Source organism: Gallinula chloropus (assembly GCF_964237585.1).
Source record: "Gallinula chloropus genome assembly, chromosome: Z".
Classification (NCBI taxonomy): Eukaryota; Metazoa; Chordata; class Aves; order Gruiformes; family Rallidae; genus Gallinula; species Gallinula chloropus.
The window spans coordinates 1,884,121-1,948,237 of record NC_140089.1 but is presented as its reverse complement, the minus strand read 5'-3'; the positions used below and the strand labels follow the sequence as shown (position 1 = coordinate 1,948,237).

The 64,117-nt window shown below is 42.3% G+C and overlaps 1 protein-coding gene across 1 annotated transcript; it reads left to right on the top strand.

Annotated features, from left to right (window-relative positions):
* Nucleotides 1–10,745: 10,745 nt before the first annotated feature.
* Nucleotides 10,746–53,939, top strand: SLF1 (SMC5-SMC6 complex localization factor 1; the record flags this gene model as incomplete). The annotated part of the gene is made up of 18 exons (XM_084277925.1): nucleotides 10,746–10,833; nucleotides 11,230–11,343; nucleotides 11,506–11,581; nucleotides 13,996–14,239; nucleotides 16,387–16,549; nucleotides 23,994–24,125; nucleotides 25,540–25,593; nucleotides 31,833–31,985; nucleotides 32,593–32,759; nucleotides 33,796–33,933; nucleotides 34,630–34,795; nucleotides 42,665–42,812; nucleotides 44,938–45,083; nucleotides 47,462–47,628; nucleotides 48,106–48,224; nucleotides 50,237–50,329; nucleotides 50,734–50,916; nucleotides 53,455–53,939. Exons 1-18 carry the CDS (start codon nucleotides 10,759–10,761, stop codon nucleotides 53,937–53,939), a joined length of 2,823 nt encoding a protein of 940 aa, XP_084134051.1. The 5' UTR covers nucleotides 10,746–10,758.
* Nucleotides 53,940–64,117: the final 10,178 nt, after the last annotated feature.

Below are 64,117 nucleotides of genomic sequence, written 5' to 3'. Positions count from 1 at the left end.
GCCTGTAGACCCCTGGGTCTTCCTTTTCCCCCTCTCTTAGAATGGGCATTATGTTTCCTGATTTCCAGTCAGTGGGGACTTCACCAGACTGAAAGAAGATAGATTTAGAATCACAGAATCCCAGACTCTCCTGAGCTGGGAGGGACCCTGTAAGGCTGAGCTACACACACAGGTTTCAGTAGTGCCCAGGCAGAGCAGGTGGCCTACGGGGAGTTGTAATACACAACTCAGTCTTGGGCTGCTTTTAAGCTCTTTATCGGCGGAGACACCTCATGGGGAGCTGTGTAGATGGCTCCGACTTGAGTTGTGTGTAAACAGACTGAAGCGGGCACTTCACACAACCTGAAAAACCTGCATGGAGCCTTGCTAAGCCTTGGCTTCCTTCCACAAACATATGTCCTGAGTCCCAATCAAACCACTACTCAAACTGTTTGACAAGCCCTAGGGGTGTCCATTTGGTTTCAATGGGCCAAGACAATGGGAATATGCAAGAGATAGGGCCGAAGATGTCAGGCCCAGCCCTGCATCCTGTCACACACGTCAGCAAAATTAACCAAATAAAAGCCCTGGCACTCAGCTCGTACCGGGAGCCGTTCCTCCAACCTTAGGAGGAGACCCTTCCCCCTTAGCCGGGCGGCTGGCTGAGGTAACGTATTGGGAACCCTTACCTGAGAGATGGGGTACGTGACTTCGCCTCCCAAACTGGCCTGGGATTCTGTGATCCTATGACTGTGTTAAAAGAAGTAAAGATTTACTGCTGCATCCAGTAATGGTTGTGGATAGCGAATAAAATCAGGTGGCTAAAAACTAGCTTGCCAAAAAAAACCTGGCGTCCTTCTGCACCAGCCACTCACCCTGCCTGAGCCCATTTATCCCCATTTACCAAGTAGCTCTATAAGCACTGATGGTGGCACAGGGTAGGAGACTACAGTGAGTGGCTGTTGTAGTGCCAGTTTATGCTAGATTAAGTTGAGGAAACTATGTTAAACATAATAGATTGCACGCATTAGAGTTACAGACCATGAGAAATTATTTCTATGGAGGAACTGGAAGGCTTGTGTTGACACCTGCATTCTAACACACCTGAAACATAAAGTGCCATCATGTTTAACAGCAACAAAATGGGAAAACATATGTAAGAAATAACAAGAGGTATCCTGTTCACCTGTTTTTGTTTCACAATATTTTCAGTAATTAAAAACATTTTTACAAGTCTTCCCACATGTATTAAAATCTTGGTTTATTCAGCACTATTAATTAAAAAGAAAGTGGTTCTTTATGTTGAAAATAATTAGGAATTGTTAGCACTTTCCAGGGTTTTAGCTAAAATACCCCAGGACTAAACTTCCTGTAACTGAGAAGTTCTGTAAAGGAATCAGCAAAGACAAGAACAAAGGAATTTTGAAACAACTGCATGCTTGACCATGGAATAGTCCCTATTCTTTGACCAATATTTTCACATCTCTATTTTAAATTAAGAACAAATCCAACAAAGACCTTCACTTTTTTTCCACTGCTTTTACTATTTTTCTGGAAACAGAGGCTATGCAAAAAAAAACTCAATAAAAAAAATGACAGTAAGGTTGTAACTCCAGTGCACAAAAGCCAAGAAATTTAAAGTTAGTCTGACATTCAATCCTTAAATCATGCGATTCCGCTTCTTTTTTAAAAAAAGCAACAATGCAAGTTAATGACAAGTTGTCAGCCCTAACTTTGAATTGCCAGAAGTTTGTCATTTGGTGTTTGTGTCACAACCTTAATGTTATTTAAATGTAGTTTTTAGTATCTATTATTTAAAAAGGTCTACTTTCCGACAGCAAAAAGCTTTGATGGAATAAACCTCAAAGTACGCTGTGGTGCCGGGATGCCACTTCATTAGAAGCAGTGCATAAAACATATGCTGTTGACAAATCTAATTCATTAGAGGTGAGATAGATGCACTTTAAAACAACTGGATGGCATCATTATCTACAGTTCCTTTTATAAATTATTCTTTTTTTCCTTTTTGACTGAACTTGTCAGTGTTCCCTTTCCAGGCTGTGAATGTTTTTGCCTTAAAATTCAATACTTTCAACATATTTGGACAAGTTAAATAAGTAGCGTATTTGCTGAAGCTGAAATCGTAAGCAGAAACATTCCCTCTGATTATCCCACCTACACTAACTAACAAGAAATAAAAATTAATCAACAATGTGCACGGGTTTCAGCTTTGTCAAACGTGAAATTTTAAAAAATTAGGAGGAAATCACAAAGTGCAAGAGAGCAACATTCTGGCAGCATTTTTGAAGCTATTCAGATGACTTGGATTTGATACTGAATTGAATTCTGCAAGAGAAAGGAAGATCAGGCACATCACAGAGCTGACAGCTAGCTGACATATTTAGTTATAAAAGGAAGAATTGCTAACTACATTACTCAGACTTTTAGGCAGAGACCAATATTGGTGTAGGAACTAAAGGCTATAGAAGGGTGCATAAATAAAGTTAAGCTGGTATTTGAAGCATGACCCATCAGAGTGCTGAATTCCTCGAGCAGCCTTCCAACAGATAAAAGACATATAACTAGTAAAAAAACTGATCAAACTCCATCTTAAAATACCACTGCCTGTGAGAACATGGAAATCTTTCTCCTCAGCCCGGTAAGAATGTAGTTCTTCTACCACTGGGATCTTCAAAACTCAAATCACAGTGCAGAAGCTTCACTGAATTGATGAAAGAATAAAGTGAAAAAGAATGCTTTTAGGAATAAATATAACACAAATTGTGGTTAAATTCCACTAATCACATATTCAGTAAAATTTTAAAGTATACTGTAGACAAGGACATTGGGGGGAAGAAAACCACGCCAAAGATTCTTAATCAAAGATTCTTCATGGAACATAATATTCCATTTAATTCCTTATAAAATGACTCCAATTTATCTATTAAAAAAATCCCAAATTTTTGCATAGACCCTATAATCATACTTCAGTATGTCAATACTCTAAAATATTTTGTAACAAATCAGCTGGATTAGCAAATAATTTTTACCTGTTCAAGAAAAGCCCATGTTTAGCACAAACTACCATCCTATATGCAGACACATGTACACATACACATTTCTAATTAGATGCAGCGTCTCAGATTAATTCTATATTGTCTCTTGGACATTTTGCTTAGAAAAAAAATTGGCATATGGGTAACTTAAATATGGAAACACCTCTGAAAATAATTCACCTGTTTTATGCCTCCACAGATTGCTGCAAATCACTTCCTGCAAGCCACTCTAAATGTTTAAACTAAAAACCTGCCATATTAATTTACCACATTTCAATCAGCATCTACCATTTACCTCTGAAGGTTTACAGCGTGCATGACCAATATGCTACACATGCACTTCTCCTAATTAGTCTCCCCATTAATCCTCATCCTGCTCTTCTTTCATTTTGTTCCCTCTCCTGCCATACTGTCTTTACAATCCCATGAGTGGAACAGTAATACTTCTTTAAGCCTTCTGACATTAAAACATGGGAAGAGTTAGCTGCAGATGGACAACAGTATCCAAAATCATTCTACTCACAACTTTTTAATTACTGAAAAGATCTGTATCCTATTGACTGCTGCCACTAGCAACTCTTCTTGAGGAGTGGTTTCTTAGGTTCTGCCCAGGGGGCTCCTGTTTACCTCTAAACTACAGGGAACTAGGACTCTGGGTACCTAAATTCTCCTCTGGTCTGCCTAATAACATTTTTGAGGATGCTGCTGGGAGTGGGGAAGCAGGAAGAGGAATGAAATAGGGCTGGCATCTGTAGACAATTTACACCTCTGTGGAAAAGTTCATAATGCCTTCCTGAAGAAAGCTTTCATGGTCCCCAACAGTTTGTGGAAAGATACTCTGTTCTGAATCAGGGATTTTAGTCCTGCTCTTACTTCAGCCCTTCCTGATGATCTTTACAAGCAGTAACATTGCTAACCACACAGCCCTTCTGTCAATAGTGGCACTCCAGATGGGAGGAACCGTTGACAGCAAAAACCTTCTACACTAATAAATGTCATTGCATCACTGGAAAAGTGGAAGAAAAGAGGGAGAGAACTTGTCTGTGCCATTGCTTCGAAGGAAGCCTTTTCTTCTTCTGTGCATAAGGGACTACAGAAGCACCCTGTCTGCAAAAGATCCAGCCACCTTTTTCCTGCAATCCTCAGGTTATTTTTCAGGAGGACCTCCAAGGGTACAGGTCACTAAAGGACATTGCTGTCTCTTCCCCTGAAACATTTCTTTCACAGCAAAGAGTAGAGTGGTATCACTGGATGGGAGAATGACTTATATGTCTTATGTCTGGCATGTCAAAGCCAAGCAGAACCGTGGTCACAGTAACAAAACCCCACTTCTCTTAATTCCCAAGTCCACAAGTGTGATGGGAAACAATGAGTCATGAAGCAACATTTCTCGTTCATCCAAATTAATTCTTCACAAGGTTCAGTGAGAAAAATAAAAATTATGGATGTTCAGCTTATTTTGTGTTGAAACAGATCTCACTGCCTATCAGAAGAGAAACCCACTTCATTATGGCAACAGGTTACTACATTAATATGATCTATTTTTTTTATTACTCTGACAGTTAATTCTGGTTTTACTCTTTGGTGAATGCTGTCTGCTTTTATGAGACAATGACTTCTGATAAAATAAAAAACTCCATAAAATACTATTGATGATATTGTTTTAGTACTGCATGCTCCTACTGCAGTCTTCACGAGACACCAAAGAGATGCTGATATCTCAGGGTAAGCTTGCCTCCCACCACAACCTGGAATTCTTAGGGATGGATGACAAACACAGCTGTAACAACACAAGATCTGCTGATGACCAGGGATTCACCTTAAAGGACAACTAAACAGTTGCAAGGATCCATTATGATACTCTGTTAACCTCACTTTCAAATGTAGGTCCAATACATCAGGGTTTTATATAACCTTCCAGTTACATATTGATAAAATAGATACAACAGTAACACACTGTTGGCTATTTTGATACTGTCTTGCTCTTGCTGCACCTTTGTTTATCTTCCCTGTTACAATTTATGCCGTATTTTCTCCTACTTCTCTTAGCATTCGTCTTTCTATCCAGAACTGTCTTCACCTTTTGCAAAGAAGAACCCACTCTGGAATATTCTGAGTACATACATTGCTACTTATCAACACACAATGATTAAGAAAAACATGTAATTTCTGCTACCATTACATTCATCATTCTGACTGTACTTACTTAGGGAAGAATAACGCACAACAGACAAAGAAAAAGCAGTCTAAAACACTGCCCAAAAATAAAGCATAAAGCAACAAACACAATCTGAATGATCGTACAGAGATTCTCAAAAAAAACCCCAAGGTGAAAGGACTTTGATGAAGTAAAATTTGCTGATCACACCAGAAGAGGTCTCCTATGTTCGAGAAAATATTAGAAGGTCAGTGGGGTAATTAGGTCAATTAAGTATTCCGGAGAGGTACAGTGGATTTAGGTCAGGGCAGGAGAACAGCAGCACAATTAAGAAAGAAGGTCCAAGCAGCCAGGGACCAACTCATGCCAGGCAAAACCAACTTGAACTGTATGTGGTAAGTATTAAGTGCAAAATGAAACCATTCCACTGTATTTTGTAAGAAAGAACAGAGAAAGAAAGAAAGAAATCCTCATTCCTAGGCATAAGTGACTGAAAGTGCACTAATGGAATGCAGTTCACTAATTTGTTAATGAGTAAACTCACACACAAAGCACATAGCTAGGAATCATTTACAGAAGAGTTAATGAAAAAATGCTGAACACCGTTACGTGTCCCTCAACAGTGATTCACTGACATCCACTAATGGAATTAGACAGTTGGCAGAAGGGCAGAGGAACGCAAGGAGAGAGAAGACAGGCTGAGCTTACAGCCATCAGAAAAATGGTTACATGGAAGAAACACGAATTACACCTCCTGAAATGACCATAAAGAAGGTCTTTTTAAATATAAGGACAAAGTTAGGACAAGTTAGGAGTTTACCCAATCAGTAAGGCTTGAAGAAAAGCATTTTCACAACACTCGTTCTGCCACTCCTATATTCCACCAGCTCACAGAAGAAACCTCAGGTACGTTTACAGAACGGCTACTCCAGCTCTATGGATTTCTACTGAGGTTGTATTATTTCCAGTTCTTGTAATCCCTTATCACTACAGAAGAAAATTTAAATTCCTTTACTGTTTGGAAAAAGCCAGAGCCAGTGCTTTGTGCTGAAGACAAGACTTACGAAATGGACTTAGAACAGGGAGGGCACAAAGCCAGATTTTCCTCCACTTGAAGGCAGCGTGGAGACACGTCATACTGTTTTAACTTTTATGACTGACATCTCAGTGTAGCTCCTGGTTCAGTGTTGGGGTTTTGGTGGTTTTTTGTTTTGCTTTGTTTTTATATACAGCTGTGGTTGCTAAATGCTTACCTAAAATTTGCCTGTGTGTGGTGGTTGAGCCCCAAGCAGCGGCCGAGCACCACACACTGCTCGCTCACTCCAGGAGGAGAAAGAGACAGAGCGTCCCTGGGGGTGGGATAGGGACAGTTACTGACAAAATCACAGTGAAAGGGGAACAATAATGGCAAATTACACTCACACCAGATGATAATGCAGAGAACCTCACAGACCAGATCATTACAGAGTGCTGCCTGATGCAAGGCCCAAGACAACCCCCAGCCATCCTCAGACTGCTCTGGAGGCACCAAACCCCTGCCCCTCCCCAACCAGCCCATTTTATGGGGCAGTGATGTCAGGTGGTGGGGTAACAGCCCACCTGGCTAACTCAGCTCCCCTGGGATAACTCATCTCACCTGTGCTGGCTGCTTAGGGAGGCTGACTCTGGTCTGGCCAGAACGAGGACACTATGGTAATGGGGTTTTTGTTTTGTCAAACAATACTGCTTAAACAAGTAAACACACGTTATGTTGAGGCAAGGGAAGAAAAAAGTTCTAATGAATATTTTCTTAAACTCTGAAGTTGTTCATCAGTCAACTGACAAACTTCTTTGTATGATGGAAAATATTTTAGGCACACAATGAAAATTGTTCTCCACTAGATAACATAAAACGTTCAGATGATGCTTCACAGCCAAAAAGATGTTTATGCATGGATTGTATCAACAGCACAATTACTGCTATAAATTACATATAATTTTCAACATTGAAAGTAAAAAGGCTAGTGAGGGACTTAAAGAGCAAAATAAAACCCCTCAAAAAATCCCCAAGTTGCAAATTGAAGGATAAAGTGGTGGAGGCTTGCAGAAACAGGCTGAGATTTAAGGACAAGGTTCAACAGTGATCACATGGATCACGGCAACACCAGTGAGGCCTGATAACGGCATATATTATGTGATGTAAATAGCTACCTATGTAAAAAGTGAATTTTCAAGGCAGTAATATAATTGTGTGTAGAACATAAAGAAAACAAAAAGGTAGAAATGTAGAATGTGGAACAAAAACGAAATTTCTGGTTTTGTCTCTCCGAGAAATAAGACCAAAAGTTTGGAAGTCTGAAGGAAATGCATACCTGAAATGCTGTAAGTAAACTGCTTTTGTGAAAGAGTAAAAGGAATACTTATTTCTCTGGCCTTGGTTTCTCAAAGAAGTGAGGATGTGGGAGCTGTACAGCCATTCTTGATAGCTACAATGTCTTTAGAAGTTTTCGAAGTGAAATACGATTTGTGTAGCACTGAAAAATCACTTTTGTGATTGTTATAAAAGCTGTCACGTGTCCTTTAGAAGATAAAGTGTAGAAGTGGACATCCATCTAAAAAACAGAGACAAATGGCCTAAATATATTTATAACAGTTTATAATACTGAGAACCTGAACCATGTTTTTGACAAACCCATTAAAAGGAAACCCAAGGTAGTGAAAAATATGCCAGTTGAAAAGACTGCTCCCTAGACCCATGAGACCTCATAATAACCCTTGTAAATAAGAATTAAAACATGCCTGGCTACTTTGATAAGATCACAACAAGAAAGGAAAAGAATAAAGTATTGTATAAAGTATTTTTATATAAAATATTATATAAAGCATTACATAAAGTATTTTAGCCTTATTATGAAAAATTAATAGAGCAGGTAAGTGAAATCAAACTTATCACAAATCACTAAAACGAAGGTAAAAACGTGTCCTCAATTTCCTAAAGCTACACCAAAATAACAATCTCTTTTAAAGTCCAGTGCTTGAGGTCTCGGTTACTTTGATTCCACATTGCTTATGTGCCTGAGACAAGGAAAAACAAACAAAAAGCCCTAGGAAATATTTAATTCTCAAAGGTAACAAATGGCCATGGTATGGGTATGCAACTTCTTCACTAGTAGCTGGTTTACAGTATTGTGTGCTGAAATTTATGGCACTGTATGCTGAAGACTTCTCCAGCATGTTGAGAGCCTTCTGAGCCCTGTGGCATAATGCTGTTACTTGGTAGCAATTAATGAGAATCAAATTGTTAACCATAATAAATATTAGTATTAAATTATTTCAGCTTTTCTGGGCTGAAATTAGTATTAAATTATTTCAGCTTTTCAATTTACCCAGAATTATTTATTCATATAGAATGTGTTCCTAGTTTCTAGAGAGGATAAATTTTTATCATTAAAAATATGTTTTGGGACAATAGATTGTGTGCTCTAAACTTCAGATTACACTTCCTAAAACACAGCTTTTTGATTTTCTGTACTCCAGTTACAAGATTTAAAATCAACACCTTTACAGTACTGACAATAGTGAAGGTATAAAGGTGCAACAGGTACAAAATAGAAAATGCAGTTTACTTCCACTGTCAATCAAGAAATGCAAGCAGTGAGTACAGCTGTCTAACACTGAATATTCAAGATGTTTATAGGTTTTAAAAGTGCCACTTATGTCAAAAGCTAACGACAGAGGTTGTTGATGGCTACTTCTTCATGCTTGCATACAAAAATATACCTGCAATCTTAGAAATCATGGAATCACCTAGGTTGGAAGAGACCCTTTAGATGATAGAGTCCAACCACAGAAGATGGGAAAAACTACAGTAAGCATTAAGGGTACCAGGGGACTTCACAAGCAGCAACGCAAGACTCATCTGAGCCCCAGCAGAACTACTTTCCCATTCTGGCACTTGGGAAACTCAGACAGGCTTAAAACCAACTGCCCAGTGTGCTGTCAAGTTTCAGCTTCGGTGGTTTCTCTTTTCTTTCCACAGGACTACCCATGGGTCCATAGCACTTAGTAGCTGAGTTCAAAGCATCGTTTCTATTGATCTAAGCCAACAGCTACTCAGCTCTTGTGAAAGTACTGCTGTTATGTATCTAAGTCCACAGGTGTTAAAAACAAAAACCGCTACCTGAATGAGTACAAAAATGTACTACCTCATAAGATTTTTTTTTCATAAGATTATTTTTATGGAAGGGGAGAGTAATATTCCATTCTCTAAGGAGGCAATTCAAGATTTTGTTTTGGTTTTGGTGAATCAGGATGTGTGCCTTCTGCTCTCCAAATATACGAAAGAGGAATAAAAAGGGAAAAGAGTTCTACAAAGCTGATTTTATTCATCACAAAGCACTAACAGATTTCTTGTGTGTTATCCACTCAGTGCATTAAGAGGACACAGGGATCGAGGCAAAAGTCACCTTTCAAGAACACCAGGGACCAAACTGAAGTTTCACGAGCAGTTATAAACTTGGCGTTTCTAGATTCGAGGTAGAGTGCTTGAGGTACCGTCTGAACGTTATTTAGACATTTCTGTGTGGCTTTGTAATTCAAAAAAACCACCCCAAAGACAGACCCCGAGCGCTGAGCCCCGTCATGAAGAGTCAGCACCAAGCTGGGGGGGGGGGGGGGGGGGGCAACACCAAAACAGGAGGCTCGATGGTGTGTCTGGGGCAGCGCCTGGCCATCGGCCCCGAGGAGCAGCCGGCACTTGGGAAGTTTCTCCGGGAGACAAGGAAAAGCGTACTGAGAGGATCAGGGATCCCGGGTGCCTTTTCTGGCCTGTTCCTGGGCGGGGGGGACACCACACAGCAACCTGCACCTACATCGAACTCCACCCGGCTCCTCCAGCGTCCTCTGCTCAGCGGGGTCTCTTCCGTCTTGCAGCACACACCCCTACCAGACCGCCTGCCAGTCCTTTTAACTCCGCCGAGCGACAGGAACCGCGTTTCAGAGACTTCCCGAGGCGGCGCCGGCGTGTTTCCCCGCTCGCCCTCCGCCACACGCCCCCACCCCTGAGGCCCCGGTTCCCCTCGGCCTGAGGGAAGACCACCCCTCCCCTCCCTTCCCCTGCTTTCCCCTCCTCTCCGGGCCCGCAGCACCGCTCCTGCCGGGGTCGCCTCAGAGGGTGGCCGGCGCTGCCCTCCCGCCGCGGGGGCGGGCACCCGCCAGCCACCGGGCCGCGATGCGCCGCCGCCTCCCCAGGAGCCTCGGCGCTGCGCGGTACCCCCGCCGAGGAGAGGAGGAGGAGGAGGAGGAGGCCGCCGCCACGGGGAGCCTGGCGCTTCATGGCGCCTGGTAGCGTCCCGCAGCCCCGTCCCGCTCGGCGCCGAGGCCCGGCCGCACGGTAAGGCGAGGGGAAGGGCAGCCCCGCCGGCGCCACTTACCCGGCCGGGCTCCCCCCGCCGCTCCGCGCCGACAGCCCCGGCGACCGCGGAGCGTCAGTGACAACGGCCCGGAACGGCCGCGTCGCCACATCCGGGGGCGGGGCGGGGCAGGGGGGGGATGGAAGGCGGGAACGCGTGAGAGAACAGCAGCGGGATGCGGCTCCCGGCTCGGCCCGGCGGGAGAGAAGGCGCCTGCCACGCGGTTCGCCCGGCCGCCCCCATGACCTGCGTACGTGAGAGCGGGCGGGAGGGTTTCCCGCCGCCGTGGAGGGGCCGGCAGTTCCGTCCCCGCAGCCACCGCCCGGGTCCGGCGGCCAGCAGCCGCGCCTCCATGGCGGGTTCCCCTGGGGCCTGCCCTGAGGGACGGCGGCTTCTCCTCGCGTGGGGTGGGGGGGCGCACCCCTGGCAGCGGCACAGGCGCTTGGGCGGGCTGCGCGGAGCCGGCCGGTGCGGGCCGCACTTCGGGGGTCTCAGGCTGCCGGGCAGTGTTTGCCTGACGGGTGGTTTCCCCCTTTTCCATCGGAAAACAGCCCGCAGGTGCTAGCGGGGGCCGTGCGAGCGCCGTTCCCTGGGTGTGTATTTCGCCTGGTAACCTTCTCTCTTCGTTTGTTTCCCTTCTTAACAGGCGGCGAGTGGGGCACAGAAACGGATCATTCAATTAACTGGATTTAGAAAGCAAGAGAAGAAGGAGCTGCTGGAATGGCTGGGCAGAATGGACTGTGTTTTTTTAGATAACAAGGTATTGTTGAGTAAAGTACCGGACTGGTTTAGGCAGAAGGAAGATGCCAGTCCTTAAAGTATAAGGGCTGCCTGGGGCTTTAGAGCTGTGTGTGAACAGCAGAGGAATTGAAACTTGTTTCCAGCCATACAAGTTGTGTTGTCTTGTTTTTTGTTTTACTAGACATACAGAAATTGTACACATCTTATAGCAAAAAAGCTGTGCAAGAGCGAAAAGTTCTTAGCTGCCTGTGCTGCTGGTAAGTAAAAGGGTTGCTCTCTGTAGACTCATAGCATAGGGCTGGAAAGGAGCCTCAGAATGTTTCTGTCTGCCTCTTAATTTTGTGAATGAACAGTCTTACAAACCCTCACTCTCCTCCTTCCATTAGCCTTGATTATTTTGCGTAGTAGTAAGTTCAAGTCCCCATTTGCTTCTTTCTGCTTTGGAATTTTTCCTGAATGATATTCCTGCCATCTTCCTTTATGCATTTGTTCCCCAACAGAAAGTTTTGCTATATGCTAGTTAGGTCGTATCCAGATGATATGGGCGCTCAAAAATGGACTGCTTGAAAGGCAGAGAGAATATGGACACCTCTAGTCAGCATGGGTGTTTGACACCCAAATTCACACGCAGCATTCACTGGTAGAGGTCACTGCCTGTAAGTTCCTGTTTGTGCAGCCAGAGAAAATTCCAGGCTGACGGAAGCCTTTGGGTTTTCCTCTTGCTTTTCTTTGACCTGATGTTGACATCCCATACAGAAGCAACTAGAATGCTTTTAGAATGAGAATTCTGTATTCTGAGATTTTCTTATAGAGGGGTTACCTGGAAGGATTTTATGATGAGTATGGAAAATCTTGGGGAGTTTAGGAGCTTTGACAATACCACTCTGTTAACTGGTTAAATCTGATCTTTATTTTTCCTTACCTCAGATCACACAAAAATGTTAAATTTAAGAGATAACAGACAGAAACAATTAACTCTACATATTTGGGTTTAGGGATGCAAGTAAAGTTCTTGATTTCATATTTTACCTACATGGCATATTAGCAGGCATTGTTAAATTTAAGGGGTAACAGACAGAAACAGCTAACTATATCTTGGGGTTTAAAGATACAAGTGAAGTTCTTGATTTCATATTTTACCTATGTGCCATATTAGCAGGCATTTTCAGTCCTCTATTGCTGCTAGAATTTAGTGGTGTGTGAATACATGTATGGATGGTTCCTTATACTGATGTTAAACTATGATTGCACTCTAATAAAGAAAGAAATAGACCCAAAGTATTCATGGGAGACACACTATTAAAATGCAGATAGATTTGTGGCATAGCACTCCATTTAAATTATTGTAAACCTTCGAGTTAATGTTTTCTTGTTTCTCAGGATTTAAAAAGTCTGGAGATGTTTTCTTGAACTGAGTGGAAAGGGTACACGTACTGCCTGTGTGGCAGTGCAAAACTGTCACACTTCTGTACTTCAAAAATCTTCCCCAATCCCAATTTTTAATCCTGGAAGAGTTGCTGGTTTTGCATAGTTTCTGCTCTTGGCATTGATGGCAGAGAGAGTGTGTTTGTTCCTACTGCAGTTTTCCCCAAGCAAATGTAAAAGGCCGCGTCTAAACCCATTTAGAACTGCCTAGAGGTGAACAGGAGTGCTAATGAGGATGCCAGTCTTCATGGACTTCCTAGCTGACCGAAGTTTTGAGGTGGAAACTTTGAAATGGCAGTGATTTTAACATCCAGGTTGTGCACAGCATACCTTTTCCAGTCGTAAGTCTACTGGTACCTATGCTAGGTTATGTAGAAGTACCATCTGTGCTCCTGCACTGAGACATTTTGCCAGTCAACCCTGCTGTTCTGTGAAACCAATTAGGTTCACACAATTCAACTCAATTTCTCTTACAGTATCTTCTGTAGGTAGTGTTTCAATACAGGAGCAGGGTACTAACCACGGCTCTTGACCTGAACCTGTAAGAAGAGAGAGAGAGACAGAGAAAAAGGGGAAGATCATTACATACAGTATCAAAAGCGTACATGCGGAAGATGAAAGCGGAGAGGCGGAGGAGGTGGAGCCAAGGGATGAGAGAAAAGGATGTGAAAAGAAGAAAGGGGAAAGACAAAAGTCTAAACCCGTATCCCCCTAATATTGGTATTCACTGCACTCACAGTGCAAGTAATGTTAAGACAGTATAAAAGAAGCAGCTTACGTGCTACAAACCTCTGTTCCTCTTGTTTAATTTGTGGTGGTAAAACATTTCTTCATTTTATTGCGTTTTAGTACGTTGGTAAAATGATGTGTCAAATGATATTAAAAACAAAGAGTTAAGCAAGGTTCAGTGGGAGTCTGGGGAACGGAATCTGGGAGGCTGAAAAACTCCCATTTCCAGATCTTTGAGGAGATAGGCAAGTGTTTTGTCTAGGGAGGTTAAAAAGGTACTTCATCGTTAAAATAAAACGATCCATTTTCAGTGGCATTGTGAGATATCTTGATTCTGAAGTGTGAAGAGGGAGAGAAGTCTTGTAGTAGGAAGAAGTTTTTAAAATGGTACTTGTAATTCCAGCTTTTATTTGCACAAGAAAGGTTGAAGTTAATTTTATGTTAGATCTTCAGTTGATTGCCATTTGTCTGCACAGAAAAAAAATCTTTTGTGGTTGACAGTTCATTTGCTTTTTAGGAAAGTGGATACTAACTAAGGAGTACATAATTAATAGTGTCGAAAGTGGCAGATGGCTTGATGAAACAACGTACGAATGGGGATATGAGATTGAAAAAGACACCCATTATTCACCTCAAATGCAATCTGCACCTAAAAGATGGCGCGAGGAACTGACACGCTCTAGTGCTCCAGGGGCCTTCCACAGATGGAAAGTTGTCCTCCCTGTTAAGGAAGGTGATAAACGAATGGCGTCTATTGTAAGGTAGGAGGATATGTCTTAAAGCTTAAATAATGAGTGGTGGAACACTTAATCTATGGGTGAATATGTTTTTATTCTTCTGTCCCAGTTAATTTGGTCCATTAAAACCTCCAGCTCTTCAAATTCTGAATTGTTTTCATTAATATCCTGCTCTGCTCTTATAATAAAAAGACCTTAAATCTGGTATTGCTGCTTTTCTTTCTTTCTTTCTTTTAGTATAGTGTCAAAATAACACACATTTGCATATGTTTGCATCTTAAGTAAGCAAGTTACATGGGCTTACATCTTTTATGAGTAATCATCTGATTTGTGTGGATGTTACATTCAAATAGTAGCTGCTGCAGGATACGTTATTTCACTCGTGTGGGTGACCTGAGCCATCTCTGAAATGTGTGTTAGTGATCCAGGACACCCTGTGACTGACCTACACAGGTTTATGTGTCACATCTATGCAACAGTTCTTGTAGTTCTGAGGACGTAATTGGAACTGTAACAGATGTTTCTGATTTGATGTAAGTACAGATGTTTCAGAAGTATACAAAAAAAACCAGAAAGGGAAAACAACTCACCTGCAAGAGTTCTGGGATGACTTTTTTTCCCGTACTCTTCCTGCACATTTTGATTCCATGGTTTATATCCTACATTGAATCACACATAGAGCATGTTAATTAATGTTTGTTTCTGGTACAGTAAAAAGAAACATCCTCTGACACTTCTAGAGCTTTATGCTCACTTCTGGTGCAGATTCTGCCTGCCTCTCCTCCTCTGTTGAAATCCCAGTTAGGAATATTTCTCAGGTCTGGGTGTGCCACAGATGCACAGACATGAAGGGAAGTACAGTTTGGTGGGTCACTGCCCAGGGCTGCGTGCTGCATGGCAGAACACCTCTCAGCAGTACATAAAGACAGTAAGGTACTGCTGAGGTTACTACCTTCTGAATTTGCGACTGAAGACATTGTAAGGGTGCTGTTTCCTTGGTCATGTGTAAGAGTTTACTGTCTGCTGTCACACAGGAGAGTGAACTCATCCTGCTGCACTTGTGAAAAGCGCTGTTTCTTTTTCCTAAAAACCACTTATGTGGATACTTATGATAAAACTGTTGAAACACTATCTTGTACAGCTCTCCAATAGAAATAACCTTTAACAGCACCTACATCAGCAAGACAGGAGAACAGGCAGTTTTATGTAAGGAATCTCTTCTTCCAGCCTATTAACAGTACATCAACATGGGGATCCCTTTACTCAGCCAGAAAACACTGAAAGGTAGATGTTTTTTCTTTCCAGCAAGTACTGTTTTCAGTTCCAAAAGCCACTGTAGCTTTGGGGAAATACTGATTTTCCTCTAACATTTACAACTCTACCTTTTTTTTTCCCCCTTCCTGTGCTTTTCCTGCTTTTATTTCTTTGCTGTTGTGGATGGGTGGGTGAGATCAGCATAATTTTGTTTTTTCATATTTGGATTATGAAAAAAAAAACCCAACACCCAACCATGTATATCTATTTATATCCAACCCCAACTATATATATCCAGCACGTCAGAACTTATTTCTTCCACCACCTTTTTATTTTCTTACCCTTTTCTAAAAGGTAGGAATAGATGCAACAGTACAACTCCAAAAATTGGCCTTGGGGAACCTCTTATGTGCAATAGTGCATCTGACAGATGCATCTGTCTTCTGTGTATGATACTGGACAGCACTAAATGATGTAAATGATTCCAAAACCAAAAGTGTATTTGCATTATGTTCAGTTCAGAAAAGTGGTGAACTGCTTCAACATTTGCTCATAAACCACTTTATTGTAAAAAATAATTGTCACTGTGAGGGACTGCAATGTATTCTAGCTGCTGTCATCAAACTTGATCTCTGAAAAAAGTGTGTGGGCCAAGTTTTCCATCAGGTATGTAGGTGGTGTACATTGATTTACATTAATAGTGCTAAATCGTGGAAAAAAAGATGTTAAGTGGGTTCTTTACTTTTCTGAAGCCTATCAAGCACACTTTTATCCTGATGAAAGTTGGGTTATTTCATGCATCTAGCACACTTACTCTCTTACACTTGTATGCTTGCAGTTTGTAAAGGATCACAGTGTAGGTTTAGGCAGTACTAATATAATGCAGTACATACATCTTTCCAAATGTGTTTGTTTAGAGTTCTTCAAGCTGGAAAGGCAACCATATGTTCATCTCAAAAGGCAGAATGCGATATAACCCATATATTCATCAGAAATAACTTTTTTCCTATGGAAAACAAAAGATGTCTCTCTGAAGCTCGATACTACCCTTTGCAATATCTAGGAGACTACCTTTTTGAGGTAAGTAAATTTTTAAAAGTATCTAAAATTAATTTTTCATTGTCATTGTTAGCAATTTGTCAGGTTTTTTGATTACTGTGGGTGTGGCATTAATAATAGAGGGCACTCTGATCAGCCTGAATGTCTTGTAATTTGATTAAAGGTAGTGTTCTGATTCCAGGACTGCTTATCAAAGAGAAGAGAAGGCTCTTGAATGTATATGGAGGGGGAGAGTGCAAAGAGGACAGAGCCAAGCAGTTTGCAGTGGTGCTGTTCTGACAGGATGAGGCAGTGGGCATGAACTGAAGCACAGGAATTTCAGTCTGAAAGTCAGAAAATGTTTTTGGGTTTTTGTGTTGCGCTGGGTTTTTTGTTTTTACTGTAGAGGTGATGGAGCACTGGAACAGGTTGCACAAAATGTCCATGAAGTCTCCTTCCTTGGTGATATAAAAAGCTCTCCAGGCATGGTCCTGGCAACTGGCTCTAAGTTGCCTGCCTTGGGCCAGGGTTTTGGACCAGAGGAGTTAAAGAAATCCCTTCTAACTCCAACTAAGTATTTCTTCTTCCTCTTCATGTTCTTCTTTGGCTCCTGCTTCATGCTGTGATTACAGGAAAAATTAATTAAATTAAAATTCAGTGTGAAGTTCCAGTGTAGATGTCCATCAACTAAATATTCACAAAATAGCAAGAAAAAATATTTTTCATTGATAATCTCTTTATTTTGTTGTGGATTTCAAATGTGTCTATCTATCTGACAGTTTATGTATGTGAATCTCTATGTTAATGAGTTTGGCACACACCATTAAGCTGTACAGTTCATGCTTCAAAATCAATGCAATCACTTCTTTGGTCAACTGACATAAATTCTGCCTTTTCTCCTAATGTTATGTTAGGTTATTTTGTTAGGATTCAAATCCTTCACTCAAAATCAGTTTGCTTGCATCCATGAAGGACTGCTAGAAACTGGTGGTTGCAGCATGAATTTTGTATGGGAATCATATACTAGGCTGAGGAAATTAATTTAGACTATTTCTGTGCTAGGATTCTAATATAAGTTAGTCACCAAAACTGTATTCAGTTTTTAATCAGTGCACTGAGCTTGATGCTACAAGAAGTATTATTTCCTAAAATAGGAAATTGTAGCAGTATGAGCTGTATGAGCTGCTATCTGGGCATGCCTTTAACTCTGTTACTGTAGAAAGGTCATTCCATACTTGTAAGGAAAACTAAATTAAATTAATTTGAACTAAAGGGTTCTGTAAGCAACCAGCAACCTTGTGAGAACAGATTAGCATGCTGAGAGGACTTGTTAAGAATGTCTCGTATACCAACATTTTATATCCTTCAGTGCTGCTCCATTTGTAGAACTCATCCTTGGAGTCAGAAGAGATGTAATTCTCTGCATTTCAGAAAACATGGGTCCTCACAGCTCAAATCACGAGATGCTCACTGGTGAAGAACTAGATTCAGCATGGTCTCTTTGCATCTTAGAAAAATCTGTTGCTATTCACAGCCACTTCTTTCTCTTCTGCTAGTCAGTTGTTGAGAATGCAAGCTCTGTGTTTCTTGGTTTGTAGAAGAGGATTCTTGTCGTGGTTTCACCCCAGCTGAGAGCCGAGATCCATGCAGCTGCCTGCTCTTTAAAGGAAAAGAGGAGAGGGAGAAATGTGTGTGTGGGGGTGAGGGAAGGGAAGGGAAAAAGTAGGGGCAAATAACAACCCAAAACCGAGAAACTTCAGTTCCAATCACTTCTGAAGCGGCTCGAACCCCTTCATAGGCGGCCAGTATTTCCTTTTCTGTTGGAGTATAATTGGCCTCAGAGCCTTTGTAGGCCCGACTCCAAAACCCCAGCGGTCGACCTCGAGTCTCCCCTTGTGCTTTCTGCCAGAGACTCCAGGTAGGGCCATTCTCCCCAGCTGCAGTGTAAAGCACATTTTTAACATCTGTCCCTGTCCGGACAGGCCCAAGGGCCACTGCATGGACTATCTTGTGTTTGATCTGCTCAAAGGCCTGCTGCTGCTCAGGGCCCCACTGGAAATCATTCTTCTTCCCAGTTACGTGGTAAAGTGGGCTCACAATGAGACTGCAGTTTGGGACATGCATTCGCCAAAAACCCATAAACACAAGCTTTCTTAGGTGTTCCTTTTTGTTGCTTGGTGGAGACATAGCTGCTATTTTATTGACAATGTCCATTGGGATCTGACGCCGTCCATCCTGCCATTTTATTCCTAAAAACTGGATTTCTTGTGTAGGCCCATTGACTTTACTTTGTTTTATAGCAAATCCAGCTTCTAAAAGGATTTGAATTATCCTTTTTCCTTTCTCAAATACTTCCTCTGCTGTATTGCCCCATACTATGATGTCATCAATATACTGCAGGTGCTCTGGGGCTTCACCCTTTTCCAGTGTAGTCTGGATTAGTCCGTGGCAGATGGTGGGGCTGTGTTTCCACCCCTGGGGCAGACGATTCCACGTGTATTGGATGCCCCTCCAGGTGAAAGCAAACTGTGGCCTGCACTCTGGTGCCAGTGGTATTGAAAAGAAAGCATTTGCAATGTCAATTGTGGCGTACCACTTGGCTGCCTTTGATTCCAGTTCATACTGCAGTTCCAGCATGTCCGGTACAGCAGCACTCATACCTGGAGTGACTTCATTTAGGCCACGATAATCCGCTGTCAGCCTCCACTCTCCATCGGACTTCCACACTGGCCATATGGGACTGTTAAAGGGTGAGCGGGTTCGGCTGATCACTCCCTGACTCTCCAGCTGACGAATCAGCTTATGGATGGGGATCAGGGAGTCTCGGTCAGTGCGGTATTGTCTCCTGTGCACTGTTGTTGTAGCAATTGGCACTTGCTGTTCTTCGACCTTCAACAACCCCACAATAGAAGGATCCTCTGAGAGTCCAGGCAAGGCACACAATTGTTCAGTTTCTTCTGTCTCCAAAGCAGCTATTCCAAAAGCCCACCGGTACCCTTTTGGGTCTTTAAAATACCCTCTACGGAGATAATCCATACCTAAAATGCCAGTCAAATGGGGTGTTTCTCCCAGTTCTTCCCAGTTAGGCTCACCTCAGCCTCTAACACAGTCAATTGTTGGGATCCCCCTGTCACTCCAGAAATGCTGACAGGTTCTCTCCCAACATGATTCGATGGCATTAGCGTACACTGGGCACCAGTATCCACCAGAGCCTTGTACTCTTGTGGGTCTGACGTGCCAGGCCATCGGATCCACACAGTCCAATAAACACGGTTATCCCTCTCCTCCACCTGGCTGGATGCAGGGCCCCTCTGTTGTTGCTGATTGTATTGGCTGTTCACTGGTGCAGCGTTCTTCCTGGCAGAATCGCGTTGTGCGATTCTTTTACCTCGCAGCTCATTTACTCGTGCTTGAAGGGCTGAGGTGGGCTGCATACCCCACTTCATCATGTCCTCACGCAGGTAAAACCACAGCATGTCTCATGGTGTGTACCTTCTGTATCCTCCCTTCTGGGACGATGGACGCTTTCTCCCAGTAGCTGGAACATTACTCCATACGGGTTGGGAGTTGCACACATTGTTGTCAAGCCGTTTGACCAGTTTCTCTACTGCTGCAATCACAGAGAGGGAAACATTGTCCTGATAATTCTGGAGTCAGCAGGACACGTCATACACGATTGGTGGATCTGCATCATCCCAGTCCATTGATGCCAGTGCATTGGTGTGCCCTGCTGGTGCACTTCGTACAACCTTACACCACATATCTGGGGTGCATAGGACCTCATCAGGATCAGAGGGAAGCTGTGAGTTGTCCAGATCATAATAAATTATCTCCCATACAGCTAATTCTCTCAGGTGCTGGACAGCTGTCTCTATGCTGTTACACTTGGGTGACTGACATGTAATATATTCCTTTATGGGATACCTTTCCTGCACACTTGACAGTAGTTGCCTCCAGAGGCTGAGGATTTCTGGCCTTTTCCCAATTGCCATGTCAATGCCTCCTTCCCTAGCTAGGGATCCCAACTGCTTGGCCTCCCTGCCATCTAATTCCGGACTATTGGCCCCGTGATCCCAGCATCGGAGCAGCCAAGTGATGATGTGCTCACCTGGGCGGCGGCTGAAATCTTTTCGAACCTCATGCAGGTCGCTCAGGGCCAGGGATTGTGTGACAACAACCGCTGGTTGTGCCTCATCCTGACATGCTCGAGATGGCCCCGATTCATCATCATCGTCATCATCCTTCACTACACAAACTGATTTCTTTGTGTGTTTCCTCTTTTGTACGGCAGCAACAGACACTGGTGTGGGTTGGTTTTCTGGATCATCGTCAGTGTCCGCTGTAGGGATTGCAGTAGCTGCAGCGTCGGTTGGAAAGGTTGCAATATCACAGAATCACAACTTTGGAAGAGACCTTTGAAGATCATCAAGTCCAACCATTCCCATCCTATGCTAAACCAGATCCCTAAGTACCTCATCAACCCTTTTTTTGAACACATCCAGGGAAGGTGACCTCCCTAGACCTACTGGCCACATTTCCAGCCACATTTACCGTCACAGGTGTTGCAGTAGCCACAGTGCTAGTCATGGGAGTTGCAGTAGCCTCAGTGCTAGTCACAGTGGTTGCAATAGCTGCAGGGCCAATAGGGGTTGCAGCAGCTACGGTCTCTGCTGGTCTCTTTTCTTTCCTTTCCCTCTGACAGTGCTGCCTGCTATGAAGCAGTGTTTGGTAATAGTGGCCAGGGCCCAGCACAGTGCAGTAAGGTGTGCATCTCTGGGAAACCTACAGCAATTTCTTTTCAGATATGCAGTCACTTTATCAGGGTCCTGTAGCTGTTCAGGGGTGCAGTTCCAAACCATCGGGCGTGAGAAAAAGTGCCTAGGTACTTGCCCATACTCTGCCACATGCCCTGCCACTCGTGATTATCCAGCTTCAGAGAAAGCTCTTGAGTGGTATTCATAAACCTGTGCTTAATATATAACAAAAACTGAACCATGTTCACCAAACCTACCAACAGCAAAATGCTAGTTTGAATATCCCAGGGATATTGAAGATTTTCAAAAACTGTTCCCAGAGCTGTTGTATTTAGCCCAAAGGAAAAGAACGCAGTGTAGTTATTTCTTTCTGTACTCCCACCATACCAGCTGCTGTTATTAACCCCTCCCTGTCCAAAGAATAGACTGGGCAACAAAATCTCATACAAGTCCCAGCACAAGCTCATGGTCATCAATATTATTGTATCATAGACTGATATCATAAAATACACTAAAATGAAGTACGGGAACAAAAACAGGAGTCGCAGCCCCGAGATGGTAAAAAATCCTGCCAGGATTGCACACAGCATACAGTGGTTTTGCTGCCACATCTGTGACCACAGCCTCGTGAATAAATACCAGAGTATTGTGACCAGAGACTGCTTAAACAACTAGTGCTTATCACAACTTTGTCTTAATTACAATCAGGTCAGGGTCAGATCTACCTTTATCCCAACCTTTTGTGTCCCACCTTGGGTGCCAAAATAGACTGTGGTGGATTCACCCCAGCTGAGAGCTGAGATCCATGCAGCTGCCTGCTCTTTAAAGGAAAAGAGGAGAGGGAGAGGTGGGGGTGGAGTGGTGGTGGGGGAAGGGAAGGGAAAAGGAAGGGGCAAATAACAACCCAAAACCAAGAAACCAAAAACTCATGGGTTGGGATAAGGATAGTTTACTAGAATAGCAGAAAGATAAAATATAACAATGCTAACAGGCTGTACGCTCCAGTGAGAAACTGCACTGTGTATCACCAGTCTCATATAGTTTGCTATAAAGTCCTGTTGTTATATCTATTTTTCTGCTATCCCAGTAAACTCCTTATTCCAACCAGCCAGGTTTTGGTTCCTTGGGTTTTCTTCTCCCTCCCTTTCCCTCTCCCTCTTAAAGAACAAGCAGCTGTATGGTGCCTGGCTCTCAGTGGGGGCAAAACCACAACATCTTTCTATTTAAATATCTGTCCTTAAAATCTCAACCTTGTAACTCCATTGTTGAAATACTCTGGGACATTGTCATTAATGACTGGATCCTTCAAGGTGTCAAATCTATTGGTGGAAGATATTAATGCATGTGCTTAGGGAGCAAGTCTCAGAGACTTAAATGCTTTGTTGGATGCGTGCTGGAATTCATAGCTTTGCCCAGGTGGTACTATAAATTGTTTGAATTGAAGTATTTTTGTAAGTATGTTGAAAATACTGTGAGGAAGGTGCTATAAGAAGACCAGTTGATGCATTAGAGTTCAATTATTGCTGACTCATCAAACGTATTTGGAGCTCTTAAGTTACCAAAAGTACTTAAAGCTACTCTGTAATGTGCAACAAACTCTGTCTTAGTTTAGAAATGTAGTTACAGACGTGCCAAATACTTTTGGTTTGAATTGTACATTTAAGGGAAATCTGAAAACAGGTGAAATGTGCAATGTTTGATACTTTATCTTAAAAGCTTAGGAGTATGAACAGTTCCTGCCTTCCATCTTATCACTGCACGTGCTAGTGTAGCCTTATTTTTGCCTACTCTTGCTTCCCATGTTTCCCATACTTGATCCACCCACCAGATTTTGGTGTTTAAATCAGAAGTAAATCTACCCCAAGGCTTCTACACCTGCTCTCCCCAGAAATGGCTGTGGGTACTGTGTCCAGGAGGATTAAGATCACTTCACCTGTGTCTGCATTCTTAACTTGTGACACCACAGGAGAAAGCCTTTTTTGTGGTTACATGTGTGTTTGCCTAAAACAAATAGGTTGGTTTATTTTTGGTCTGTATATGTTTGGTGAGTAGCATGAATTGAAACTCTTCTTGAAACGTGTTGCTCTCAGGTCCTGAAATAACTTCTAATTTTCAGTTGCAGTTATTTTTACAAACAAAAATTACCTAGTAGCTGTGCTGGGACTCTTTTCAGAATGAGTTGGAAACCAGTTTGAGAAGTGCTTGGTTGTTCTCTGTGATGGAGAAAGAGCTGGAAATAATGGGTGGACATAGTGAATAAAATGCTGAAAAATAACAAGCTTCTGGTAGGCAAGAGCTTGCTTATAGGCAAGAACTGAAAAAAGATTTCATTGTAGCAATCCTTATAAAATAAATTCATGGTCATAGTCAAATTGGTGTACTTTTTTTGACTAGTTGAAAAGGTGTGGACTTTAGTTTTAGTTTTTGAAAAGTCCAAGTTGAGAATAGATGATGGAAACATGGCTTTTGTTAGAGCCGCAGGGGTTGCATCAGAGTTGAGGAAGGTTGATTATGGGGAGGTTTACATTTGTATGCTGTAGCATCCTGCAGCATCAGTGGTTTGTTTCCAAACCACTAGTTGTTTATCTGGCACATGATGTAGAACACTTACATGGCCATGCATGTGCACAGAAGGGTTTACAATAGAATATATAGAAACACTGAGTGTATAAAAGCTGTTTTAGAGCATTAGCTTTAAAACTTAAAAAGTGCTGTTTTTTTTTCCTCTGCAGAGTGCAATAGAAAATACTGAAGATGTCCAAATTAACTGTTTCCTACCTGCAGAAGAAACTGACCAAATCATGTCTAACATGCAGCTTGCTGAAATGAAAAAAGCTATTATAAAACACATGTATTTTGCTGTGGTAAGTAGCAGCAGGTTCATGCTTAATGCAAAATGTGTATCATTAAACTTACCTTTCATTACAGGACTGAGCTAGGAAGGAGATCCTTCAAAACAGTACTAATGCCTTTTAATGTGTATAGTTTAATAATTGTTTACTATTAGCTAAAATATAATTTAGTAGTGGTAATTGGTGGACATGGGTGTGTGTCAGACATGGCAGACTACTTGAAATCTTGGCATAATTCACGAGATAACTAGTAGCTAATGCTGAACAAAATGGCATTGGATTGCAGCCTTTTTGTAACTTCCCTGTCTAGCTGAATTGCACAATCACATTTTTAAAACTATTCATATCTCAGAGCACGTATTTTGTTGATTCATATAAATGTTTTAATATTACAAGTAAAAAAAAATAGAGCTAAATGCATTAATTTGTTTTAATGTTGTCACATCAAATCCTGATAAATATACCACATTAGAAATTAAAACCCATTATTTCATATCTAGGAAAAAAAAGGTAATTACTCTGAGTTGGGATATATTTTCTGTAAGTTACACATAAGTGATGCACAAGTGGTGTGTGTTTTTGTAGGAGCTTGCTTACATAAAACACTATCACTTTGAAACTGCAAAATCAGGTCTTTGTACATTAATATAGGTTCTTAGTAGCAAAAGAATTAGGATTTTTAAGTCCTTGATGTACACAATGTTTAAACACAAGAGAAACAAATAGAAAACTCATGCTGCTTAAATCCCTTCAACTTCAAATGCTACATCTTTTATCAGTGTTTTTTTATCAAGACTATACCCTCCAGACCTCTAAAAAATGAATGTCTTTGACTTTTCATGTATACTGCACACAAGCACACTTCTTACCAGGTTATCTTTCCCTCAAACTAATATGTAGCTATGTGCAGAGGGAGTAATGATAATCTTGAAGACAATCTGTCCTAAAAGGCTTTTTGGTAACATGTATTAGTAAGATACTTTAACACTAGGTCATTATTAAATACAGCAGTAGTAGCAATACATTTTTGCACCTACTGTGCCATATCTTCACATCATAGGTAACTTGAAAGAGTAATCCTGAGTTTGCATTTTGGCATAGAAAAGCTGACACCAATGTTTCTTTAATCTGGCTAAGTGGACCAAATCTAGAAAAAATTGTCCTTTACATAGCAACCACATAAACAAGAAACAGAGAGCAACAGAAAAAAATGTGTAGGAAAATTGACTATTATTTTGTTTTTGGGTCACTAATCCTCTATTTCATAATGATGCCATCCAAATATCAAAAAGTTAAATAAATTGCTATGGTCAGTGTTTTCCTTGAACTGTTTAACAAAACTTTACATTTTGTGGGGTTTATACAGTATTTATTGAATATGTTCATTAGTATCCAGCAAGCAGGTTGACTTTATCCTGTTTTACAGGCTGCTAAGCAGAAGTTTGCTCCAAAAGACGAGCTGAATAGATGCATTCCAGAGGTAAGGCTTCTCACAAAGAGGGCATGTTGCATATATGGAGTTCTATTATAAAGACAGGCATGCATGCTTTTGTTGTGAAATTAAGATATCAAGGAAACATTTAAAACTATTAATGTTATCCCAAAACCTATTAAAGTTACTAAGGGATTAAAGAGTACTGGAGTATTCCTGAATTTTGTTTGTTCCTGCAATGCTTTCATTACTGTCCCCTGTATTAGCAAAAAAAATCTCTTTAATCCTACTGGTTAGCAGGAGTTCACCTGTTAAGAAAAGGAGAAGGAGCAAAGATGTTCTAATGTGGTTTAGAACATCTTAAATTATTGAAGCACTGTATTTTTGCAGGAGAAATATGGAGAAAGTATATGCAACTTGCTGCAGTGCTCGTATGTTTTTGCTAGTAGGGGCAGATTTTACCTAAAGGTTGTGTCAGTGTACAAAGAAAACATTGTTCTACTTACATTACGAGCCTTAAAGATAGTTGTGCAGGTTTCAGGGTGTACTGAAGCACAAATTGCAGGTAGAATGCATTGTTTTCCAGTCTTGTGTTCCAAATTACTTGGACTTAATTTATTTTCTTTGTACTATTTAGTTTAATTTCATAAAACCATAGAATGCTTTGGGTTGGAAGGGACCTCAAAAATCACCTAGTTCTAACCCCCTGCTATGGGCAGGGACACCCTCACCAGACCAGGTGGCCCAAAGCCCCATCCAACCCAGCCTTGAACCCCTCCAAGGATCCAGGGGCTTCCACAGCCTCTCTGGGCACCCTGTGCCAGGGCCTCACCCCCCTCAGAGTGAAGAATTCCTTCCCAACATCTAAGCTAACCCTGCCCTCTGTCAGCTCGAAGCCATCGCCCCGAGTCCTGTCCCTGTCCTCCCTGGTGACCAGCCCCTCTCCCACATTCCTGTAGGACCCTTTAAGTGTTGGTAGGCTGCAATTAGGTCTCCTTGGAGCCTTCTCCTCTCCAGGCTGAACAATTCCAGCTCTCCCAGCCTGGCTTCACAGGAGAGGTGCTCCAGCCCCCGGGGTCATCTCTGAGGCCTCCTCTGGACTCACTCCAACATCTCCATGTCTTTTCTGTTCTGGAAACCCCAGAGCCGGACACAGCACTGCAGAGGGGTCTCATGAGACCGGAGCAGAGGGGCAGAATCCCCTCGCTCGACCTGCTGGTCCTGCTGTTCTTGTTGCAGCCCTGGACATGGGAAGCCTTTAACTTTTTCCTTTTTCTATATATAATATGAAGAATAAATCTTTAAGAAACACTGAAGCATTTGCTCTTAGTACTTAAAAAGCATTATACATAGTAGGTTTGATCTACTCTATAGAGTAACTCGTGTTATTTAAAAGTTAAAATAGGAAACACTTAAAGGGTATCTATTAGCTTCCTGTATTTTTCAGTAGCTGAAGATTTGGTACCTTTATGAGCCATACTAAATATAAATGAGGTCCCAGTCTGACAAAATGAGTTCTCAGCCTTCACCAAAAATCTCCCCTTACCTGATTTCTTTCTATTGACACAGTAAGAGAGGGGGGAGAATAAATATCTTTAATACTTGAGCAGAAAAATGCCTTTGGCATTGTCCAGCAGTACCATTAAATAGACAAAACGCTGTGTGCTTTTCTGTTACTGAACAGATTAGCACTGAAGCTTAAATGTTGATGTTTAGTTCATTGAGTTTATGGAAAAGAAGCCTTTTGCTTTGGTACCACATGTAAGATGAAATTGTTATTCTCTGCTCTTCATGTAATTTTTTTGTTTGGGAGTTTTAAGCTTAATTCTAATACTTCTGTTATGTGTGACCTGCCATGGTCTTTCATTGCTTTGTGGAGTATCTGTTGCTAGCTATTGCATCTGATATCAGACTTTTATAGACAGCATATTTTATAGCTTTTAAAACCAGCTCCAATCAACATTTCCAATAACACTAGTGAAGCAAAATGAAAGCTATGAACAAAACAGATTAGGACTATGTACTCTGTTCAGTCATCTCAGTTTACATCTGCTAGGAAGGCTTTATTCAGCAAGTGTTCTGATTTCTATAATTTTCCCTAAAATATCTATTTCTGTTCTCAGCTTCCTCTTCCACACTACACAATATAAAACAGAACTTACTGTCTTGTCTGTGGACCTTCATTGTTTTATTTGTTTCTGCTCAGAGTTCTAATTGTACCTGCAGTGCTTCACAAGAAACTGCTGGTTCCTCGTATGTGAGCCAGTGCAGCTTTGTACAGCTTATAGAATATTTCTCCTGAAACTGAAAAATGTTCATCACCTTGGTTTCCTGTCGTCCTTCCTTACCCCTTACAAATAATCTGAAAACTGGTTCTTCACTTCCTTGTTATCTTGAATGTAATGGAGAAGGCCTTACACTCCCCAAACAGATTTGTGTCAGTTTACTTTCCAAACAATGCACCGTGTCCCTGTTTCCTCTAGTGTCAGAATTTTCAAGAGATAAAAGTTCAAATCACAATATAGGGACCCTGCTTTGGCAGGGGGGTGGACTCAATGATCTCTGGAGGTCCCTTCCAACCCCTACAACTCTGTGGAGCTGTGAGATATAAAGATGGATGCTGGTGCGATCACTAGAGGAGGGCCAGTAGTGACATCCTTGTTTTTGCACATCTTAAATCCAGTCACCAGAGAAGTTGTTCTTTGACTGCCACTAAACACTTTGAGGTTGTTCTTTAGATGTGCTGCTTGCACAAGTGTGAATGTAACCATTACTTCCTAAGGAAACAAAGTGAGAATTTTAATAGTGCATGTATGAATGAGGAAATGGAAATAAATGTGAGTTGCAAATGCCAGATGTGCAAAGGCTTAATTAAAAGAAACTTGGCTAGAGAAGCTGCTTTACTTATTGTTAACATTGACAAAGGCAGACATAAAGAATCTAAGAAATGGAGTATTTCCAGAACACATAAGTATACAGTGCTAAGGTGAAGCTCCTTCACTGAAAGCTGTGTTTCAACTATTAATTATAATTTTTCAGAAAGTGGGGTTTTTTTCAGGTTTGACCTGAGCTCTTAAAGATTGTAGTTTATTACTGAAATATTTTTCAAAACTTACCTTGCCAATAGCATTGTAGCCCATCCACCTCATAACCACAATTGTACTCAAAGTCTGTGTTAATGTAAGTTATAAGCTATTTTTAAAACAACTGGTAGGATGTCTTGAGTAGCTATATCTAACATACATTAGGAGCCAGTTTTTTGGCAGAGATCATAACGTCTACAAGTTGTGAAGGACTAAAGTAATAACAAATTTATGTACTGCTTAAATTCCCAGCAGTCCCATCTGTGATCTCCCTTGGCTCCTTTTCTCAGTTTCACTCCCTATCCCAGTTTCTTTGAGTTTCCCAAAGCATCAGGCAGCGCGGTTAATCAAAATACCAGTATGGCTGTCAGTGGTATGTGCATCCTAGCTCTAACTTGGGACTGGGCTAGAGGAGTGGTGTAAATAGCAATGTAGTTCAGAGTTTAGTAAACTCAAAGGGAAGCAGAAGACCTATAAACTGTGGAAACAGGGTCTGGGATCATGGGATGAATATAAGGATGTTGCCAGGGCCTGCAGGGATGCAACTAGGAGGGCTAAAGCCTGCTTAGAAATTAAGCTGGCAAGGGACATAAAAGATAATAAAAAGAGTTTTTTCAGGTATGTGAATAGTAAAAGGATAACCAGGGATAATGTAGGTCCCTTGTTAAATGAGGCGGGTATCTTGGTAATGGGAGATGATGAGAAGGTGGAGATACTGAATGCCTTCTTTGCCTCGGTCTTTACTCCGAAGGCTTCTCGGGACCCACAGATACCAGACGAAAGTAGCAGTGGTTGGGGAATGAACGGCTCACCTCTAGTTGAGGTAGGGGTAGTCCAGGAGCGACTCAAAGGATTGGATGCACACAAATCCATGGGTCCAGATGGGATACACCCACGTGTGCTGAGAGAACTGGCGGAGGTGATTGCGGAGCCACTCTCTATCATCTTCAATAGGTCCTGGACTACAGGAGAAGTGCCTGAAGATTGGAGAATAGCCAATGTCACTCCAGTCTTTAAAAAAGGCAAGAAGGAGGATCCCAGTAACTACAGGCCAGTCAGCCTCACTTCTGTCCCTGGAAAGGTGATGGAACAGTTTGTTTTGGATGCCATCTCCAAACAACTGGAAGAGAAGAAGGTTATGAGGAGTAGTCAGCATGGATTCACCAAGGGGAAATCGTGCTCGACCAATCTCATAGCCTTCTATGATGTCATCACCAACTGGGTGGACGGAGGGAGAGCAGTGGATGTCGTCTACCTTGACTTTAGCAAAGCTTTCGATACTGTCTCCCACGACATCCTGATAGAGAAGCTGAGGGAACAAGGGTTAGATGAGTGGACAGTGAGGTGGGTCGAGAACTGGCTGTCGGACCGGGCTCAGAGGGTCGTGATCAGTGGAGTAGAATCTGAATGGAGGCCTGTGACTAGCGGTGTTCCCCAGGGCTCGGTGTTGGGTCCAGTCCTGTTTAATATCTTCATTGACGATCTTGATGAGGGTATAGCATCCACCCTCAGCAAGTACACTGATGATACAAAGCTGGGAGGATTGGCTGACACGCAGGAACACTGCGCTGCCATCCAGCGAGACCTTGACAGGCTGGAGAGCTGGGCTGGGAGAAACCAGATGAGGTTCAACAAGAGCAAGTGTAAAGTCTTGCACCTGGGGAGGAACAACCGACTGTATCAGTACAGGCTGGGGGATGACCTGCTGGAAAGGAGCTCTGTGGAGAAGGACCTGGGGGTCCTGGTTGATGACAGGTTGGCTATGAGCCAGCAGTGCGCACTGGTGGCGAAGAGAGCCAATGGGATCCTGGGATGCATCAGGAAGAGTATGTCCAGCAGGTCGAAGGAAGTGATGCTCCCCCTCTACTCTGCGTTGGTCAGGCCCCACCTGGAGTACTGTGTCCAGTTCTGGGCTCCATGGTATAAAAAAGACAGGGATCTCCTGGAGAGAGTCCAGAGAAGGGCCACGAAGATGATTAAGGGCCTGGAACATCTCCCATATGAGGAAAGGCTGAGTAAGCTGGGTCTGTTCAGCCTGGAGAAAAGAAGGCTTAGGGGAGACCTAATTAGTGTTTATAAATATCTTAGACTTGGGACGCAGGGGGATTTGGCCAGCCCCTTTTCAGTGGTCTGTGGGGACAGGACCAGGGGCAATGGCTGTAAGCTGGAGCATAGGAAGTTCCGCACCAACATGCGGAAGAACTTTTTCCCAGTGAGGGTGACGGAGCAGTGGAATGGGCTGCCCAGGGAGGTGGTTGAGTCTCCTTCTCTGGAGATATTCAAGTCTCGTCTGGATGCCTATCTGTGTAATATGAGATAGGGAGCCTGCTTTGGCAGGGGGGTTGGACCCGATGATCTCTTGAGGTCCCTTCCAACCCCTAAGATTCTGTGATTCTGTGATTCTGTGATCTTCTATACCTCTTTTGTGTCATTAATCTGGAATAAAAGTTTGGGAAGCTAAACCAGACAATAACAGGGAAATTGTGGGGCAGATACAGCATTTCATGAAAGCCATTAGATCCTTTTGGGTCCTCTGAAAGCTTCCAAATGTAAGTGTTTTGCTGTCATGAGTGGCAGAGAGTAAGAAGGAAGCCCTGTGCCATTAAGAAGATCTTCAGAGCGTTGAAATCCACTGGGATCAATACCTGTGCCATCTGTAGCATTAGCTGCTTCTCTGACATGCTAGATGGGAATAGGAGAACTGAGGAGATAAGAGTTCCATGGTTTATGGTTTTATAATGTGTACTCGTAAATGATGTATTTCACGATTTTACATTTTTCTCTAATTTTTTTAAGCTGTTCAGTAGTACAGATTATCTTACTGCTCCAGTCATGTAGTGTGAGTACTCTGCACTTTAGGAAATATTAACACTCCTTTACGTACCTTTCTGGAATAAATTACAGGCAAGTTATTGAGTGTGTGAATTGTAATTTGTTTTCTAAAAGGGCCGATGCATTCATATCTTCTTGTAGGTTTTAGAAGGTGCTTCTCTTACTACCTTTTCAATGGAAGCCAAGTTCAGTAAGAGTGAAGGCCTTTCAGGATGGCAGCAGCTTATTGGATCAGGCAATAAATAATACTTCTAGTTCAATTTATAATCTTCTCCACCTTGTATTACATTGCCAACATTCTACTTAGAGATTTCCTGTTACATTTCTTTAATTAAACAGTTCTTTTGCTTAACAAAGATATCTCATCCCTAGGTTGAAAAAGCTGATGGGTCCACATGGCGTTTACTGGAAGGATTAGCAGAAGAGTGTTTCTTTTCTGATGTAATCACAAAACTTGCTGCTGCTGAGAAGTACTTAACACCTCCCGTGCAACTACTTCATTCTGTTACAGAATATGTCCTGTCGGTGAGAGATGAAAGCTAAAAGTATTACCAATGTTAAAGCAAGAAATGGAATGATTATGACCTTCACTGCTGTCATTGCATTTGGTGCTTTTAGTGATGTGTTCACCCTCCATTTTGTGTTCATCAATGTGTTTTTGCTAAAAATGGAATAATGTAATACTTTGTTGGAATAAGGATTGGGTTTTTTTTTTAAAGTTGTTATTTATTTACAAGCCATATGGATGTAGAGCTCTAAATATGGAGGAATTGTCCCAGATTTCTTTTGCTACTGCTTTTAGAAACAGCACCTCTGTGACTTTTTGTTTTTAAACCTCGTAGGTCGCAGGTATAGAGCTCAGTTGAGAGGAAGGCTTGTTCTAAGCAGTGGTATGTTCAGCTGGGATACCACACTAGAGCAAGATCTCCCTTTTTCTTCCCTCCCCTCCCCCCCTCCCCCCCTTTTTTTTTCTTTGCTAAACTAAATATTGCTGCTTGCAGTTATGCATTAAATAACTTCACTGATTAATTTTGGTCACTTAGGGTTGTAAGGAATACAGAAAATGTATGAACTGATGGTTGTGGATCTTTGGTCTGTATGGAGCCAATATTAGTTTCTCATTTTATTACAGGAAAATACTGATGCAGTGGTTTTTGCTAAATTTCAAGATATTTTGTATGTTGTTCTCCAATGTGATCCTCCTTGGAAGTCCCCATCTATGGTAGATTACTACTTGGATCTTTTTCAGTGCCCTACCTGTAAGAAAGGCACATGGTCCTTTATAGAGATGATTCTAAGGTAAGAAAGTTTAATGATGTGTGGGATGCAATAGCTGTTACGCTATTCATACTCAGAGTGGGGAGAAGAGTTGGAATTCTGTTGTACCAAAGTCACAGTTTCACTAGAGCAAGTTAACTGCATGTGAAGGTCTAGAATTGTGACAGAGATTTGGACCATTCACTTTATTTTGCAGTCAGCATTTGCTCACAGGCAGAGGGGTGTTTTTGGGTGGGAAAAATGAATGTTTTGTTATCCTCCTCCCTTTTCTTAGAAAATTAAGCTTTCTATTAGTTAAAATACTCTGGTTAGTGTGGCTCCTTAAATTTTAAATGTTTGGCTACAGCTGAGTTAGAGATAAGTCTGTGATTGTACATCTGTAGTCTTGAAGAGCCTTGAATCGCTGTACTGGAATCACTGTAATTGATATTTAATACTTTTTGTTATGAACAAGTCACATGCAATGGAAGAGAATTTGTCATTTAGTTATTTTATCTTTTACTTCTTACTAGCAGGATGTGACTAAAAAATGATTGCATACCTGGTGGGTGGGGTTTTTTGTATAGTCTTTCCAATACTCAAAATTCTAGCCAAAAAAAAAGTGTGGTTTTAACTTCAAACTTGTCCCCATGATGTTAGACAGCAGTTAGGCTTGATCACAAATTTTAGTCCTGTCAAATGGTATGTGTGAACTCTTTTATCTGAAATGAGGTTTATAGGCTTTAATATTAGAAGACTTCCTTGCAAATGGGAGGGTTTTTAAGAAGTTCTGTTAAATTCAGCAACCATACAGTAGCTTGAGTAGAGACAGAAAAATTAAGTACAGTTAAACAATTCAGTTTACAAAATCTTAATATACAACACAAAGCCCCAGCTGCAAATAATATTTTGGTGGGGAGCTTTAAATCCAGAAAGTTGTGCTTCAAAATGATGAATACTGCTGGGGAGAAAGGTATTTCCTTGTCAAAACTGTGAAAAGTCAAAGCTGACTCTTTTGCTCATAGATCAGACTATGATTTCTGTCATACAAATGGATTTTTTGGTGTTTATTTTTCAGGTCTTGCCTTTATTGCAAACCCATTTGTCATGCAATCCCAGTTTCAGGGAGAGAAGATGAACAGAGGCTAGTTCACAAAGCACTATTGAAGTTTTTCCTTGATTTAGTAAAAGCTGAGGTAGAGTTTCTGACAAAAAGGTGAGGTTTATAGGATAATACTTTCTTATTACTTTTTTACAATGTCACATGTATTTCTGTATATACAGCAGGTTGTAGACTGATTTTTGTATAAAATACTGCTCTACAGAGATGCAGTTGTTTAGCATTTCCTTTTACATTTCCCAAATCCTTTATTATTATTGTAATTTATATTGGAGATTTTCCTGATTGTGTTTTAAGGTCTCTAACTTTTCACAGCCTATTATTTTACTAAATTACATGGTTCATTAAGCATTTAATTTTGCTCATAAAGTTGTATTTTTAGCTTTGCAATGCTTCAGTATTCATTCCTTAGGTTAGACAAGCAGCATTTTCAATTTTTTTCTTTTTTGTTTTTTTTTAAATTTGGTTAACTGCTATCTTTTGCTAGGGAGACAATTATCTTAGTTTATGACGTATAGAAAATGTCTTGGTTTTGCTCTGCCTTTGTTAAGGCAGCCTTATCTTTCTGTAATGTCAGCATGACATTAGAATTCCTTCAGTCTGGCTGTGTCATCATTATTTTACTTATTATTCATCAGAAATTGTGTCTGATCATTCCATGCTTAAAAATTGCCAAACCTTTGTGCATTTTGACAGAAGACGAGGTTTCTGTCTGGTAGCTATAGTAATCAAAGTGGCATGAAGATTTAGTTCTTTTACTTTCTCTTTTTTGGGTTTTTTTCCTTTTTACAGTTTGGTTGAAGGGGCAAGTTCACAGCACCAGCGAGTCGTGCCACAGACAGTTCTTCTGAAGACCTTTTGGCTGGGAAGTGAAACCTCAGTGCTTTTTACCAAACACGTAAATATTCTAGCAGATTGGGTCATACTTTCCCAGAGAGAATTGAAGAGGAAAAATGATGTGAGTATGAATTTTATACTTAAAATAGTGTAGACCGACATATTTTTTTTTTAAAGGCATTCCTTTGTTCGTTCCTTTGTGAGGAATTATATGTAAGTATCACAGCTGCTTGTTATAGCTGCCTTTTGTTGTGAAGCATGCTGGTTTTTGCTCCACTAAAGGAAATGAATTGATCCATAAGATTCTCATATTGATCTGCAGAGAAGAAACGAGTCATGAGTAGCTTGTTGGCTACGTTCAGATGTTCACATGCCCTTACCAGCAGGTATTACTGTAGTCATTAGGGACACCAGCTTAACACATCCTGTCAAACAATAAGGTGTAACGAAAGAGGTGATTATCTTATTTGACAGTGGTTGTATTCAGGACATGTTGGAAGGAGAAAGCTAACAAAACTAATAGTTTTTTGCAGGTTTTCAACAGATATGCATTATTTTATTTTAATAAATGCCCCAGTTTTCTTCCCAAGTCATTTCATTTAGTATCTTCCCTAGGTCTTTTCATAAAAATGGAATTGAAGGCAACTTAATTGCTGTTCTGTGACCCGATGACCAGCAGGACATTGACCTGAAAGATACTGAGTGTCCTCTGTATCACCTCTTTCTTTTCAGAAGGTAGAGGCCTTGTAAAACATCTTTGACTTCCAGATTCTCACATAAAATACAAACTTACTGCTGTCTCTGCGTTCTCTTTTAAATTATTGTGAAAGCACAGCATAAATAGGTACTTCATTCACTTTTTCAATACAATAACAGAACAACAATAGAAAATGAAGTATTCCAGAGAAAAAAGCACTTTTGGTATAATACCTAGTAGTTCTTCATGATGTTAAGAAAGCAGAAAGATTAAACATAATGAGAGCTTCACTCATCTTACCTAGCCAGACCTCCTACCTTTTTTGAGGGCTATCAAAGCAAGACATTCTGATACAGTGCTGCCTTTTATCCTTGGTCAAGATATTAAAAAGAGTGCCTAAAATTAGGCTTCTATACCCATATTTGTATTTAAACAACCTACCTTTTCAAAGCCACCGAGCACCAAGCAGGCTTGCATTCAGTTGGTGTCAGTGGCCATTCTGTTTCTTTGGAAAATGAGACTGCTTTCATAGGTTTCCTGGTGTTGAATCTGCAGTTTTAAGTGTAGGCACCATTCTTTTGACAAATTCCAGCACTGTAAGCCATACATACCTTTTTTCAGAAACTGTTCTTTGCATAAGCAGAATAATCACTTGTGTCAGAGAGAGTGTAGTACATATATGAAAAATAAACTTAAAAGAGGGAATAAAACATAACATAAAACAGGGAGGGCCCTACCTCTTGTTTAGATTCTGTTTTCTTTGTATGCATGCATATAAGAATTGTACTTTCAGCACAAACCCCAGATGCCTATTGCTTTCCCACTTTGATCTCATGCACGGTAACGTACAATATCCCTGCAGATAAGAATTCTATCCTTAAAAAGCAGCTTATTGCTTCATAATATCTGTAGTGTTGTATGTTCTTTCTTACAGCCTTATTCTTTAACTTCATATTTATGTATTGCATTTTCTTTGCCCCTGCTTTTTTCCCCCCCAAAAAAAATAAGCTCTAGAACATGTTTTTCCATTTAAAACTTGTCATTATTCCTTGTGCACTCTCAATTTTGTTATGCCAAAACTTGTTATAATGATTTTTCCATATATTCAGAGACTCCATTTAAAATTCCATGACATAATTGAAAAGGTCTTTCAGAAAGCCAAAGCACAAACCCTCCCCACCTGCACATGCATCACCTGAGTTTTCTTCTTTTTTTATTGTTGATGCATAAATAAACCCACAATATTTCCATGTCATTAAATAAAGCATTTTGGGTACATAATTTTCCTTTCTGGCTTCAGTTTAAGGGTGCAAGTCATTGTTACCACTTTGGGTTTTTAACAAGCATTTGCTTAAGAGCCAGGAATGACATAAGACCATTCAGAAGCCTAAATGAAAGGAGTGACTTTGAGTAGTCTTACTATCTGCATGGGCACATAAATTGTTTTACAGCCCAGTGTAAAGGAGTTACCATGTGTCCCATCTTATACAAGTGTTAGCTCATGGGAAGAAACAAACATGGCAATTGTGGTAAACCAAACTTTCATGCAATTCTACAGTGAAATTGTCTGAAAATGAAAACAAATTAGGGTTTTTTTGGAGGAGGAGGAGGGCAGGGGCTAACATGTTCTTTCCCAAGAGGTAAAGCCATTTTTTGTTTGTTTTTTGAGAATCAGATTATCTTTTTTGTGATTCAAAGAGAATGCAACCAGTGAGCAATAGAGTAGAGGGAAAATTGCTCTATAGATTTCCTCTCTTCTGGTGCTGATTTGTTGGTGGGGATATTTGTGTCTGCAAAAAGAACAATTATAGTATTCTAAAAAAGATCCATGCTGAAATTCTGAAGTTACTGGTTTCCTTGGCTTACATACTCTGAAGGTATTCCACCTTCCAGGCCTGGTATAACCTACACCAGGGAAAAACAAATGGAAAGAACAAAGAGCTTAAGTTACATAGAAGATTGCATTTGCTTTCTTGTGTTAGGTAGAATTTACTTTATCTTGAAAGTACCAGAATAAAAGCAGAGACAAGAATGTAGATGTCCCTGCCCATCATGGTGTTAATCTGCTGGCACAACTTGGTGCAGTAAAACTGATACACTACCCTTGCAGTTAAAAGCACACTACCAAAGAACATGAAAGCTTTTCCATCACTTGAGTTCATCAAATCAATATTGAATATAATTTTAATATAAATCACATGTACGATTTCTTCCGTTATTTAAATAGGTTTGATGCAGAAACATCTGCACAGGGCTCCTTGAATGAAGGCTGTTAATTCAGGTTTAGAATTTACAGAGGAAAATAGCTTATAACACTTTGAGTAGCTTTGAGCTATTGCTTGGCTTTTCACAATGTCACCAGTGGTATCACATGTTAGAAGCATTAACTCCATTTTTCAGTTGTACCATCTTGCATATTTCTGTTCTGTTTTCTTCCTTATTTAAGGTATAATTTCTTTACATGATATAAATTTGTACAACTAAATCTGTCACTTTCCAGTAGCTTCCTTGGAAGTATTTTTTATGCACTTTTTGAAATACTGGGTACCCCTAAAAACACTTGTATCACAGAAAAAGGACCAACTCTAATATAACTCTGTAATTCAAAGTTTAAAAGTTGAAATGGATTTTCCTGCGACAAAGAAAAGTTCTTAGAGAAAACTTCCAAGTGTACTAAAACACAACATGAAACTTGTGTCACTGTGTAGCACTGTGCTTGACTTGGCAAAACATGAGATGGAACAACAATGCAGGGTGTTTCCTAGGCTGGCGGACATCAGTTGTACTGTGTCTGTGACCTTTGTATGCCAACACAGTCAACAGCCTCTTCCCACTTCAATGCTTTTTCTCAGTGAGGTAGCTTTGATACACAACAATGAGGACAAGGAAGAGAGTTCTGAAAAAAGTTTCCTCTGGATATTACTGTAAGTGCTGTGCACGCTGCAGCAGACTGACCCCAGCTGACAGGCAAGTCCCCATCCAGCCTCTCGGTCCCCCATCCTGCAGCAGGATGGGAGAGGGAACCAGAAGGGCAAAAAATACAAAACTCCTGGGTTGAGATGAAGAGATCTAATAAGTGAAGCAGGTAAGCAAAGCAAGGAATTCATCCACTGCTTCCCTTTGGCAGGCAGATGTCCAGCTGCTTCACAGAAAGCAGGGCTCCATCACACGTGGCAGTTACTTAAACGCCATAACCCCAAATGTCCCACTTCCTCCTCCTCTCCCCAGCTTGTATTGCTGAGCATGGTGTTTATATGGCACAGACCACCTCAGTCTGGATGAGCTGTCCCAGCCATGTCCCCTCCCAGTTCCTGCAAGCCCCCAGCCCACTTGCTGATGAGGCAGAGTGGGTAAAAGAAAAAAGGCCTTGAAGCAGTAGTCAGAACATCTCCATGTTACCTGTGCTGTTTGAGGGACAAACTCAAACCACAGGCTGCTACAAGGAGAATTAACTCCAGTCCAGACAGACCTGCTAGACTTGGGTTTAGTAGTATAATAGTAGCATAATACTGTAGTTCTAGTATTTTTTTCAGTATAATTTGAGATACTACATTTTTTAGTACATTATCTTTAGGAATTTTAAAAATAGATTATCAGGAGGGGAAGAGGGAGAGACTTGAGTAGTTCATTATAAACCTACAAAGCTCATGTTCTTTGCCAATTTATAAAGAATTTGTTAAAACTAAATCAGATTTAAGTTTGATTAAAGCTTGGAGTAGTAAACGACAGAATCCAAATTAGTGGTTTCTGATTGTTCTCAATTTTTGTTAATTAAAGGCTTGTGTTTCAATGACCAGTAATCACACCATTATCTAAATGGCAGTGTAAACAAACCCCTCTCATTTAACTAAGTTTTTACTTCATCTAAAATTGCATTTGTTAATAAAACAGCAGTTCATGTCACTTATACAGATAACTTGTTTTTTCATATCCAGGAATAAGAGTTCTGGTACAGTGTTCTGGAGATTGCTTTTCTGAGTCTATGGAGTGGTGGAGGTGGCTCTTTTCTATTGCTTTTTCACTGATTAATATACTGCATTCACTTAGCTTTGCAAGGCTTTATTCTCATAGCCTAAAATATTGCTGCTGAAACTGTTATTAATTTGTTGATATTTTCCTCTTTATGTTTGGCAATACAAAAACATATCTGAAAAAACACAGCTTTAAACCATCCATGGAGCTGTAAAGCAGTAGAAGAGACTTTTTAAGATTTAGCCACTTGAGTTTGATAGTAGAATCTATTTATGTGCACAGTGTTGTTTTGCCATGCGTGGTAGCAATTCCCATTTTTAATGGAAATGCTTCTTCTTTCCGTTTTTAATATTCCAGATGTTTTCATCACTGTGTTTGCATTGTTTGGGGATTGAAAATGAAAGTGTTTTTAAGATGTTAATATTTAAAGATTTTTAGAACAGATGATACTTTTAGTATCCTGAGTGTTTCCCTCTCATTTCTAGCATTGAACCATTTATTTCAGACTTCTAAGGAGAAGCTCTTGGTTTGTACTCCCCTTGCTTGACCAAAATGTCCACCCAGCCTTACACCCACTGGCAGTGTCTGGGTTGTCATGGTGGGTGTGCAGAGATACTCAGCTGAGCAAACCTAGTCACAGCTGGTGTATCAGCCACGTTTACTGTGCTGCTACCTGTCTGGCTGCAAAACATCATTAATACTTGCAGTATTAACAGCCATTATTTCAATCTGTGCCTCAAGGTCAGCTTTTGTTCCTCCTTGCTTTTCTTGAAAATATTTCATAGATGAAGGAATAGAAGCTCCTGATTTAGAAACAAGAATGTAAATACTCGTGCTTTACATCTGTATATACATCAGATTGCCTCTATACGTCCTGGTTCCTGTCACTTACCTCCCTTAAAATTGTGCTTATTTGCTGCATTTGTGTTATATATTTCCTGCAAAGAACTATTGATGGAATTAAATTATTCACTCAGTATTTTGCTTTGGGGTCCAATGATAAAAGAGGTATGCATACTTAAGGGAAATTTAAATGCATTTCAGATGTTTTAAATTAGTTCTTCAGTTTCTGTTCCTGAATCCTCAGAAGACAGTGAGTAATGTAGCTTTTAAAATATTTAAATTTAGGTGGGGGGGGAAAAAAAATCATGTTGTTGACATGCCATATCAGTGTTCCCAGGATTTTTTTTATTATGAGATCCCACAGCTCATCTACAATGAAGTATTATGATCACAGAATCCCAGCCTGGTCTGGGTTGGAAGGGACCCCAGGGATCACAGAGCTCCAACCCCCTGCCACAGGCAGGGACACCAACCTCCAGGCCTGGAGCTACACAAGGTTGCCCAGGGCCCCAGCCAACCTGGCCTTGAACACCCCCAGGGACAGGGCACCCACCCCCTCTCTGGGCAGCCCCTTCCAGCCCCTCACCACTCTCTCTGCAGAGAACTTCCCCCCAGTCTCTCCTCTCCCCCTTCCCTCCTCCAGCTTCACTCCAGCCCCCTTGTCCTGCCAGTCTCTGCCCTTTAACAAGCCCATTCCCCTCCTGTTCCTGGGGTCCCTTCAGGGACGGGGAGGCTGCAGTGAGGTCCCCCCACAGCCTTCTCTTCTCTAAGCTCTTTGCTATGATACAGTAAAGCAAAAGCCAGGCCAAATCAGGTAGATCCTAGCAGAGTAGGAGGGAGTGGGGCAGGATGTGATCTCAGAGATCATGTGCCTCACAGATTTTCCCTGCCCAGTTCTTAAAACCCTTCCTTGGTGGAGATTATGCTGCCTCCCCACACAGTGTTTATTTGTAGTTGAGTTTATTCCTTTCCTTCTGAATGACAAGTAAGTCTGTTAACTGTAGGGACAGTATTTATGTAGGTTTTCAGCAAATTACTTTGTAATCTTTTTATAATAAATCTCATCTGTGTCACAGTCTCTGTTGCTCTTATATATGTCTGTTTGATTTATTGATGAAGCTCAAACTGTTTCAGTCTTTGGTGCTTTCCAGCTCCTGGGGGAATCCTATTAAATTATTTTAAGCCAACCTTGAACGTATTTTGTTCTCAAAGGAATATCAGGCAAACCACTGACTGTGGTATGAGAGCACAACAAAAGACAGTAAACTTTTTCTTCCTTTAAGTAATTCCTTAAAATTTCAAGCTGACAAATAAGTACATGTTCAGTTCAATTTCCCTCTTACCCATAACTGTCTGTTTTAAAATACTCTGTCTCTTTCACCAGAGCACAGTGTTTGTCTGGCACTCTAGTGTAGAGCCTTAAGTAGGTGTCTTTGGGAAGATTAATTTCCTTTGATCCCACAGTGGTGCACATATTCTTCCAAGTTGTGCTTTCAAAACTGACATGAAAATAGTGAATTTTTTATGCTTGTACATCTGGTCAGAGGAACAACTTCGGAGTTGTTGCATGAAGTATTTCTAGGTGGCAGAGGAAGTTACTGAGTAGGAAAATCTGACTTTCCTTTGCACAGGCCAACTCAGACTCTAGAAGCAGCACTTTATGCAGCCAGTGCTGATGAAGTGCTCACATGGGTGAGCAGAAAATGCTCGTGTATCTCATGGTACTTCTGGGTAACACGTTAAACTGCTGTATATTGTCTTGATGCTTCCTGAAGAAAACACACTTCGGCTTTTTTCTCTACATGTCTAGGTACAGAGGAGAAAAAGGTAAGGCCAATACCCTTAATAATGGTCTAAGTTTGTGGCTGCTAGTCTCTCTGGAGCTTTTGGTAGCAGAAAAAAATTTCCTGATCCCAGAGAGTGGCTGCCAAAGGTGGTTTTTTTCTGTGCCAGAAAGTAACACCTTGCACCCTTTCCCCTTTTGGCACAGACGCAGAGGGTTAATCACAAAACTGGCTTTAATTTCATGATGAAATCTTTAGGAGAAGAGAATCCAAATAGAGTTGGGATAACCCTGTAATTGTCAAGTGAAACAGAAGGCTAACTAGAGTTAAGTGCAGGATTTGAAATCTTAGACTTAAACAGAAATTATTTTAAGAAGAAATCACACTTTGTACTTGTAAGCTTTGACCCCATTTTGCATGTTGGTTTAGACAGTGTGTTTTCAAATAACTTGTATTTCTCCAGTGCCAAATCTTAGTGGATGTGATACCAATGGAATATTAATTTTATTGACCTGGCCAAAGCCAACAGTTGGCTTTTGAACAGGAAAAGAAAAGCCCTTGAAGCAGTGGTGTGGTAACATGGCAGGCTTTTATCTGAAGAAGTTCTCCAGTGTAATCAGTGGTAAATTATTGGTGTGAGTTTCTTAAGACAGACAATAGATAAAACTTTAATTTTCTTTTTAAATCCATTTAGGCTTTTCATCGTGAAGTAGCTGGTCTATTAAATGCCATTCTGGGAACTATAGTGGAATATTGGATTGTCTCAAGTTTGTTTATGGACAGAAATACTTTTCATCAAGTAGCTGATGACTTGGCACGATACATTGCCATTTCATGTGATGGTGAGTATTTGAAATGTCTCCCAAAGTCTTGGTTTTTTGCCTTCTTTTGCAGCTGTGCAGTCTTACAGTGTGATGTGTATATATGCAGGAAAGTGTGTGCATGTGTCTGTCAGTCTGTCCCAAGCATAGACCAGGTAGAACAGGCTTTCCTATTAAAATGCCTGTAAGTAAATCTCAATTTGGTGTTAATGCAAAAGCAAGACTACACACTGTGATGGAAAAAAATGTGGTGGAAGCTCTCTTGTTGGCTTAGGAAGAGCTTTAAGTATGTGAGAGTAAGCCATAACTTCAGAGAGCTAATTGGAGGTGCCATAGCTCTGGCCAATTCTCAAACAGAATTTTTCACTCCACAAACTGGATCTTATTTGCTGAAGACACTTCAGCCATAAGACCCAGAGCTATGCTGAACTCCTGACTCATACAAACTTCAAATAAAAAATTTCACTGTCTTATTCCAAACCCTTACAGGAATTTATTTTAGGGGTGGGGGAAAACTCCATCTGGTCCCATGCGTCGTTATTGTTCCTCTTCATTGATTAGACTAGATAAAGAGAAATTTAATGACTCAAATGAACTGTTGTCATTAACATGGAATAACAGTTGAAGTATCTGTCCCTCTGGCAATGGGAGTTTGGGGAACTCACAAGTCCAAAGTAAACCACTCAAGAAAAACACTGAATGCTTTTGTTTCCAAACTTAAGTCCCACCAAAGCTTTCCCCCCACCAGCCCACCCCTCATTTAAGAAATAGTGGGAAAGCTGTAACTCATCCTTTACATCTGTGTTTTGTCTGGAGGGAGGTGTACAGTGCCTTCATTTAAAGGGTTTCAGCCTTCTCATACTTGGGCAGTTGAGAGCCCTGGAAGAAAAGAAACTAAGATCTTAGGTGTCTGTACAAATAGTTCCAGTTTTAGGGAAAGCAAATTATCAGAACCACTACAGTCCTCCTTAGAGCTTAAAAAGCCAAACCAGTTGGTACCTCATAGTATTTAAATCAATGGACCATTGGGTGTCTACTGCTATTACCACCTCTCCAAAGGATTTCCTAGCCTCAATGCAACGGGGATACTCATGGTTATGTACTGCTGCAAGACTTTCATACTTCACATAAATGAAAAGCTGTAATACCTATGCTTGCCTTCATTGAGAGCATTCACAAGAACAGCATTCACACTCTGGTTGTGAAGAGTAAAGATTCTTTGACCTGTTGGTGATGACTGCCTTTGATTCAGCCCAGAGCACCTAAAGCTCAAAAAGCTGTTGCAGACTTCTCCTAAATTCTGTCACTCTTCAGTAGAAAATGTCTGTACTGTCAAAACCTGTTTTTCTGTTTTGGTTGAGTCTGCAGATCAGTTAATGTATGAGCACATCTCAGCAGAACAGAGCACTCAGTACAGTAAAATCTTTCCTCTTCATGGCAGGCCTTGCTTTCCACCTGTTTCAGTTCCTATTCTGACAAAATTATTTTACTAGAATCCAAATACAAATATCACCTTAAGAAAAAAAATCAGTCATTCTGTCTCCTTTTAAAAAAAAATTATAAAAAGCCAGGCATATGCCAGCTATATGTTGAGATAGAAATAGATACATAATCTTCTGCCACTGTCTGGCTTTTAGAACAGCATGAACTATTTCATACATCTGAACAGGGTTGAAATTTGCTTGAGGTCACTTTTAATGTAGGTCACCCTGCTTTACTCACAGATTTCTTTGTTCATGTGCTGTACATTAAATCTGAATTGGGTTTGTGTGGTGTCACTTACAGATTTTAGAGCTGACCAATTGCATCACCTCCTAAGGAGAAAATTTCATTTAAAAAATTATTTTAGAAATAAAAATTTCCTATGATTAAAAAAAAATATGGTTTTTTTTGTTTGTTTTTTGAAGTTTCACATAAAAGTTGGTGCTTTGCCTTTTAAAATCTGGTGACCATTCTGTTAGAAGCTGGTCTTACTATCCAATGATGGGCAACGTCTTTTTTTTAGTAATTCTAAAGGAGGAAAAAGAACTCTGGCAGTGGTATCTTCTAGATAGCTCTAGAAGTAAAGTTTTGTATTTTAGCCTTTTGTATTTCTTGCATTTTTTTTCATTTTAAGGCTTTCCCCCCCCCCTTGTATTTAATCCAGATTTTTCAGCATGTGATCTACAAACGTTCATTGACTCCATACCATCCCTCTGGCTTCAAATGTATGTTGCAGAAGCAGTTTTTACAAACTTGTGTTTACAGAAGGAAATAACTATTCCTACCGAACCTCTTTCTCTTCAGAAAATAGTAAGTAACTCTTCTGCTCCTTAACTGGTATCACACTTAAGTATTTTATGAGTAATTGGATTCCTGAAAGACTAGGAGAATATCGTTCTTTTCTGATCTGAGGTCATACTCGTGGCATGCATTGTTTTCCACCTGTAAATAGATCCTCCTGCATTTAAAAGATCTGGGTTCAAAACAGTGGTAAGACTTTTCCTGCCAGAGGATCTCTTAACACCCAATTAAAGTGTTTACACACAGTTAGCATGAAAAGCCACAATGAAAGCTTTTTAAAATAATCTCTGAAGTAAATACTTCATTGCAATGTTAAATTTGTAATTAAGGAGAATGCCCAATATAGTGTGATTTCTGTGCAATATCTTTTCTTTTGGTTTTTTTTTTTAAGAGGTGACAGTATTGTTCCTCTGGGTTAAAGCATTTGTTACATACAAGATTTTATGCTTGGGAGCCACGGTATCTTCCAGTGAATTTTTCCTCTTAAAACCTTTTCTCCTGCTTGAAAACCTTTCCCTGCCTTCAGATCACAAACTGTGATAGCTGATGAGGAAATCCATAATGAGAGCTGTGAAAGAAGTTCTCAAAGCCATGACTGTTGTCGGGGTGGAAGCAAACTGTGGAGATCACACAGCAATGACATGCCCTAACTTAGAGTCTCATTTCAGTGATCTTACTACTAATGACTAAACACAGTGTTAAATCTGTGTTTCCATATGGCCTGAAATTCTATAGGTAAAGCCAAAGAAAAACAAATTTACACCTGTATGCATTTTCCATACATAAGTTTTCCTGAATTTTACATGAGCTCATTGTGAACAGAGATCATTGTTTATTAATACACCCTGTTTAAACAGAGCTCTAACAAAAGACTGTCAGAACTTTTAAAAATAAAGCAACTGCATATCTAATATTTAACGTATGTTGCCAACACATACACAGCAGCAATTGCTATTTTTAATATTGCCATGACTACTGATCACTCTCTGCAGCTACTTAAATGTAAATTTTGGTGGTGCTGGAAACAAGTTCATGTGCTTTTTGTGGCTTTCCTGTGCATTTCTGTTGTTCCACACAATAAATATTGTCCAGTTTTGCTGATTTTTTTTTTTCTCAGCTAGGATTTGCTATGGATTCAAATAGTGCCATCCTCCTCCTCTCTGGTGGTAAATGTACAGTGAGGGGGCAGGTAAGGTGTACTTCACCTCCTGCAAGTTGCCTGAAGAATCTGCAGTGATCTGCTGGATCCTCAGAGCTTCAGCATCTTCCTTCAGATACAACCATTGTGTAATCCTTGAATGAGCCCACGCTGATATTTTTCCTACACTCCTGCCAAACTGCAGGAAAAATGAAGGGTATAGGTGGGTTGGAATCTCTGTGTTGCTGGAGAGAAGCCAGATTATCTACAACATCCAAAGCTATCCTGATAATGAGAGCACACCTACAAGATAACTAGCTTATTGTCTTTGTAATGCTCAGAGGCTTAAGCCAAGGTTTCATCCTAGAAGAGGTGCAGGAGAGGAATGAGTATTCATTACCAGGTTGCTCCCTGGGTTTTTCTACCTGGGCTGGGAGAAGGAAGTTTATAAATACTTTCATCAAGTGCCTGAGAATCAATTAACTTTGTTTCAGCCTTTAGGTCCAGCTGAAGAGATCAAAATTTTCTTAGCTACCAAAAAACCCCAGAGAGCGCTCTAGAATTTCCCACGTTCTGGTTCAGACACAGCCCACTCACCTCTGAGGCCAGCATAAAAAGCCAATTACAAGGAAATAAAAAAAGGTTACCAAAGACAACTTTAGGTATCTGTATGTGCAGTCATTTAGGGATCACATTTTAAAGAAACTGGCATACAGCAAGCTGTGGGTGGTAGGTGTCATAGAATCACAGAATCCCAGCCTGGTCTGGGTTGGAAGGGACCCCAAGGGTCCCAGAGCTCCAACCCCCTGCCACAGGCAGGGACACCAACCTCCAGGCCTGGAGCTACACAAGGCTGCCCAGGGCCCCAGCCAACCTGGCCTTGAACACCCCCAGGGACGGGGAACCCACCCCCTCTCTGGGCAGCCCCTTCCAGCCCCTCACCACTCTCTCTGCAAAGAACTTCCCCCCAGTCTCTCCTCTCCCCCTTCCCTCCTCCAGCTTCACTCCAGCCCCCTTGTCCTGCCAGTCTCTGCCCTTTAACAAGTCCATTCCCCTCCTGTTCCTGGGGTCCCTTCAGGGACGGGGAGGCTGCAGTGAGGTTCCCCCACAGCCTTCTCTTCTCCAGGCTGACCCAGCCCAGCTCCCTCAGCCTCCCTCATGTCTGCTTGGCATGATGGGGAACAAAAGGAAATGACTCTGTTTTAATTTGCTGCACACAAGGTCATTGAAAATGATGCTTTTGCAACAGGTCTCCTCCTATTTGCCCGCTCTGAGGGAATTAGAGGTGTGTAAGGTGAAGAAACACAAAGCAAAGAGGAAGAAAAGAGGGCAGCGGCCGTGCCCTGGGCCTCAGCCCGTGTTACAGGTGCTACGCGGCGATAAGCAGAACCAAGTCCAAGTGCTGACTGATCTACCGTAAGTAATACCTATAACATCACCAGTTCCATTCTGCTTTGGGGGACAGCTCCTGACCTGACACATTTCTTGAACTTTACATGACCTGCTTTGTTGTCCACAAATGACTGCAACTGACAGAAGGCTCCATTGTAAACCTGTAACACCTCTGGGCCGGGGTTCCCCCTTTTCTCCCCATCCTCCATGCAAACTGATGCAGTTGCATTTCCCCAGTATTAAATTTAGAGGGTGCATACGGAAGTTTAAACTTCTAAAGAAAGTTTAATTGTGGGTAATTTAATTTTATTACTGTTTTAAATACAGGTATAATTAAATGACATAAAAATCATGTAATTAAGACATCTCTGAAGTAGCTCTGAAGTGGATAGGTCTAAGTGTGCTCTATATACACACGTTTGAAAGTGTTAAGTGCATACACATTATCTTAAAATGTGAAATAGTGATGTTAGACATGTTCTCTTTGCTCTCACTCTTCAGTAACAACCGTCCATTGACAAGGAAGCGTAGAGCAAAAGCAGAAGCTGAGGGCTCATGCTCCAAAGAGAATTGCTACCCCTTGGCTGAAGAGGTACACGTTTACAGGAAAAACACTAAAGGTATTCTGTGTACCTCATTTATGTTGAGAACTTTATATGGGTATAACTGATGGTTTCAGGTTTAAAAGTCTTGTCTTGATGAATGCAGAACTAAAATGATGGCTCGTGCCCAAGAATTATTTTCTTATGGCTTGTGTTTCTTTCTTCCAATGCCTGTTCAAAAGGAGGAATTGTATATATGGTGGAATAAAACTGCCTTCTTCATTCCCCTCCCCCTCCCAGATATTAAATACAGTGTACAGCTTGTGTGAGCTCATTCCAGTCTTGCCCGCCTTACTTTGCTAATCCACCTCAACCTGTGCTTGGTAGGATCAACGTCTTCTGATTTGAAAGTATAATTCAGTCTTCATCTCTTTCAGTCTTAGACATTTTGTGAACAAAGACTGAGGAGTATGCTATGTTACATAGCTGTGTTAAGCATATGGACTGTTTTCTTCCAGGCATTCAGCCCAGACTATGAAAGGCATTTGGCTTTTGTCTTAGCTATACTGGAACCCAAGTACCTAAGGAATAAAACAGCACTGCAGTAATTCATTCGGTCCCTATTTATTACACAAATTTAATAAATTGTACTTTACCTGGACAGAATTACTTAATGGACCTACTTTTTGTCATCTTCCTCATCAGAAATTTACCTATATCACTCAAAACATGAGTATATTATTCATGACACCTAAGAGGAGGCTTAGAAAAAGCAAGCTGGGGGTGTTGAAGAAATTAAAACCAGAATTGTATCACAAACACTGAAGGACAGAAAAAAAAACCCAGCTCACCCTCTTTTGGGATTTAAGAGAGCTTCAGTAACAGAGCCAGACCATGCATTTTTAAAATTGGTTCCCTTTCTCTTTATTGCTTTTGCAAGTAAAATTGATGTGAATTATTACATGCTGACTTCTACAAAGAAAAGTGAGCTGAAGGACTAGAGGGAAAAAAAAACCCAACCCACGAACCTGCTTTTTTGCTATTCTTCCCCTGCCAAATTTTAAGTAGTATCTTCTGTTGAAAGAATGAGTATGGGGCTGACAGATTTACATAGTGAAGGTATTAATATAACAAAATATACCACGTAAATCTTATCGCAGAGGCTGAGAGATTTAGCTGGAGATATTTTTCATTTCTAAGGTGTTTGTTGCATCATCTTTCACCTGGCATCAGGATTTTCCCCTGGCTGGCGTTCAAACCTAATCATTTAGTGAAAGCAAAACAGCGTTTAGAACGGGGCTGAAGTTTTCATCATGCAGAAACTAAGGGTGTCTTTACATATAAGCAGCAGTTCTCAGTTGCTTGCTCAGTTTTCACACTTAACTTCAGCTTTGCAAGGTACTCAGGCTTGGGATTTATTTTTTTATTTTTTATTTCCAATTTTCTGAAGGGTTTTCTTTTTCTTATTATTTTTATTATTATTAATATTATTCTCAGGACCCCTTCATTTATTTCTCTCTCTCTCTCTCTTTCCCCCCTCCCTCGCTACTGTAGCCAAGTCAGGCAGCCTATTGAGAAACAGCAAACCATCTGTTAACGGATTTGAAGTTCTGAATTATACTTGAGTGTGTAGAGGCACTCGTGCTTAGCCAGAAACATTCATTTGAATTAAGCTATAAATGCTGTGTAAAAAGAACCATACATTTTAACGTAGGTTCATGAATAAATTTAAGGGAGGGCAACTGCACTCTAAAGTTTTATTGCTTCAAAACCCAGTATTTTTTGGTGTTCTGTGATCACTTGGTGCTTTTATAGCGTGATTTGAAGCTTTAAACCTTGAACTGGGGGGAGATAATTCCTGTGTTAAACCGTTTGCAATACAATTTCATTGCTGGATCTCTGGTGGAACAGAAGCTCTGTGGGTTTTTTTTGAATTTCCTTAAAAGATGGTTAGCCTGGATAAAGGAAAATCTTACTCATTATTGAATTTTCTGGCGTATAGCCAGGTCTCCTAGTTCCAGGCACTTTGATTATTTTCTTTAGTTGCTATCTTGCCTAGTCTAGTGTAATCTATTAATTTTTTATGGTAGGAGAGACAGACCTGCATAAAGCTTGCATAAGTAACAATGTGGGGAGACTGATTCAGCTTCTCTCTTCCCTTGGACCAGGCATTAATGTTAAAGGTAAGTTACTAATTTTCTTACAGAACTAAGAAATTAAGCCAGATAAAGAACTGTATTAATGTTGGGTAACAAAGTTTGTACTTAACGCTACTAAAACAGCCTTTATTGTTTTAGACAACACAAAATGGGGACTTGGTAGCAAAAATTCGAGGAGGAATTAATTTGCAGTGACAGCATGGTTTAGCATCCCATTTTCTATTTGTTTTTTAAAATGCTGTTTAATTCTTTTTCAGGTTTTGTTGTTTTTTTTTAATTGAATTTCTTGTTTCATAATCACAGCCCCACCGCGGTGGGCACGATAAATACCCAGACAGTACAGCGGTTCCGCTGCCCAGCGAACTGCACAATTAACATTTTAGTACTACTTTCTGCTGTTTTAAAACTTCCCTTGATTTATAATTCAGACTTTGCTGGCTGGACGCCTTTGCATGATGCCTGTAACCATGGCAGCACAGTGTGTGTCCGGGAAATTTTGCGGCGCTGTCCAGAGGTAGACCTGCTCAGTCAAGTGGACGGGGTGACTCCTTTGCATGATGCACTGTCAAATGGACACGTAGAAATTGGCAAGCTGCTGCTTCAGCATGGGGGTGAGTGCATTTATGCTAAACTGGTTTAGGGAAATTACCCACCCTTCCGAGTCCAGGTGAAGTTCCTGGAGTGGTTGGGTTCTTTTTTTTTTTTTCTTCTTAATAGTTGCTTAAAATACAATGTTATTAAGAAATATTTATTTTAAAACATTTTTTTTTAAGACAAGCTGTTTTGGTCACAATAAAAATAATACTGTCTTCACACTTATCTTGATCAGCTGAATGTGAAATTAACCGGGATTTTTCACATATTTTTTTTTTCCAAGATGTTAATGTTTTTATTCTGCATTTTACACCATATGCATTGTAACTATATCCTCCAAACTCATTAATGAAGATAAAGATTACCTAGTCACCAAGCAAGGCTAAGGATTTTCTTTTGTTTTGATCTATTTTTATCACGGCGCAAAAATAGATCAGTAAATATATAATCATGTATTTCAACATAAATTTGTTCAGCATTTATGAAAATTAATGTGATGGTCTTTGAAGAACACAATTAGCTTGGTAATTAGTTTAAGGAAGGAATCTATACTGTAATTGTGATAACTGCTGTTTAGGGATAATAGTGGGAGGGATGCCTTGCCTTAGTTTCTAAAAAAAAGATACACTGCCCCTTAGGCAGGCACATGGTAAATGTTTTGAACAATATTTTTTGTTCAGTGACAGAGAACTTGGATCTTGACTCGAAATATAATTAACCTAGCATGGGGTTTTTTTGGTGTTTTGTTTTAAAAAAATACCAAAAAACAATTGCATAGAATGGTCTTGGGTGTATCAACTCTCCCTTATTTTAATTCAGTGATTACTGGTGATACCCTTACTGTTGACCTACTGTGTGTTGGTTTAATCTCCATGCATTATGTGCTGAGTCCAGATTTTTTTTTTGGTAACACCCATTCTGCATGCAGCCACGAGGCAGAAGAATGCCCTGTATTCAGATGGCCTATTACTTAATTAAGGTAGAGACACAAAATTTGAATTCCCTCTTGGCCTAAGACCCTCCGTATTTACAGTCTTCTCCTGCCCCCTAAAGGCTATTCCTGTGTCTGTTGTGCAGGCAGGGCTGATGATCAATACATTCCTCTGCAGTTCTACCTCTTGTGTTTGCTGAGCCTCAGTTCTCTGGCTCCCAGGTGTTTTATATATCTACTGAACCCTGTGTCTGACATGCCAAGCCAATTCCTGGGCTGGGTTCAATCGCTCTAAGTGATGCACTAGCCAATATTGTAGTAAGCCCAGCTGCTCAATGGGAAGTGGCACCGTGCTGACAGATGTGCATTTTTCCTAGGCTGCTGTTGAAGAATAGCTAGTGGATGATCCTGTTGTCCTAGGGGAAGAGCTGTACTTGCACTTGCATTCATCAAGGTTTTCTGGCAACTGGGAGGCTGTGTGTACCCTTACCTTTGCCTCTGTCACACTCAGGGTTTTGGCCTGTCAAACAGCTGACAGGGCTGCAGTAGAAACCAGGCTGCCTGTTCAGTGTGGGTTTACTCAGCTCAGTAATTTAGGGGACACCCCTGCAAAAACTTTTCTTCACTTTCTCTCCCTGAAAACCTTCAGCTTTCAAAATTTAGGTACAGTGTGTAATCAGTGATGGAGCAAAACCAGCACAGCTTTAATCACAGCAACATTAAATAAAACCTCTTGTATGGCTATGTAATGCAGTGGTTTGCCTTCTGTGGTTAAATTGTATGTCTGAAGATGTTTTCCAGTTAAGGTTGCATCACTACTTTAGCATAGCAGCCTGAATTTACCTGAGAAGATTCCTGATGTCTTTGAAAAACACCACCTGTAGTGTGTCAACTGCCTTCATTTTCTCCTACTAATGCAACCTTTCATAAACTTACCAAGAGAGCTGTAAACTATTTAAATATTAGTGGCTCCACTGTACTAATAAACAGGGAAAACCAAAGGAATGTAGTGTGATTTGAATAAGTGAAACACGTCCCATTTACTTAGTTTAAATCTATTTATTAATTTAAATTTTGCATTTCAGGAATCTGCTAATGCCAAGTTTTGAAACTTTGTTGTTTAGGAGAGACTTAGGATTCCTACCTCAGGAGTTTACCTCGCTGCCTAGACGAGGAGAAGGTTGGCCACACCATCCAGAAAAGCAAAATAAAGACCATCATCATCATGTGCCTTTTAGTTTGAAGTCAGTGCCAGCAAATAACCTAGCCTGAATGTAATTTTACTGCAGTAATTTTTACATTTTTACATACTGTACGTATTGCTGCATGAAATTTCAGGATAAGTAACATTTAAATTTCTTTTCCATTTCTATATAACAAGATTTTAGTTTTAACTTTGCAAAACCAGGGTGAAAGTTAAGATGTATGGTGAAGAAACTGTTACAAAGGGTCTCTCTGCCTGTTCTAGATTGTATTGCAAACGTGTAACTTATCAGTTACATCAGCATAACAATGTACACAAAGGAATTTAGGCAGAGTCCTAGCTTCTGGCAAAACCAACCCAAAATCTTGTTCAGCTGCCGAATCGAATGTGCTCTTACTAATACTGGTGTTTTCCCTGCAGGACCAGTCCTTCTACAGCAGAGGGACTCCAAAGGAAATCTGCCACTGGATTATCTTGAGTCTGTACAGCTGAAGCAAGAGCTGTTGAATGTTGTTCACCCAGAAGAGACCATCGAAAGCTTCTATGAACGCACAAGAAGAGAGTTTAACAGTCAGCAGGCAGAACTGTGGTCGGCCCTATTCATCAAGATGGTGCTGAATTTTTGTTCAGTTTACAATCTGGGTTCACCCCTTACTCTGACTCTGAGAGAGGTACCTCCTTCAGTGGGTCTGCCAGCAACGGCCAGTGATGTCTGTAAGATGAAAAATGCGTTTTGTGGAGATTGGTTAGTAGCTAGGTACTTTAGAGAGATAGAAACTTTTCAGAAGCTACCACAGTTTCTTCAAGACATACCTGAAAACATGAGGTTTTTCCCTGGAGAACAGATGAAGGCTTTATTAATAACTCTGCAAACTATGGTAGAGGCATATCAGCTCTTCACTTAAACCTTCTTAACAGCTAGCATCCCAACAAGTGGCATTGAGTGATATACCCAATACCCCAGCTATTGGGGTTTTTTTCTACCAACTAAAGTAGTACAAACCTCACTGTCCTGAACGAGCCCAACAAGCTCGAACCTCCCATGTTGTTAATACTTGGAAGCTTCCTTAATACTTCGTTAATACCCTGGAAACCAGATACATTAATTCAGTGCAATTTTTTAAGCACAACTTTTCAGCCACCAGAGCCTTCTACTTGTCTGACAGATCTGGGTGCCTGTGACTGCATCAGTAAGGGTGCTGTTATAGTTTGCACTAGGTTAAAAATTTGTATTGTCTGTCCTGGAAGCCTTTGTTGCCCATCTCCTGCTATAGTTCACCTTGATTTCCAGAGGTAACCCTAAACTTAAATCAAGTTGAAAAAATACAAGTAGTTGTTTTTCTATGAGAGAGACCTGTGCCTACCTGTTCATGTCCTTTAATGAAACTGATACTCTAAATATTACAGGGAAAGGAGAATTCCTTCTGTCTGTTTTTAGCTTATTTACTGTTGTCTTGTAAAAATAAATAAAACTAGATACCTTCTGTCTTGTAAAACTCAAAGCAGAAGGCTGTGTGTTTGTGTTTACAGAGTCAGAGTACTAGCATTTCCTGTGTCTTTGTTAATTAACCTGGTGGAAATGGTCACACAGTAGTGTGTGGGAAACTGCTTCTCCCTCGTGGGCACAGCGGCGCTCGTTCCTGTGTGGGGTGACAGCCTGGGGGAGGCTGGGGTGGTTTGCAGAACTCTGGTGGGTTCCACTGAGGAGAGCTGCAAAACAATCCAGCCAGAGCACCTGTAGACACTTGTTTGGGCTGGAAAAGACCTTTAAGATACAGAATGACAGAGCTGTAGGGGTTGGAAGGGACCCCCAGAGCCCATGGGGTCCCACCCCCTGCCCAAGCAGGGTCCCTAGGACAGGTCAGGGCTGGAATCTCTCCAGAGAAGGAGACTCCACACCCCCTGGGCAGCCTGTCCCAGAGCTCCCTCACCCTCACCAGCAAGAAGTTCTTCCCCACATTAGGGGGAACTCCCTGGGCTCCAACTTGAGCCCATCGCCCCTTGTCCTGTCCCCACAGACACTGAGCAGAGGCTGCCCATGGCCCCTGTGTCCCACCCTTCAGCTATTGATCCCCATTGATCAGATCCCCTCTCAGGCTTCTCCTCTGCAGGCTGAACAGCCCCAGCTCCCTCAGCCTCTCCTCCCAGGGGAGATGCTCCAGGCCCTTCATCCCCTTCACAGCCTCCTCTGGACTCTCTCCAGGAGATCCCTGGCTGTTTGATCCCAGGGAGCCCAGCACTGGACACAACACTCCAGTGGGGCCTGAGCAGGGCAGAGCAGAGGGGGAGGATCCCCTCCTGTCACCTGCTGCCCACACTCCTCCTGATGCCCCCAGGATCCCATTGTCTCTCTCAGCCCCCAGGGCACACTGCTGGCTCATGGCCACCCTGTCACCCACCAGCACACCCAGGTCCATCTCCACAGAGCTCCTCTCCAGCAGCTCACCCCCAGCCTGTACTGATCATCAGGTCCAGATGTCGTTGCCTCCCTGTCGAGTCATGGGGGCCAAATCCACTCTCAGTGTTGCTTGGGGTGTCCCTGGCTCCACTCTGACTCGTGCTGGCTTGTGGTGGTTTGGTGAATCCATGACTCCGGCAGCATATAGAGTGATCTGGTGTGATTCCTGGGATTGCCTCAACGAAAGATGCTGTTGGAAGCAGAGGCACAAATCTAGTTAGGTTGGCAGGGGAATTTACAAGGGATTAGGCAAGAGAGTTTAAGTATGTCCTGGGCATCAGATTCTGACACTACGCATGGATCTCCTGAAAAATTACACCCCATTCAATGTGAGAATCTAGTTCTCCATTCTGTGAACACACGCAAACTACACACGATAAATCCTCTAAACTAATCCCCTAACCTAATTTAGGATTGTGCACTGAGTTATTCTATCAGATGGTCCTTTTAATTAATTAAGAAAGAGAGAAAATCTCGTGCTGCTCTTTAAAGGTATCGAGGCTTCTGAGGCAGCCAAACCACATCGCTGCTGCATGGGGATGAGGATGCACAACAGTTGGGTGTTCTGGAGAACACTTACTCCATGTTTACACAGCAACAACTACTTCTGCTGCCTTCCATCTCTGTAGAGACCCAATATCAGACTTTTTTCCCCTATGGAGAGAGGCTGAGGAAGCTGGGCTGGGTCAGCCTGGAGAAGAGAAGGCTGTGGGGGGACCTCACTGCAGCCTCCCCGTCCCTGAAGGGACCCCAGGAACAGGAGGGGAATGGGCTTGTTAAAGGGCAGAGACTGGCAGGACAAGGGGGCTGGAGTGAAGCTGGAGGAGGGAAGGGGGAGAGGAGAGACTGGGGGGAAGTTCTTTGCAGAGAGAGTGTTGAGGGGCTGGAAGGGGCTGCCCAGAGAGGGGGTGGGTGCCCCATCCCTGGGGGTGTTCAAGGCCAGGTTGGCTGGGGCCCTGGGCAACCTTGTGTAGCTCCAGGCCTGGAGGTTGGTGTCCCTGCCTGTGGCAGGGGGTTGGAGCTCTGGGACCCTTGGGGTCCCTCCCAACCCAGACCAGGCTGGGATTCTATGATTCTATGATTCTGTGATTTGTTCCAGATCAGGTCTGGTGAGAGAGATGTTTCCAACAGAAGGTTACCCCTTCTCCTTCCAAGGGAAGAGGAGGAAGTGCTGCTTTACAATGGAGACACCTGACTTTTTTTCTTTCTAACAGATTCAGTACTACATCAGGAGTAATTTAAAAATCTTAGTCTTCAAAAGGAAGGTACTAATTAGCAACATTTCCAATTCCAGTTCCTCTGTAACAGCAATTTATAATATTAAAAAAAAAGAAGAACAGTAAAAGAAAGGGTGTGGATAATAGCTTCTGAAATTGATGTTGCTTGACTAGAGGGAATAAGTTACATTGATGCAGCTGGCTTGTGGTACATTAAAACTTCCATTTAGCTTCTCTGCAGCTGAGATACATGATCTCATAGCAATTAGTCCTCTGAAGATGCTCAGAGTTGGTCTTGGAACCAGACCTTCGTTAGAAATGTTCAGTGCTTATTAATGAATGACTGATTATTATTTTTATATATGCATGCAGATCAGCCTGCTCTAGCAGAACAAAGGGCAGAGAGTACAGGGTTTGCTTCTGCCTGTGCCCTTTTGATTCTTCTGCCTGAAGAAAGCGACTCCAAGAGACCTTTTGTGGTGTAGGAGATGGAGTGAAAAGTCAGTGCAGGGCGTGAGGAAAGAAATGCTACCTACATCCTTTACAAAGAAGGCCAGGTGTGCATTTAAGCTGGCAGTCCTGTTTCCTGTAGTCCTGAATTTGATAGGTAACTGGGAATGTAAAATAATTGGTACTCTGAGAACAACAGAAAAAGAATTCCAGATCTGGAAAGCCAAATGTTTCAGGATGTTCATATCTATTCCAACTAGAACAGATTAGTGACTGAAATGAAAGCAGGAAAAGCCCTACTTTGATAAAGAGAGTGACTGTGTTTAAAATCCAAGATATTCCCACAATTATTTGCTATTTTATCATTTAGACAGGGAAAAGAAAGCGCATCAATCATTCAGAAGTCCTCCTTACCTACTTAAACTCCTTCAGAGTGCATCTCTCCAAGAAGCCGATAGCACGTGCTGGGTGAACGTGGCTCAGCACTGCAAAATGGAACACTCAGAAGTGAGCAAACGTCTGAATTAATATTCCAGCTGTAGCCCCAGCTCAAACATTGTCTGTGTGCATCACCAGTCTTTAATTACATGGTGACACAACTTTGTTCTCCCGGTCTAAAGATCACACACCGAAAACTTCCCTGCTATCTCCCAGTTATGCTCTCAACAGGGATCAGTTTCACACATACTCAGCGTTATCTATACCCAAGTTTGCAAACTCCACCTCCTTAAAAAATCTTAAGTGTATCTCAGTCGTATTTAACATGAAATTATGTGCTTCATCTAATTTATTAGAGAGTACCTGTTCTCCTCCGGAATAGCAAAACTTCCCTGTTAAATGCTGATAGCAACGAAGTGAGATCTATTAAGTGATTAAACTGCCTGCTTTTTAAAATCCCTCTTGGCACGCAGGGATTTTCCCACTTCCAGGCTTACTTCAAAGCACAAACAAACTCAGTCCCCCTCTCCCTTTCTTTCACAGACCCCTACACTTCGGCAGCATCAAGGTACATCCTCACCCTGGAGCCATCAATCCCTTTTTTTCCCAGGCCTTTAATAAAGTTCCTTGTTGTTCCCCCACCTCCAGCATCCCTTTTTGCACCTGTACCAGATGCTGCCCAGACTGGGCCATAAACAGCAAAACCAGAGGTAAAAGCACAGTGGGATACGTGGTCTGGAATAAGACAGACATTGGGCTCAGGAGTTTTGCCTTTGGTTTTGTTTGGTTTTGTTTTGGAGAGAAGTTTAGCTCATAAAATCCAAATATTCCTGTGCCTTCAATAACCATTTGAAACTTGTTCTAATGCAGAGGAATTCCCGTGCTTTCAATTACCATTTAAACCTTGTTCTAACGGAGAGGAGGTTCAAACCTCAGAGCCTGAGCTCCCTTTGAGCTCCCTAAATAGTCCCTGAAGCTCTTCCCTGCACCATCTGTGATCCTGGCTGATGGTAAACTGATGTGTTGGGGAAAGGGCCTTGGTGTGCAGAGAGAGAGCAAGGCCCTGCCCCATGCCCTGTCCTGGGCACTGGGGAGGCTGCCCTTTGAGTACTGGGTTTGGGTTTGGGCCCCTCACTCCCAGAAGGACATGGAGGTGCTGAAGCAGGACCAGAGAAGAGCAATGAAGTGGGGAAGGGTCTGGAGCACAAGTCTGGTAGGGAACTACTGAGGGAACTGGGGGATTGATCCTGGAGGAGGCTGAGGGGAGACCTGATGTCTCTCTGCAGCTCCCTGGAAGGAGGCTGTGGCCAGGTGGGGGTCGGTCTCTTCTCCCAAGTAACAAGCGATGGGACAAGAGGAAACGGCATCAAGTTGTGCCTGGGCAGGTTTAGGTGGGATAGGAGCAAAAATCTCTTCCCCAGAAGGGGCTGTGCAGTGCTGGAACCAGCTGCCCAGGGCAGTGGTGGAGGCACCATCCCTGGAGGGGTTTAGCAGCCGTGTAGATGTGGTGCTCAGGGACATGGGGTAGTGGTGGCCTTGGCAGTGCTGGGTCAGCAGTTGGATTCAGTGATCTTATAGGTCCTTCCCAAACTAAAGGATGCTGTGATCCTTGCAGACCACCCCCTTTGCCCGCACACTCAGAGCACACCGACCCATTTGCAGCTCCCAGGTGGTGAAGAAAGCCCCAGAAGAAACCCCCTCTCCTCCAGTTTACCATCAGGTAATCACAGCCTTCATTGCACAGCCTGGGGTTTAACCTGCACTGGCTGCATTAAGACACATTCTGTTTTTCAACAGGGATACAGTTTAGTGACTGAACCAGGTGACCACACCTGAGTGGTCCTTTCACCACCTCCTGTGGCCCATGCAAAGGCACAGCTCCTCCATTGCTGAACCCCCCCACCCCCCAGTGTCAGTGCCAGCCCCCAGGAAGCACCACAAGAAACGTTCCACCACCTCTTGTGTAAAATCTGTCAGACAATAACTTCTTTTTTAATCTGCTAATTGCACATTAAATAATTAGGACCATCAAACTGTAATATATAAAGATCCCTACGAGTTCATAAATTTATCACCGTGTTTACCAGGCTGTGAAGTGATGCTTCTTCAGGAAAACAGCTCTAAAAATTACACTTTGAGAAATAATGATCTCTGATGTCATACTCAGAGAGAGTGAAAATGCACCCGATCTGTCGAGGAAACTGGCCACCTTAGAAAGAAAAGGAGAGGATCTGGTTTAAGTCACAATATCAATAGATAGTGGGAAGGGAGAGAGAAAGAGAGAAAGGAAAGGGAAAGGAAAGGAAAGGGAAAGGAAAGGAAAGGAAAGGAAAGGAAAGGAAAGGAAAGGAAAGGAAAGGAAAGGAAAGGAAAGGAAAGGAAAGGAAAGGAAAGGAAAGGAAAGGAAAGGAAAGGAAAGGAAAGGAAAGGAAAGGAAAGGAAAGGAAAGGAAAGGAAAGGAAAGGAAAGGAAAGGAAAGGAAAGGAAAGGAAAGGAAAGGAAAGGAAAGGAAAGGAAAGGAAAGGAAAGGGGGAAGGAAAGGGGGAAGGAAAGGGGAAAGGAAAGGGGAAAGGAAAGGGGAAAGGAAAGGGGAAAGGAAAGGGGGAAGGAAAGGGGGAAGGAACGGGAAAGGGAAAGAAAGGAAAAGGGAAGAGGAAAGGGAAAGCAGGGAAGGGGAAGAAGGGAAAGGGGAAGGGAAAGAAGGGAAAATGGAAAGGGAAGGGGAAAGAAAGGAAAAGGGAAAGGGAAGGGGAAAGAAGGGAAAAGGGAAGGGGAAGGGGAAAGAAGGGAAGGGTAAGGGAAAGAAGGGAAAGAAGGGAAAGAAGGAAAAGAAGGGAAAGGGGGAGGGGAAAGAAGGGAAGGGGAAGGGAAGGAGATTCAAGTCCAGTTGAGGCATTGAGACACAGCTTGTGGGTCTTTACTCTCTCAGCAGAGCTCCTCTTACACTAATCTTGAACACAGGAGAAGTGAAAAGAAAAGAGAGGAGGAGCCAACAGTCGGCTTGTACAAACACCGCAGCGCTGACACAGGGAGCGATACCTGTTGGGGCTTGTTGCTTGCACGCAGCTGAAGTCTAATTAACCTAATTCTTGTCTCACCCAAACGAGCTTCCACACATTTCCTAGCTGTCACCACGGTGTTGTTGTGCTGGGGAGTGGTGGGTGTTCTGCTGTGATGCCCAACTCACTGCACACCAGCTCACCTGCCATCAGCAGCACCTTTATGTGGACAAATCATCTCCTCTATCAACCCCTCCTGATTTCAGGAATGTTTGTAGATTGTGCAGAGTTACTTGTTCCCTGATGGGTCTTTGCAAACTGCACAGAAAAGAACTGGCAGGGAAATGACAAGATTAAGTGATGGGTTAGGTCCTGGAGAGCAGCCCTGAGGAGAAGGACCTGGGTGTCAGGGGGGATGAGAAACTCCCCATGAGCAGCAGTGGCTCCTGCAGCTGGGAAGGGCGATGGGATCCTGGGCTCCATCAGCAGAGGGGTGGCAGCAGGGACAGGCAGGGGATTGTCCCTCTCTGCTCTGCCCTCCCCAGCTGGAGTCCTGTGTCCAGAGCTGGGGCCCCAGGACAAGAGAGATGTGGGGCTGGTGGAGAGGGGGCAGAGGAGCCACGGAGGGGATCAGAGGGCTGGAGCAGCTCCCCTACGCAGAGAGGCTGAGGGAGCTGGGCTGGGTCAGCCTGGAGAAGAGAAGGCTGGGGGGGGACCTCACTGCAGCCTCCCCGTCCCTGAAGGGACCCCAGGAACAGGAGGGGAATGGGCTTGTTAAAGGGCAGAGACTGGCAGGACCAGGGGGCTGGAGTGAAGCTGGAGGAGGGAAGGGGGAGAGGAGAGACTGGGGGGAAGTTCTTTGCAGAGAGAGTGGTGAGGGGCTGGAAGGGGCTGCCCAGAGAGGCAGCTGAATAACACATCGATCGAGTTGCTACCAAGTACCAGATGGAAGGGAGAACCTTCAGGTCCCCCTTAGGCTTTCCCTGGCCCTCCTAGGAAACATGCAACTTGGATGTGAGTCACACACTAAACAGAAAGTAAAGCTGAGGTCTCTTTTCCACCCTGGTGCTGCATGCAGGGTCAGCTGCATTTCACCTGCACTGTGGTTGTCACCATCACAGCTCTGAAGGTCTGTACCTGCCCTCTGGTGATCTTGCTGTGTGTAGGCATCTTGTCTCCCTCCACTTCTGTGGGGCCTTAGTGAACATCCCTCCCCAGCTGCTGCCTCCTGCCTCCCTCAGCAGAGCCAGACTTTTTCTCCTGATGTTTGAAGATGACCCTGAAAAACTTTCACAGTTTATGAGAAAGGGAAAGTGGGGGTTTTTTCAGCCCATATGGAAACGTGGTCTTCATTTTATAATCACTACTATGCAAGGTTGCCTTTCCCATCCGTGTTTCCTTTGATGAGCAGGAACTATGGAAGCTTTGATGTCACCTGCTCCTCTGCCTGACCCCTTCTTAGAATTTCAGCTGTGGGGTTGGGTGCTCGGATGCTTTCAGATCTGCTCTGAACATAAACCCTGCAAGTTTCCAAGCCTTTTTCTTCCACCAGTCAAAAGACATTTGTTTTTGAAGACCTGGTATGCTTTAAACAAAAGTCTTGCCATGCCTCTTGCTGTGCACCTACCTGCTAAATCCCAGTTACTCACACTCTTATGTTAAGTACCAAGCAGGAAACAGACTGCACCTGCCAGCTGTGCCAAGAGCAGTCATAGAGGCACAGAAGGCTTTGGGTGGGCAGAAGGGTTTGGGTTTGGGTTTAGGCCCCCAATACCCTCCCTGCTACAGGCTGGGACACTCCCCCAGCCCAGGGTGCCCCAAGCCCCATCCAACCCGGCCTTGAGCCCTGGCAGGGATCCCAGGGCAGCTCCAGCTTCTCTGGGCACCCTGGGCTAGGGCCTCTCCCCTCCCCAGGAAGGATTTCTGCCTCCCAGCCCCTCTCCATCCCCCTCCTGCAGCTGAAGGCCCTTCCCCTGGGCCTGGCCCTCCCTGGGCACCAGCCCCTCTCCAGCTCTCCTGGAGCCCCTGGAGGGATGGGAAGGGGCTCAGAGCTCTCCCCACAAGCAGCCTTCCCTTCCTTTCTCTTCTCTGGGCTGAGCCAGCCCAGCTCTCCCAGCCTGGCTCCAGAGCAGAGGGGCTCCAGCCCTCCCATCATCTCCATGGCTCCTGGGGACTGGCTCACACAGCCCTCAGTGTCCCAGCCCAGTTCATAGAATCATAGAATCATGGAATTGTAGGGGTTGGAAGGGACCTCAAGTGCTCATCGGGTCCAACCCCCCTGCCAAAGCAGCTCCCCAGCACATATCACTCAGACAGGCGTCCAGACGGGTCTTGAATCTCTCCAGAGAAGGAGACTCCACACCCCCTGGGCAGCCTGTCCCAGGGCTCCCTCACCCTCACTGGGGAAAAGTTCTTCCCCATGTTGGTGCGGAGCTTCCTGTGCTCCAACTTGCAGCCATTGCCCCTTGTCCTGTCCCCACAGACCACTGAAAAGGGGCTGGCTGATTCCCCCTGCATCCCCTGCTTCAGATAATTATAAACATTAATTAGGTCCCCCCTTAGTCTTCTCTTCTCAAGGCTGAAGAGTCCCAGCTTACTCAGCCTATCTTCATAGGGGAGATGTTCCAGGCCCTTAATCATCTTTGTGGCCCTTCTTTGGACTCTCTCCAGGAGATCCCTGTCCTTTTTAAACCAAGGAGCCCAGCACTGGACACAATACTCCAGGTGGCATCAAACCATCTGAGATACAGATTTACACCTATTCAGATGTCACAATAAAGGATTCCACTTACATTTATGTGTCTCATAGAACTCAATTACTATCTGTAGTTTAATGCCTCCCTCTTTCCAGGAGCACTAGAAGTCATTCTCTCAAATCAAACAAACAAATTTTCTCCATGTCTATGAATTTGAATTTCTTCTTTTCTAGGCAAAAGAGTGTTTTCTGTCATGTGCAGGATGCATGTGGCTCCAGGACACTACACACCAAGTGGTGAGTTCTCTCAGTAACACGTTTCCCACCACTCACAAGTGGGTGCAAACTCCCTGCACAATGCTGGATTCTCTCTCACTTCTCCCTTCGCTTTATCACAGCTTAAATCAAAAGGTTAATGGAAACAGAGCTGGAAAATGTTGTTGCTAAACTGTTCTCCTTCATCTTTCAATAGTCATGAGGAACAGGAGAGGTGCCTGAGGACTGGGGGAAATCCAATGTCACTCTGGTCCTCAATAAAGGGCAAGGAGGAGGACCCAGGAAACTACAGGCCAGTCAGCCTCACCTCCTTCCCTGGGAAGGTGATGGAACAGCACATTGTGGGGATCACCACTAAGCTTGTGGAGGAAAAGAAGGGCATTTGGAATGGTCAGCATGGATTCACCAAGAGGAATTTATGCCTGACCACACAAATAGCCCTCTCTGATGGCATGATGGGCTGAATGGGTGAGGGGGGAGCAGGGGATGTTGTCTACCTTGACTTCAGCAAGGCTTCTGACACTGTAATATCCTCATAAGCAACCCCAGG